Raw genomic sequence first — 72089 nt, forward strand, 5'->3', positions numbered from 1 at the left:
GCGCTCTTTGGCCACATCTGGCCCTTGCGCCAATAAACCACAATAATCATCATCAAGAAAGCCAAGGCGCAATTTTTTCCTTCATAATGCTAGTAACTGTATATCATTTGTTAACGTAAGTTCCGTGGGAGAATCAAACTGCGAAAATTTGGAAAAAAGAAATCGAACTGCTTTTCTCTGTATTCTTTCGAGTTTGTTAATGTTTACTTCAGTAAAGGGATCCCGGACGACGCATGCATACTCAAGTATGGGCCGAATAAAGGATATGTAGCACAAAAGTTTTACACTAGCCGGGGCGTTTCTTAATTGGTGTCGGAGTAGACATAGTTTACGAAAGGCTGATGCACATACGTTGTCAATATGAGTGTTCCATGTGAAATTGTTAGTAATGGTGACTCCCAAGTATTTGTAGTTAGTAACTTCTTGTAGGACTGACGAACCTAGTTTATAAGTGTGCTTTAGTGGGTTCTTTCTGCGTGTAATTCGTAAGACGACACTTTTTTCCGTATTCAGGAGCATTCTCCACATGTTGCACCAATCTGAAATGTTCTTTAAGTTGTTGTTAAGTTGAAGTTGATCGTTATGGGAAGTAATTTCTCTGAACAAAACACAATCGTCAGCAAATAGTCTGATGTTTAGTGCTGGAGTCAACTGCATTTACAAGATCATTAATTCACAAAAGGAAAAGTAACGGTCCGAGTACACTACCTTGCGGTACTCCCGATGTCACCGGTAGACAGTCCGACTGTTGCCCATCGATCACGACATACTGTTTACGATTTCTCAAGTAATCGGTAATCCAATGTATAAAGATCGGTGGAAGCATTGTATTTCTTAATTTTGTTACGAGTAAATCATGAGGTACACGGTCGAATGCTTTGCTAAAATCTAGAAGAATCATGTCTACTTGTCCGTTAGTGTCAAGAGCAGAGGCTAGTGAGTGAATCACCGTAATTAGCTGGCTTACTGTTGAGCATCCTTTTCTGAAACCATGTTGGTTAGGCGTTAAAGTTGAGTTTTTCTCGAGAAACTGATTAATTTGTTTAGCAATAATGTGTTCAATTAATTTACAACAGGACGATATTATGGAAATAGGATGATAATTTTGTACCAGAAGACGGTCTCCTTTCTTAAACACAGGAACGATTCGGGCTGTCTTCCAGTCATCGGGTAATTTACCAGTTGTCAGCGACGTACTGATTAATATAACAAGAAATTTCGCGACAGTTTCAGCATATCGCTTGAGAAATTTGTTAGGAATATTATCACAACCAGACGACTTCTTGACATTCAGATTTAAACAACAGCGATAATACACCCGGATAGGAAATAAATGATACGTCATATGTTGAATCAGAAGTCGTGGATTGGCACATGATAGCTTGTGAGAACACACTATGAAAATACGTGTTAAAATGTTGCGCAATTTTTCTTGAGTCTGAAATCATCTGATCATTAAATGTAAGCTGTGTGACAGGTTTCTTTTGCTCACTTATGAAAGTCCAGAACTTTGTTGGGTCATGTTTTCTGAAGTTTGGCAATAACGTTTGAAAATAATTATCTTTAGATGCTCGTAGAGCATGCGCTACCTGCTCGTGCAGTGCAATCACTGAAGGTGACTGCGCATGTCGCCTTTTTAATCACTTAAGCTTGCGTTTCAGTTGAATGAGGTTACGCGTCATCCAGGGCGTCTGCTTATGAATTCTTTTTCGTTTATTGGCCACAAATGTATCTAAACAACGAAGGCACTTATCTCTAAATTGACACCAAAGAACATCGATATCATTGTCATTTAAATCAAACAGGCAACGATCCATGTATTCTAAAATACTTGCGTCATCAGCGCGTGAATAATCCCTAACTAAGAAGAATGATTTCGTTTGTTTACTGTGAGAGTTAAGCGACAAGGAAACACTAACAAGATGATGGTCTGACAGTCCCTGCTCTACAGAGACCTTAAAATTAGAAAAAAATTTCCGGAAGAAACAATAAATATAAAACCGATTTACATGTTCTCTGTTCTCGGGTTGGCTCACGAACAACTTGCATTAGGTTGTGTGCTAGCATGATGTTAGAAACAACGTTAACGTGTCATAACTTTCAAGGGCCTGTACTCCGTCCCAGTCAACACCGGGTAGGTTAAGATCACCAACGATTAAGATTTTAGATTTCAAATATTGCGACATATGATCTTCTAATTTTCTGAAGTAATCTGGAGCTAGATCAGGGGGTCTGTATAACGCGTACAAGATAAATTGATGACCCCAGCATGAGAGCTTGATACATAAGCCTTTACTATCAGTAATATCGCCCAATAAGGAAGATTCAACGTTGTTTTTAATAAGTACAGCAACACCTCCTCCTCTTGAAGCTCTATCTTTACGATATACTTTGTACTCAACAGGGAAAATGTCTTCATCTATCTTATTGCGGAGCCACGTCTCGGTAATGACTGTGATATGTGGATCATGTTGAACTAAAGCAATTTCTAACGAATCAATTTTATTGCGTATACTACGCGCGTTTATGTTGATCATGCGCAACTGCCTATTTGATACCGAGCATCCGTGTCATGCTTGCGATTGGCTACGTTGATTTCCTGTTTGCGACCCTTTACCTTGTTTTGCCGTTTTCACACGTTTACCGCTAGTCTCGTCCCACAAGATTTCACCATCCACTTTAAGCCTATCATGGAGCAATGTTACCTTTTTGCCCTGAGCTTTTTCATCCTTAGCACTTTCCCAGAGTAGCTTTCGTTTTTTTAACGTAGCCTGCGAATAATCATTCTGAGTAAATATAGAAGATCCCTTCAGTTTCCTCACATTATTGAATATTTCCTTTTTTTCATTGAAATCTTGCAGATAAACAATTACAGGTCGTTTACCGCGCTGGCTACCGAGTCTATGAATGCGTCCTATCGACCCGCAGCTCACGCTCAGTGTATCGTTAAAAATGCCAGAAACACCATTTTCCTTCAGATCAGCTTCTGTTTCCTCAGGACTTTCAGGAAATCCGTGTATAATTAGGTTTGACCTTCTATTTTTGTCTTCTAGGTCAGTGAGTTTCATTGCTTGAAACTTTACGACATGTTCAAATGCCTTAAGAGCGGTCTGAACCTGCTCATCTTGACTAGCAGGCGATGAAATTAACGTACTCCTAATCTCAATCGTATTCTGAAGGTCATTAATCTGTTTTACGTTGTTAGTGACCAAAGCTTTAATTTCTGTTAATTCTTTAGTGATGGCCCTTTGGCCTTCCAGCAATTCCTCGAACATCTCCTTTTGCGTAGGGCCTTGATTCTCTTCTACGTCACCACAAATGAGCAGTTTACAGACAAGAAAACGGTCGTACATGATACCAAGGCACTGTTGGGGGCAAGGCAGAACCACAATACCACGAACATCACTACGGATTGAAACGGTAGAAACCGTAAAAGCACCAACCTGTGCAATGCAAAACAGATGCGTGGTCAGCCACATGCCACTGTTGGTTCCGCCGTACCCACAAAAGACGAAGTTGTGCGGCTTCCTGTATATATTGCAGCTTGCCGATGACGTCACGCCATTGTAGCCGGTTGGGGGCGCCATGAGCACGGTGTCGTCAGAGGATAAGTAGGCTGATAAATGTTCCACTGCGGTGAAAAACTGCAAGCCATCGATGTCGAATCGCCGCTGGCCACATGCTTGCACGCCGTGGTCTGTCGATTCAGAGATGCCAAGCAAAACGACCTGTACAATGCAAAACAGATGCGTGGTCAGCCACATGCCACTGTTGGTTCCGCCGTACCCGGATTCGTAAATTGGGAGCAGTTTTACAAATAATGTTTACTTTTGCAACAGAAAACAAAGATGTGCAAATGACGTCAGTACAATCATGCTTTAGCTTCAGCGGACGTCCTGAAAGTGACCAATGAATTCTGCAGAAAGCTTAAAGACGTGGTGCATGTTGAATTTGCACCAATGTTCGTCCAAATGAAAGTATCTACAGGACCAAGCAAAAGAAGACAAAACAAAGAATGGCATATAAATTGCAAACAATATTTTTATTTGTACTCCATAGTGCTGTTATCTATGAGTATCATTTGATCACCCACCAGCTTATCGCATGACTATCCCAAAAGTAACTATCTTGTACCTGAGCAGCATCTATAGCTACACTGAACAGAAATACAACTACTATAGACTAGAATACAATATGACTAGAAGCTAACTACCAGCTTGATGTGATTGACATGATATCAACGCTTTGTCGTCTTCATTTTTTTAGTGCTCATCAAGTCCTGCTCAAGTCTTGCATTTCCTTTTGTTAGGAGCACATGGCCACTTGCTACTTTGTTGATGTTCTTTTGCTTGACACCCAAGCTGATTATTTCTTCTGCACTAGTAAGCAATGCCTTGCTGGCTGCCACTTGGTCCTCTAATGCTTTTTTTTCAGCTTCATGAGGAGGCTGCTCCGAGGCAGGCTCTTCTGCTGCCTTCCGCTTGTTTGTGCATTCAGCACTCATCCGCTGTGCATACTTTGCACGAGGTTGCTTTACACTCTTCAGAAGGTCAGGTTGAGAGGCACCTTGGTCGCGTCACCATCATAGCGCTGAAGATAACTTTTCACATGGCAGATTCCATTAATGCTAGAAATGCTCAGCGAGCTCCGGCCATCGACAAGATGCTTTTTCTCACTGAAGCCCCGTTCTAAGTCAGCGTTTCCGTGGGGTAGAGAGAGAAGCGCCTTTATCAGCTTAGAGAGCAAAGGGTATCTCGAGGCACCTGTTATTGTCGTCAGGCAAAATATCCTTGCCCAGTAATGATCGACCTTCCCTTCAAAGTACGAGGCGCCTCTGTCAGCATCACACTTAAACATGTACCATTCATCAATCATCGATGAAACCTGATCGTCACCTATGACCTGAGGCTGCAATTGCCCTGCAATATACCGCAAGGACTGCACCTCCTGTTCAACATTCTCATATTTTAGGGCCAGAAAGCTTGCATTCATGATTACTTTGTTTGTGAGAGGCAGCTTTCGAAGCAGTGCCTTCGCACAAGCGAGGTAGAATGCGCGAGCTGCAAGGCGAAACATCTTTTTTTCCGCAGGGTCCCAACTTCCATTGCTTTCTCAGTATCCAAGCGGATTTGCGGCCGTGCCTTCCACAGGGCTCCATCATCCAAATTGAGTTTCGTCATTTCTTCAGCACTCTTGCCACAAAACGTTGCATTGCGTAGGACACGACTCAAGACTCATCGCACCAGTGGCAGAATCTCATTCATTATGAAGGATGTGCACAAGTGGCTCCTGCCTTTGGAACAAGTGCTGAAACCCAGTGAAAAGCTCAGCAGCATTGCTTAAAAACAACACTTTTGCGTAAAGTGTCATCTTTCTAAATGCTGCAGCAAGTTTGCTGTGCCGAGTCTGGGCATCTTGTTGCCACGCAACAATGTTCTTCTCCAAAAAGAAAGACTGCAAGGCAGTGAACTGTTCGTTGCACGCGGGCTAGTGAGTCTCGTGATGTCAGCCAGCGGATTGATACATGTCAGAGAAAAACATGAGGCTTTATGACCAAGACCTCTTGCTGTTGTTCTTTTAGGCCCTCGACGCGGGCTAGTGAGTCTTGTAATGTCAGCCAGCGGCTTGATACATGTCGGAGAAAAACATCAGGCTTTATGGCCAAGACCTCTTGCTGTTGTTCTTTTAGGCCCTCGGCACGCACAAAGGAATGCTTGAAATGGTAGTAAACATCTCTCACAAGCGGTTCCACATCGCTGCAAAACGAGTCCAGCCTATTTGAAAATGCGTTGTGCAGAGTGCACTCCCCAACGTCGACCAGATTTGGGTTGATCTTTTGTTTGAGCTTTGATTTCACATTCTTCATGACATTAGGGCCATCGCTAAAGACACAAAGTAGGCCTTGTCTTGGAAGCTCAGCGAGGGCATCCTCTCGGCACTCCACTATAATATCTCCAGTGGCCCGGCCAAGGTTAAATGAATTCAAGTGTTCAACAACTACCTGGTGCCTACTCTCAGAGAAATATCTCACCAGCAAATCCAACTGCTGGACGTGCTGCTCCGGCTTTGGAGTTTCGTCAATCATAAAGGAGAAAAAAACAGTTGGCCGACACAACTCTGTCACAAGCTTTGATTTGAAGTAAGGCCCCAGACCGTCGGATATGACGTAAGAAAACTTGGCCCTTCCACAGTTAAAATTTTTGGCTACACCACTATCGGGAAACATTTTCTTGTACATGTCTGTTGCAGTGTCGCCCCAGCTATACGGAATGGCCTTTGGAAACAACAAACATTGCAAATAAAGCCTCAGCCTCACACACTGATCTTGCAACGCGGCACGAGGCATCCCCTGTGAAAAATCTATCGTGGCTTGCACACTCTTGGGCACTAGTAGCACACCACTTGAGTCTCTCAGCTTTGCCCCTGCCTCCATATGCTTTTTCATGCCTGCATGGCGTTTAACAGAAGCAGTGCCATGCTGTGCGCAGGAAATTGTCACACTGCAAATGATGCAAAAAGGTTCCGTGTCCTTTACACCTGGCCTACACCAACAGCCGATCGCATCATTGTTGCCATCCACTTCATTCAGCGCCGATGCGCTGAATTTTGTACTCCGCCCTGTAAGGAAGACGAAAATTTGTCAGGAACAGTCCATTCTTACAAAAAATATATATATATAGTTCAAGACAATGTTGTTCAAGTCCGGAGCATAAGTTTTTTTATGCAACGAAAGCCGCGCAATGAGACGTTAAACCAGTAAATATGCAATATTGTTAGTGTACCCATTCATTTTCTTAACTATATACAGTCTACGCTCGTTACAACGGAGCCGCGAACAACAGACTTGCACATGTAACGGTCGATATATCAACCTTAGTTTGGTCTACCTATATTAATAATGCCGCAAAGCTTGCTTTTAACAGACCGCGCCACAGCGGACGGAATTAGCGGCAATTTGTCAAAATCGGGCGTATATAACGTACTTTTCCCGTGTCGACACGGGCTGACAACAGACTCGGTAGAACAACAAAATCGGCACACCGTTTCATTGCAACGTGGTGCCTGTTGCAGCGTGGAACCGAACCCTTGCTGGTTGTGTGCATCGCGTCGCCTACAAAGCTCACCGCTTGCTGTACCGTACAAGCGAGTTTCCCGCGGACCCGCTCCGCTCGTGACCGCGTGCACGGATACGGCGAGGTCAACGCGACAATGGCGAACTATTTTGATTACTGCAAGCAACGAGCACTCCGTGTCTCCGCGAGATTTTACTGCACACACAACACGCTAATTCGTGCGCGTGAGCTATGCTGCTTCAAATAAAGCAGTATTGAACCGGACTCCACCACACAGTGCAAACAATGACCACGTCCCCATTGACATCTGTAGCAGCAGTATAGAATACACCGGTGGTACGTTGTCAACGTTCTTTACGTGGAATAAATGAGGGCTCACCTTTGCTCATGTCGAATGTCCGTGTACGTACTGTAAACAGCACTAACATTGCAAGCAATTATAACACTGACACTGCCATCCTAGACATGCTGTTCTGCGTAAGTAGCTGAAGGGCCTCCTGCAACAACTTGGCATTCAAAACAATGCCATCACTATGGAAGACAAATTGGCGTCAGATCTATCACCAAACTTGTCAAACGGGTCAATATGGTTTCAAAAAGAGCACTGGCGTTGCAGTTTTGAGGCAAACCAATGATTGCACACAACTTGAGAAGCAGCAGTAAGTTCAAAAAACTGTGAATTGGTAAACTTGATTCAGGGTATCAGGGTAAGAATATGCCACTGACACTCAAGGCAGGCAGATGGATTTGTTTTGTGCCCATGTGAACGAGCGAGCCAAAAGCACAAGATCGCATTAAATGCTCGACCAATTCTCTTGCCTCAGATGCTGCTGGACGCAGTGCCGTGCAAATAAACACCTGAAGTACCTTCAGAAAACCAACATACTTGGTTGGTTTTGCTTTGTTTTTTATTTGATATGTACTCCTTCCGAGTCATCATTATAGATGCAGCATCTGCTTTTTAAGTCTTGTTTTTTAGGTTATTATATGCTGGGCCAGCGCACATGCTTCAACCTACCTTCACATATTTTAGAGGCAAGCGTCATGCTGTGTGATAATCTGGACTGTCTCTAACACCTCTGGTATACTCGGCTGTACCAATCTGTCATGGTACATGGTTATGATGTGGTTGTATTAGGGGGGTCCTAGTGACTCCAATATTTGGTTGCTTAATCACTAATGAGATGTCCCATGATCACAAGAATTCATTTCTATAATTATGACTTAAACTCATTCTAAAACATATTCTAATAAATGTAGCACTGACATATATACATACATGACCAAAATATACCCAGGGCCTAACTACAGTGTTGGCCAATTAAACGAGGAAATATAACTTATTTCACTTCTTAAAATACAGTGTGTGGTACTTTAATTATGACTCGAAGTAAACTGCACAAACCTAAGTGGCGATGTAGGCTTGTTGGTTGTTCATGTTGAAATGAGCGAGTTGTAGCGCGAACAGGGAACAAAGATATGAGAAGGCACAATGAAGCACTCCGTGTGTGTATTATTTGTGCTTTCTCGTGTATTTTTCCTTGTGCGTGCTACACAACTCGCTCGTTGCACAAATCTGTTACCAAGCTTATTATGGTCATTTATTTTACCTTTAAGGGCCTATGTCAGGGCGTTACGTTATGGGTGGCATATTCATGCAGTTTACCATTACCTCAAACCATTACCAAAATGTTCACACCCTAAATGTATAACAGCTTTTATGATGAACAAGTTTCTGCAATTCTATTGTGTCAGCGAGCATCGACGACAATACATATCCTGACCTCTGCAGTGACTGATCTGCTACAAATTATCTGAGGTTTATAAGCTGCGTGCTTGTGTACTTTCATGTTTAATATCGCACGACGTGAGACATCAGTATACTTTATGTGACTTCGTTTTCAAATTTAAGTAACTTCAGGGTGATGAACACACACACTTATGGAAATGGGAACGAGTGGGAGTTTGAATTTACCATCTTCCATTTTCTGTGGAGAGCCAGGAGGTGCTCCAGCAATGACACTCCCCTGTCTGAACCGCCCCATGGAGGCCAGCTGTCACTGAGAAAACAAGGATTATTAATATTACCAGATGTTAGCTAGCAGCATCACATATAGAAGCCGACTTGTGTAGAACACAGCGCAAGACAGTTGAAGTGACATGCACATTAAGTGAATATTAATTTAAGACACAGGTAACTGCAGTCATCCCTGTTGCTGACTGTATGTCTCTTTGCAGAGTAACGCAAATAGGCGTGCAGCTTACATGATATATGAAGCTCAAGTGCACTGTGTAGGTTATCAAGTTAGGTGTTGTTCTCTAGAGGTCTTTGTTATCAGTACACATGATGCCATATGCACTGAAATGTGATGGCAAAGATCCCATGAATTCATACTATTACTGCAGCTACGTGATAGGAGAAGGCTGTATGCACTAGTTCAAAGAGGTGCCTAAAGCAGGGTGCATGCCATAATTGATTACATGAATCAGTGGAAAAATGTCACTTGATAGCTGCCACTAGACCTGGGAATGGTTAAGTAGCGTGTGTGTGTTAAGTAGTGCTGCAAAGTGCTACTCACTGCTGGTTCCTAATTCCTTACATAACATTCACTATGTCAAAGAACAATGCCACTAAGTCCTGACCTGTCTCTCATGCAGATAAAGGTTACGCATTTGCTTAAGTTGTGCCTGCAGGCTGTGAAAAAAAGTTGTTTAAAAGTAAAAGAGAATCTAGCACATGGACAAGAATGTCAAAACAAATTTTAACGGCACTAAATTTGCAGTATAGTGGCGACATGTCACAGAATAATTCGATAGAACCATGAAAATTTCTGTTAAATTGAAATCTTGCCTATATTGTGTGTTGTACCCATGTATTAGTACTATGACAAATTTAGGCTCTAAGTTGACAGATGAAGCGACAAACTTAAAATGTCCACGTGCATGCATGCTAAAAGGCAGTTTCCGTGTTTCATTACATTTTCCAAACTCTTTCAGAGCTGTTGTATACTCTATGAGTACAAAGCATGGCTTGATAATAGAATAAACTGCACAGTATGTGCTGCCATGCTAACAAATTCGTAAAAGAAAAAGAAGGAAAGCTTCTGCTGTCGTGATTTTACAATTAGGTGGGCTCAAATACTACACGAACACTTATATCGAAAAAAAATTGCTTCCAACAAATGCAAGCAACGTGTGGAGTCAGCCATAAAATAACAGTTACCTACTCATGTGAGCAGAAAAGCAGGTGAAAGCACACTGGCTCAGGATGAGCCATCTGCCTTTCCTGTAAACAACTCCTTGCACTCTTAAGCTCATTTTGACACTCCCTTTAGTCACGGTGTACACATTTTGTGGGCGACTTATTTTTGCCATTTCTGCGCAGTTGTGGCAAGGAAATGACCACAAAAACTAATCTTTGGGTACATTAAACATGCTTACCTTAAGTACCTTCATTTCACTTCTGAGGGAAATGTATCGCTACCGGAGATAACTTTGGAGAAGACACTACAGTGTTTGACGGGAGCAGGGGTGCAACAGCCAAAATAGGATTTGGAGCAGGAAAATCTAAATTTGGAGCAGGTTACGGGAAAAAACTCAGTTTTGGAGCACTAAATCCAAAATTCGGAGCAGTTTCACAAATAATGTTTAATTTTGCAATCGAAAATAACGATGTGCAAATGACGTCAGTACAATCATGCTTTAGCTTCAGCGGACGTCCTGAAAGTGACCAATGAATTCTGCAGAAAGCTGAAAGACGTGGTGCATGTTGAATTTGCACCAATGTTAGTCCAAATGAAAGTATCTACAGGACCAAGCAAAAGAAGACAACAAAGAATGGCATACAAACTGCAAAAATTATTTTTATTTGTACTCCATGGTGCTGTTATCTATGAGCATCATTTGACCACCCACCAGCCTATCGCATGACTATCCCAAAAGTAACTATACAAAATAGCTCTTGTACCTGAGCAGCATCTATAGCTACGCTGAACACAAATACAACTACTATAGACTAGAATACAATATGACTAGAAGCTAACTACCAGCTTGACGTGATTGACATGATATCAACGCTTTGTCGTCTTCATTGTTTTTAGTGCTCATCAAGCCCTGCTCAAGACTTGCATTTCCTTGTGTTAGGAGCACATGGCCACTTGCTACATGGTGATGTCTTTTTGCTTGACACCCAAGCTGATTATTTCTTCTGCACTAATAAGCAATGCCTTGCTGGCTGCCACTTGGTCCTCTATTGCTTTTTTTTTCAGCTTCATGAGTAGGCTGCTCCGAGGCAGGCTCTTCTGCTTCCTTTCGCTTGTTTGTGCCTTCATCACTCATCCGCTGTGCATACTTTGCACGAGATTGCTTTACACTCTTCAGAAGGTCAGGGTTGAGAGGCACCTTGGTCGCGTCACCATCATAGCACTGAAGATAACTTTTCACATGGCAGATTCCATTAATGCTAGAAATGCTCAGCGAGCTCCGGCCATCGACAAGATGCTTTTTCTCACTGAAGCCCCGTTCTAAGTCAGCGTTTGCGTGGGGTAGAGAGAGAAGCGCCTTTATCAGCTTAGAGAGCAAAGGGTATCTCGAGGCACCTGTTATTGTCTTCAGGCAAAATATCCTTGCCCAGTAATGATCGACCTTCCCTTCAAAGTGCGAGGCGCCTCTGTCAGCATCACACTTAAGCATGCTATTCATCAATCACCGATGACACCTGATCGTCACCTATGACCTGAGGCTGCAATTGCCCTGCAATATACCGCAAGAACTGCACCTCCTGTTCAACATTCTCATATTTTAGGGCCAGAAAGCTTGCATTCATGATTACTTTGTTTGTGAGAGGCAGCTTTCGAAGCAGTGCTTTCGCACAAGCGAGGTAGAATGCGCGAGCTGCAAGGCGAAACATCTTTTTTTCCGCAGGGTCCCAGCCTTCCATTGCTTTCTCAGTATCCAAGCGGATTTGCGGCCGTGCCTTCCACAAGGCTCCATCATCCAAATTTAGTTTTGTCATTTCTTCAGCACTCTTGCCACAAAACGTTTCATTGCGTAAGACGCGACTCAAGACTCATCCCACCAGTGGCAGAATCTCATTATGAAGGATGTGCACAAGTGGCTCCTGCCTTTGGAACAAGTGCTGAAACCCAGTGAAAAGCTCAGCAGCATTGAGGCTTTATGGCCAAGGCCTCTTGCTGTTGTTCTTTTAGGCCCTCGGCACGCACAAAGGAATGCTTGAAATGGTAGTAAACATCTCTCACAAGCGGTTCCAAATCGCTGCAAAACGAGTCCAGCCCCTTTGAAAATGCGTTGTGCAGAGTGCACTCCCCAACGTCGACCATATTTGGGTTCATCTTTTGTTTGAGCTTTGATTTCACATTCTTTATGACATTAGGGCCATCGCTAAAGAAACAAAGTAGGCCTTGTCTTGGAAGCTCAGCGAGGGCATCCTCTCGGCACTCCACTATAATATCTCCAGTGGCCCGGCCAAGGTTAAAAGAATTCAAGTGTTCAACAACTACCTGCTGCCTACTCTCAGAGAAATATCTCACCAGCAAATCCCACTGCTGGACGTGCTGCTCCGGCTTTGGAGTTTCGTCAATCGTAAGGGAGAAAAAACCACTTGGCCGACACCACTCTGTCACAAGCTTTGATTTGAAGTAAGGCCCCAGACCATCGGATATGACAAAAGAAAGTTTGGCCCTTCCACAGTGAAAAATTTTGGCTACACCACTATCTGGAAACATTTTCTTGTACATGTCTGTTGCAGTGTCGCCCCAGCTATACGGAATGGCCTTTTGAAACAAGAAACATTGCAAATACAGCCTCAGCCTCACACACTTGATCTTGCAACACGGCACGAGGCATCTCCTGTGAAAAATCTATCGTGGCTTGCACACTCTTGGGCACTAGTAGCACACCACTTGAGTCTCTCAGCTTTGCCCCTGCCTCCAGATGCTTTTTCATGCCTGCATGGCGTTTAACAGAAGCAGTGCCATGCTGTGCGCAGGAAATGGTCACACTGCGAATGATGCAAAAAGATTCCGTGTCCTTTACACCTGGCCTACAGCAACAGCCGATCGCATCATTAACGCCATCCACTTCATTCAGCACTGATGCGCTGAATTTTGTACTCCGCCCTGTGAGGAAGACGAAAATTTGTCAGGAACAGTCCATTCTTACAAAAAAATATATAGTCCAAGACAATGTTCTTCAAGCCCGGAGCATAAGTTTTTTTATGCAACGAAAGCGAGACGTTAAACGCGTAAGTATGCAATATTGTAAGTGTACCCCTTAATTTACTTAAATATATACAGTCTACGCTCGTTACAACGGAGCCGCGAACAACAGACTCTCACATATAACGGTCGATATTTCAACCTTAGTTTGATCTACCTATATTAATAATATAGGTAGACCTGCAAACAACCTCCTGCAACAACTTGGCAAACAACAAAGGTCCTCCTGCAAACAACAAAGGTCCTCCTGCAACAACTTGGCATTCAAAACAATGCCATCACTGTGGAAGACAAATTGGCGTCAGATTTATCACCAAACTTGTCAAACGGGTCAATATGGTCTCAAAAAGAGCACTGGCTTTGAAGTTTTGAGGCAAACCAATGAATGTACACAACTTGAGAAGCAGCAGTAAGTTCGAAAAACTGTGAATTGGTAAACTTGATTCAGGGTATCAGGGTAAGAATATGCCACTGACACTCAACGCAGGCAGATGGATTTGTTTTGTGCCCATGTGAACGAGCGAGCCAGAAGCACAAGATCGCATTAAATGCTCGACCAATTCTCTTGCCTCAGATGCTGCTGGACGCAGTGCCGTCGCAAATAAACACCTGAAGTACCTTCAGAAAACCAACATACTTGGTTGGTTTTGGTTTGTTTTTTATTTATGTACTCCTTCCGAGTCATCATTATAGATGCAGCATCTGCTTTTTAACTCTTGTTTTTTAGGTTATTATATGCTGGGCCAGCGCACATGCTTCAACCTACCTTCACATATTTTTAGAGGCAAGCGTCATGCTGTGTGATAATCTGGACTGTCTCTTATCACCTCTGGTATACTCGGCTGTACCAATCTGCCATGGTACATGGCTATGATGTGGTTGTATTAGGGGGTCCTAGTGACTCCGATATTTGGTTGCTTAATCACTAATGTGATGCCCCATGATCACAAGTATTCATTTCTATAATTGACTTCAACTCACTCTAAAACATATTCTAATAAATGTAGCACGGACATATATACATACATGACCAAAATATACCCAGGGCCTAACTACAGTGTTGGCATATAAACGAAGAATTATAACTTATTTCACTTATTAAAATACAGTGTGTGGTACTTTACCCAATTATGACTCGAAGTAAACTGCACATACCTAAGTGGCGATGTAGGCTTGTTCGTTGTTCATGTTGAAATGAGCGAGTTGTAGCGCGAACAGGGACCAAAGATATGAGAAGGCACAATGAAGCACTACTTGTGTGTTTTCTTTGTGCTTTCTCGTGTATTTTTCCTTGTGCGTGCTACAACTCGCTCGTTGCACAAATCTGTTACCAAGCTTCTTATCGTCATTTATTTTACCTTTAAGGGCCTATGTCGGAGCATTACGTTATGGGTGGCATATTCATGCAGTCTCTACCATTCACTCAAACCATTACCAAAATGTTCACACCCTGAATGTATAACAGCTTTTATGATGAACAAGTTTCTCCAATTCTATTGTGTCAGCGAGCATCGACGACAATACATATCCTGACCTCTGCAATGACTGATCTGCTACAAATGATCTGAGTTTCATAAGCTGCGTGCTTTTGTACTTTCATGTTTAATATTGCACTACGTGAGACATCAGTATACTTTATGTGGCTTCGTTTTCAAATTTAAGTAACTTCAGGGTGATTGATGAACACACACACTTATGGAAATGCGAACCAGTGGGAGTTTGAATTTACCATGTTTGTTCCATTTCCTGTGGATAGCCAGGAGGTGCTCCAGCAATGACACCCTGTCTGAACCGCCACATGGAGGCCAGCTGTCACTGAGAAAACAAGGATTAATAATATTACCAGATGTTAGCTAGCAGCATCACATATGCAAGCCGACGTGTGTAGAACACAGCGCAAGACAGTTGAATTGACATGTTCATTAAGTGAATATTAATTTAAGACACAGGTAACTGCAGTCATCCCTGTTGCTGACTGTATGTCTCTTTGCGTGTTGTGTTGTGTTTAATGGCGCATAAGCAACTAAGGCTTTCATGCGCGAACCACAATGTAAAATTTCTTTTCGACAGTTGGGTCACCTGATCAACAGTCCTTGTCTGGGCAAGGACCCCCAGGATCTCAACAAATTAAAAAACCCCAGTCCTCTTCTCGGAGAAGAGAAGGTGAATGAGGTGTATCATAGTGTGAAATGAAGCGCAGGGTCAGATTCATAGTTTTTCGTGGACACCTGCTTCCCTTAAAAATCTAAAAACGTATGCCATATTTACTAGTGCGTCTTCGCCTAAAATTAATGATGGATGAAAAGGAATGTGTTCATTGTAAAACAAAGTAAAATATTTTTTTCTCAGTGTTTCGAGTTTCGTGCATGATATTAGTATGTGGTTTACGGTAAGTTCATCTCCGCATTTTTCACAAACAGACTTGTCTTGTTTTGTCAGTAGGAAATTGTAAGATGCGTGTGTCCAATGCGGAGGCGACATGACTTCGATGAAGCGTTTTTGGTGTGAGCATGGCTTCCATTATTCTGTTAGGTTTTACTAGATGTAGTTTATTGTTTACTTCTTTTTTGCATGTAGACTGCCATTTATTTCGTAGATTATGGAACACTAATTTCATGGAATCTTTGTAAAGAATTCTCACATTTATGATTTCTTTAAGCCGCGCTTTCGCTGCACATTCATCTGCTTTCTCATTGCCACTGATTCCGACGTGGCTCGGCACCCAACAAAATTTTATGTTGTGTCCTTGGCTTGTGGATCTTCTTATGTTATGTAGGATGTTGCCGATTAATGGTGTAATTGCATTTCTAGGCTGAAGTGCTGTGAGTACACTTAGTGAGTCTGTGTAAATGATGCTATTCTCAATGTTCTCATTTATTATTTTTTCTACAGCCACAGAGACTGCGTAACACTCGGCAGTGAAAATGAATGCACAATGAGGTAGGCGTACAGTTTTTTCCCAATTGCTTTCTATCACGGCACTTCCAACGTAGCCTGCTTTTTTGGAACCATCGGTATAAAATGTTGAGTGTTCCGCTTATTTTCATTTAGTGCTAAATATTCTTGTAGTATATGTTCATGCGGTGTTTGTTTTTTCTGAAACCGCGTTAATGTGAAGTCGCACACAGAGGGCAGGCAATAGCAAGGCGGAAGTGGATCGGGATTCTGGGCTATATGAGGCAATGTGGCCATTATATCTAATTCTTGGCATCTCTTTTCAAAGCGGAGAAGGAGTGGCCTTATTGCATGTGGTTTGTTGGTAAACAGTGTTCGCGATGGGCACCTTGTAACTATTTGGTAACAGAAATATTTTGGCAGTGAACGGATTTTTAGAATGTATGAGCATGTGAGCATATAGTTCTTCTATCTGAAAGTGGTGGTTCATTGGTTTCTACATACAGACTGTTTATGGGCGACGTCTTGTACGCACCAGTTGAAAGACGTAAACTTAAGTTATTTACTGGGTCCAGGCGGTTCAAGTTTGACTACCTTGCTGAACCATACACTATGGACCCATAGTCTAAGCGGGAGCGTATAACAGAGCGATAAATTTGTAGAAGGCATAGCCTATCAGAACCCCAGTGTTTGTGTGAAAGGACTTCAAGTATGTTCAGGGATCGAGATGCTTTCTTTTTAAGCGCGTTTATGTGCGGAAGGAAAGTGAGTTTTTTGTCAAAAGTTATACCGAGAAATTTGTGCTCATTTTGGACAGGCAATTCATGATGATGATATATGTTGTTTTCTGGCGCAAGGGCCAGCTATGGCCAAAGAGCGCCAAGACGTGGTGTAGTGAGTGAGCGATGGTATGATCAATGACAGTGGGTAGGTGTAGGGTGGCTGTAAAGGGGCCTAAAATCCTGCGCACTAAAGGTGCGTAAAAGACAAAATTAATAAGATCATGACAATGATGTGATAGGGGCGCAATGAATATAATATGGTATAAAAAAGCTGTGAGCGATACTAGGCACTACTGCCTCACAGAGACCCTTAGAAGCAAGAGCCTGGAGGAGAGTGCATTTCAAAATGCTGTCGCAGCAGCGTTCTCTGAAAGAGGACCCTGCTACGAATCTCTCGGGCGAAGAACTTGCAAAATGTCGATGTCGCTTAAAAAGGCTATAACTGATTCGTGCTGAAATACCGGGTCATTATGTAAAAACATCGCTGGGTGTAGGGGTATATTCTCTCTATAGGCTTGGACAAAGTGTTTCTTTCTTTCAGCTTCTAGTAGTGGACACTGTACTAGGATGTGAAGTACAGTAAGTACCTCCCCACATCTAGTACAGGTCGGGGGTTCGCCTCCAGACAACAAGTAATTGTGCGTGCCGTAAGTGTGTCCTATTCTGAGCCTACAGAATAGGACATCATTTCTTCTAGATTTCGTGGTGGATGGCCAGTTCCCTAAGCGAGGCTTAATTAAATGAAGTTTGTTTAGACTCTGGGCGTCCCACAAACGTTGCCAGTGGGCTCGAAGTCTCTTGCGTAGATATGGCTTCATATCGGGAACAGGGACGGGCATGGATGTGTTTCCAGCTTTTGCGTCAATGGATGTGGCAATCTGGTCTGCCAGTACATTTCCCTCGATGTCTCGGTGTCCTGGCACCCAGCACACCACAACATGCTGCCCAGACGCATAAATATTACATAGTAATGAATAAAGCGATACTATTACAGGATTTTTGTGCCTTTTCAGAGATTTTAAAGCTTTTACTACGCTCAGCGAGTCTGTGTAGATGATTGCTTTTGGTATTTTCGATTCTTTGATATGTTTAAGAGCCGACAGTATTGCATAAGCCTCTGCTGTGAAAATGCTCGTTTGGGGGTGCAGGGTGTCGGCATCTGAAAATGATGGGCCAACCGCTGCATAAGAGACGCCGGCATGAGACTTTGATGCATCGGTGTAAAATTCCGGACAGGAGTATTTATGCTGCAGTTCGAGGAAATGCATTCGAATGTGTGCAACCGGGGCGTGCTTCGTAACATGTAAAAAGGACAAATCACAGTCGACAATCTGCCACTGCCACGGTGAGACCTGTGTAGTGGGTGTCATTAGACGATGTTCAAAGAGTGGGACATCCATTTCCTCAGCCAGACTTCTCACACGCAACGAGAAGGGCTCTCTTACTGCAGGTCGGTTATGAAAGAGGTGGGAGCTGGACAAATCATTTACGGTGGAATATGAGGGATGTTCACTGTTTGCATTCACTCTAAGGAAATACATGAAAGCTGTGTAGGTCCTCTGCAAGTGGAGGGACCACTCATTGGATTCCACGTAAAGGCTTTCTACAGGGCTTGTCCTAAAGGCACCTGTAGACAAGCGAATACCTAGATGGTGGATGGGGTCCAGCATCTTCAACGCGGTTGGGGTGGCTGACTGATAAATTATGGCCCCGTAGTCTAGGCGTGTTCGTATGAGGCTTTTATACAAATTTAACAGACACTTTCTGTCACTACCCCATGTAGTGCGTGACAACACTTTTAAAATATTCATTGTTTTCATGCACTTGTTTTTTAGATGTTTAGGTGTGGTATGAATGTTAGCTTTGTGTCAAGAATAATGCCTAGGAATTTATGTTCCGTTTTTACAGGTAGACGCTGTCCTTGCAGGTCAATGTCGGGGTCGGGGTACAGTCCTCTCTTTCTAGAAAAAAGGACGCAGGTGCTCTTTTGTGGATTTAAGCAGAATCCATTCTCGTCTGCCCATTTAGCCACCTTGTTCAGACCAAGTTGAACCTGCCGCTCACAGATTGCAAGGTTGCATGATTTAAATCCAATCTGTATATCATCGACGTTATTATATGCTGGGCCAGCGCACATGCTTCAACCTACCTTCACATATTTTTAGAGGCAAGCGTCATGCTGTGTGATAATCTGGACTGTCTCTTATCACCTCTGGTATACTCGGCTGTACCAATCTGCCATGGTACATGGCTATGATGTGGTTGTATTAGGGGGTCCTAGTGACTCCGATATTTGGTTGCTTAATCACTAATGTGATGCCCCATGATCACAAGTATTCATTTCTATAATTGACTTCAACTCACTCTAAAACATATTCTAATAAATGTAGCACGGACATATATACATACATGACCAAAATATACCCAGGGCCTAACTACAGTGTTGGCATATAACGAAGAATTATAACTTATTTCACTTATTAAAATACAGTGTGTGGTACTTTACCCAATTATGACTCGAAGTAAACTGCACATACCTAAGTGGCGATGTAGGCTTGTTCGTTGTTCATGTTGAAATGAGCGAGTTGTAGCGCGAACAGGGACCAAAGATATGAGAAGGCACAATGAAGCACTACTTGTGTGTTTTCTTTGTGCTTTCTCGTGTATTTTTCCTTGTGCGTGCTACAACTCGCTCGTTGCACAAATCTGTTACCAAGCTTCTTATCGTCATTTATTTTACCTTTAAGGGCCTATGTCGGAGCATTACGTTATGGGTGGCATATTCATGCAGTCTCTACCATTCACTCAAACCATTACCAAAATGTTCACACCCTGAATGTATAACAGCTTTTATGATGAACAAGTTTCTCCAATTCTATTGTGTCAGCGAGCATCGACGACAATACATATCCTGACCTCTGCAGTGACTGATCTGCTACAAATGATCTGAGTTTCATAAGCTGCGTGCTTTTGTACTTTCATGTTTAATATTGCACTACGTGAGACATCAGTATACTTTATGTGGCTTCGTTTTCAAATTTAAGTAACTTCAGGGTGATTGATGAACACACACACTTATGGAAATGCGAACCAGTGGGAGTTTGAATTTACCATGTTTGTTCCATTTCCTGTGGATAGCCAGGAGGTGCTCCAGCAATGACACCCTGTCTGAACCGCCACATGGAGGCCAGCTGTCACTGAGAAAACAAGGATTAATAATATTACCAGATGTTAGCTAGCAGCATCACATATGCAAGCCGACGTGTGTAGAACACAGCGCAAGACAGTTGAATTGACATGTTCATTAAGTGAATATTAATTTAAGACACAGGTAACTGCAGTCATCCCTGTTGCTGACTGTATGTCTCTTTGCGTGTTGTGTTGTGTTTAATGGCGCATAAGCAACTAAGGCTTTCATGCGCGAACCACAATGTAAAATTTCTTTTCGACAGTTGGGTCACCTGATCAACAGTCCTTGTCTGGGCAAGGACCCCCAGGATCTCAACAAATTAAAAAACCCCAGTCCTCTTCTCGGAGAAGAGAAGGTGAATGAGGTGTATCATAGTGTGAAATGAAGCGCAGGGTCAGATTCATAGTTTTTCGTGGACACCTGCTTCCCTTAAAAATCTAAAAACGTATGCCATATTTACTAGTGCGTCTTCGCCTAAAATTAATGATGGATGAAAAGGAATGTGTTCATTGTAAAACAAAGTAAAATATTTTTTTCTCAGTGTTTCGAGTTTCGTGCATGATATTAGTATGTGGTTTACGGTAAGTTCATCTCCGCATTTTTCACAAACAGACTTGTCTTGTTTTGTCAGTAGGAAATTGTAAGATGCGTGTGTCCAATGCGGAGGCGACATGACTTCGATGAAGCGTTTTTGGTGTGAGCATGGCTTCCATTATTCTGTTAGGTTTTACTAGATGTAGTTTATTGTTTACTTCTTTTTTGCATGTAGACTGCCATTTATTTCGTAGATTATGGAACACTAATTTCATGGAATCTTTGTAAAGAATTCTCACATTTATGATTTCTTTAAGCCGCGCTTTCGCTGCACATTCATCTGCTTTCTCATTGCCACTGATTCCGACGTGGCTCGGCACCCAACAAAATTTTATGTTGTGTCCTTGGCTTGTGGATCTTCTTATGTTATGTAGGATGTTGCCGATTAATGGTGTAATTGCATTTCTAGGCTGAAGTGCTGTGAGTACACTTAGTGAGTCTGTGTAAATGATGCTATTCTCAATGTTCTCATTTATTATTTTTTCTACAGCCACAGAGACTGCGTAACACTCGGCAGTGAAAATGAATGCACAATGAGGTAGGCGTACAGTTTTTTCCCAATTGCTTTCTATCACGGCACTTCCAACGTAGCCTGCTTTTTTGGAACCATCGGTATAAAATGTTGAGTGTTCCGCTTATTTTCATTTAGTGCTAAATATTCTTGTAGTATATGTTCATGCGGTGTTTGTTTTTTCTGAAACCGCGTTAATGTGAAGTCGCACACAGAGGGCAGGCAATAGCAAGGCGGAAGTGGATCGGGATTCTGGGCTATATGAGGCAATGTGGCCATTATATCTAATTCTTGGCATCTCTTTTCAAAGCGGAGAAGGAGTGGCCTTATTGCATGTGGTTTGTTGGTAAACAGTGTTCGCGATGGGCACCTTGTAACTATTTGGTAACAGAAATATTTTGGCAGTGAACGGATTTTTAGAATGTATGAGCATGTGAGCATATAGTTCTTCTATCTGAAAGTGGTGGTTCATTGGTTTCTACATACAGACTGTTTATGGGCGACGTCTTGTACGCACCAGTTGAAAGACGTAAACTTAAGTTATTTACTGGGTCCAGGCGGTTCAAGTATGACTACCTTGCTGAACCATACACTATGGACCCATAGTCTAAGCGGGAGCGTATAACAGAGCGATAAATTTGTAGAAGGCATAGCCTATCAGAACCCCAGTGTTTGTGTGAAAGGACTTCAAGTATGTTCAGGGATCGAGATGCTTTCTTTTTAAGCGCGTTTATGTGCGGAAGGAAAGTGAGTTTTTTGTCAAAAGTTATACCGAGAAATTTGTGCTCATTTTGGACAGGCAATTCATGATGATGATATATGTTGTTTTCTGGCGCAAGGGCCAGCTATGGCCAAAGAGCGCCAAGACGTGGTGTACTTACTGAATGAGCAATCGTATGATGAATGTCAGTGGATAGGTGTAGGGTGGCTGTAAAGGGGCCTAAAATCCTGCGCACTAAAGGTGCGTAAAAGACAAAAATACTAAGATCATGACAATGACGTGATAGGGGCGCAATGAATATAATATAGTATAAAAAAGTTGTAAGAGATACAAGGCACTACTGCCTCACAGGGACCCTTAGAAGCAAGGGCCTGGAAGAGAGTGCATTTCGAATATGCTGTCGCAGCAGCGTCCTCTGAAAGAGGATGCCACTACGAATCTCTCGGGCGAAAAACTTGCAAAATGTCGAGGTCGTTTAAAAAGGCTAAAACTGAATCGTGCGGAAATATCGGGTCATTATGTAAAAACATCGCTGGGTGAAGGGGTATATTCTCTTTATAGGCTTGAAGAAAGTGCTTTTTTCTTTCAGGTTCTATTAGTGGACACTGTACTAGGATGTGAAGTACAGTAAGTGCTTCCCCACATCTAGTACAGGTTGGGGGTTCGCATCCAGACAACAGGTAATTATGCGTGCTGTAAGTGTGTCCTTTCTGAGCCTACAGAATAGGACATCATTTCTTCTAGATTTCGTGGTCGATGGCCAGTTTCCTAAATGGGGCTTAATTAAATGGAGCTTGTTATGAGTCTGGCCGTCCCACAAACGCTGCCAATGGACTCGAAGTCTCTTGCGTAGATATGGCTTCATATCATGAACAGGGACGGGCATAGATGTGTTGCCAGCTTTTGCCTCGACGGATGTGGCAAGCTGGTCTGCCAGTACATTTCCCTCGATGTCTCGGTGTCCTGGCACCCAGCACACCACAACATGCTGCCCAGACGCATAAATACTACATATGACTGAATAAAGCGATACTATTACGGGATTTTTGTGCCTTTTAAGAGATTTTAAAGCTTTTACTACGCTCAGCGAGTCTGTGTAGATGATTACTTTGGGTATTTTCGAGTCCTTGATATGTTTAAGAGCCGACAGTATTGCATAAGCCTCTGCTGTAAAAATGCTCGTTTGTGGGTGCAGGGCGTCGGCATCTGAAAATGATGGGCCAACCGCTGCATAAGAGACGCCAGCATGAGACTTTGATGCATCGGTGTAAAATTTCGGACAGGAGTATTTATGCTGCAGTTCAAGGAAGTGCATTCGAATGTGTGCAACGGGGGCGTGCTTCGTAACATGTAAAAAGGACAAATCACACTCTACAATCTGCCACTGCCACGGTGCGACCTGTATAGTGGGTGTCATTAGACGATGTTCAAAAAGTGGGACATCCATTTCCTCAGCCAGACTTCTCACACGCAACGAGAAGGGCTCTCTTACTGCAGGGCGGTTATGAAAGAGGTGGGAGCTGGACAAATCATTTACGGTGGAATATGAAGGATGTACACTGTTTGCGTTCGCTCTAAGGAAATATATGAAAGCTGTGTAGGTCCTCTGCAAGTGGAGGGACCACTCATTGGATTCCACGTAAAGGCTTTCTACAGGGCTTGTCCTAAAGGCACCTGTAGACAAGCGAATACCTAGATGGTGGATGGGGTCCAGCATCTTCAACGCGGTTGGGGTGGCTGACTGATAAATTATGGCCCCGTAGTCTGGGCGTGTTCGTATGAGGCTTTTATACACGTTTAAGAGACATTTTTTGTCGCTACCCCATGTAGTTTGTGACAACACTTTTAAAACATTCATTGTTTTCATGCACTTGTTTCTTAGATATTTTAGGTGTGGTATGAATGTCAGCTTTGTGTCAAGAATTATGCCTAAGAATTTATGTTCCGTTTTTACAGGTAGACTCTGTCCTTGCAGGTGAATGTCGGGGTCGGGGTACAGTCCTCTCTTTCGAGAAAAAAGGACGCAGGTGCTCTTTTGTGGATTTAGGCAGAACCCATTCTCGTCTGCCCATTTAGCCACCTTGTTCAGACCAAGCTGAACCTGCCGCTCACAGATGGCAAGGTTGCACGATTTAAATCCAATCTGTACATCATCGACGTACGTTGAATAGAACATGTTGCGTGGGATGCATAGACGCAAGGAATTCATTTTTATAATAAAGAGAGTGCAACTGAGCACCCCACCCTGCGGCACTCCGGTTTCCTGCACAAAAGGTCGCGATAAAGCATTGCCAACTCGAACACGGAATGTGCGATTCAGCAGATAACTTTCAATCACATTTAGCATATTACCACGTATACCAAAGTGGGAGAGGTCTCTCAGTATCCCAAACCGCCATGTGGTGTCGTAGGCCTTTTCCATGTCTAGGAATACAGACAGAAAGAACTGTTTGTGAACAAAAGCTTCGCGTATCTGCGCCTCAATACGTATCAAATGGTCAGTGGTGGATCGACCCTCGCGAAAACCGCACTGGTATGGGTCAAGTAGTTTGTTTGATTCTAGGAAATGTAGTAGGCGACGGTTTATCATTTTTTCGAAGACTTTGCAGAGACAGCTAGTTAGTGCTATAGGCCGGTAACTCGAAACAGACGATGGATCCTTGCCCTGTTTCAGGATAGGGATCACTATGGCCTCTTTCCAGGCAGACGGGATCTCACCGGAAGACCATACAGTGTTGTAGAGGGAAAGGAGGGTTTTCTGTGTTTCATGGGGAAGGTGCTTCAGCATTTCATATATTACACGGTCAGCTCCTGGAGCAGAATTATTGCAGCAGTTTAGTGATGCCTATAGCTCAGCTAATCTTAATGGCTCGTTATATGGCTCATGTTTTTTGCATTTTCGTTCCAGCTTCTGTCCTTCTATTCTGGCTTTGTATCGTTTAAACGTTTCGGAATAGTGCGATGAGCTGGACACTAGTTGAAAATGTGCGCCCAGGAGGTTCGCTTGGTCTTCCAAGCTGTCGCCCTGTGTGCTTACCAAAGGGAGTGAATATGTTTGTCGTCCTCTTACCTTATTTACCCTGTTCCAGACTTTGGATTCATCTGTATACGAGTTGATACCTGATAAAAACTTCTGCCAGCTCTCTCTTCTGGCCTGTCGGCGCGTTCTCCTGCCTTCGGACTTTACCTTCTTAAAATTCATAAGATTCTCCGCAGTAGGAGAATCACGTAACAACCCCCACGCTTTGTTCTGTTTCTTACGAGCGTTCCTACATTCGTCGTTCCACCATGGGACACGGCGTTTGCATGCCACACCACTGATTTCGGATATGGATTTAGAGGCGGCATCAATTATAAAGGTAGTGAAATACTCAACAGCAGCATCAATTCCTAACGAAGAGATGTCAGCCCAGGAGATGCTACTAGTAAGAGTGCGAAATTTCTCCCAATCGGCTGTACCAACCTTCCATCGAGGGGCTTGTGGTGAAGACTCATTTTCTTTGGTTGTTCTAAGTAGTATTGGGAAATGATCGCTCCCGTCAGGATTTTTGATGACTTCCCATTTAAGTTCAGAAAATAGAGACGGGGAAGCTATGCTAAGGTCAATAGAAGAAAAGGTTCTGTTTGCGATACAGTAAAACGTAGGTTCCTTCTTATTCAGGAGACACGCGCCAGAGGAGAAAAGAAATTGTTCAACAAGACGACCTCGCGCATCGATACGAGAGTCGCCCCACAGACTACTGTGCGCATTGAGATCGCCAAGAACAAGATAAGGTTCTGGCAATTCGTCTATAAAGGACTGAAATTCATGTTTGTGTAAGTGGTAATGTGGGGGTATGTAAAGCGAGCAAATGGTTATGAGTTTGTTTAGAAGAACAAGTCGAACTGCCACTGCTTCAAGGGGCGTTTGTAGCTGCAAACGTTGACATGCTATGTTTTTGTGAATCACAATGGCAACGCCTCCTGATGATGCGAGAGCATCATCGCGATCTTTACGAAACGTAACATACTGTCGGAGAAAGTTCGTATGTTTTGATTTTAAGTGCGTTTCCTGTACACACAGCACTTTCGGATTTTGTTGGTAAAGAAGTTCTTGGATATCGTCGAGGTTCCTAAGAAGGCCTCTTACGTTCCACTGCATAATTTTCGTGTCCATAATGAAGTTGAATTGGTGCTGTGTGTACGAAACGAAACGTGTTTTAGCCTACAGAGCCGTTTGCGGCCCTGTAATTTTGGTTTTGTCTTTTCTAGAGCGGTCCAAAGAATTTGGCCGCTATTTAGGTGCTGGCTGCACCACCTTGCTTGGAGTAGTGTCCATAGCCTCTTGCGAAGCGCTGGACACTCGCTCTAACGAGCGATGTGTACGTCGTGTAGCCTTCGCCTCGAGGGACGAAGGCTGTGGCCTCACCAGCCCGGAGGCCGATGGGTCCTCCTTAGCCTCTGAGCTGCGATGGCTGCTGCCAGCGCTAGTGGAGGCCTCGGGTGTGACCGATTTCGAGAGGGGCAGGGCAGCCTTAGCTGCTCCCACCATGGGGGCGGGTGGCAGTCCCCTCAGTACGCTGCGCGTGCCTTGGGCGACCGCCGGGGTCCGTCGTGATGCTGCCCCCTGTCGCACCACTTCGGCAAAAGAAGTTTTCATTGAAAATGAAGGTGAAAGACGCTGTCGTGCTTCCCTGAAACTGATGTTCTCTTTGACTTTGATAGTGATTATCTCTTTTTCTTTCTTCCAGGCTGCGCAAGATCTGGAATATGCAGGGTGGTTGCCATCGCAGTTCGCGCAATGGGCCTCAGCAGTGCATTCATCAGCAGAGTGATCTTTTGTAGCGCATTTCGCACAAGTTGGTTGTCCTCGGCAGCTTTGAGAGGCATGGCCAAACCTCTGACATTTGTAGCAGCGTCGTGGATTTGGAATGTAAGGTCTTACACGCAGTTTGAGGTAGCCTGTTTCTATTGCATCCGGGAGTGTGCTAGAGCCAAATGTAAGTACTATGTGTTTGGTTGGTAATTCTTTGTTGTCGCGCCTGATTTTTATGCGTTGTACATTTATAACGTTTTCTTCTTTCCATCCATTCAGGAGTTCTTCGTCAGTCAAATCCATGAGGTCGTTGTCTGAAACCACACCCTTGACGGTGTTCATTGTTCGGTGTGCGCTGACAGATATGGTTTTATCGCCAAATGCCACCAGGTTTGTGAGTTTCTCGTACTGCATTTTGCTTTTTAGTTCAATCAGAAGGTCACCACTAGCCATCTTGGTGGCTTTGTAGCCACTTCCAATGACCTCAGTGAGACATTTTGACACTAAGAAGGGTGAGATGTTTGTAGCTTTTTTGTCAGTGTTTTCACAATGAATCACGTGGAAACGTGGGAAAGTTTCAGTGGTCTTTGCGAAGAAGTTCAGGGATTCATCGGTGCGCCCTCTTTTAAAAAGAGGGCGATCAGGGAGTTTGGGGTATGAGGATGCCATACAGATTAAAATGATTTCGGCAGCGGTGCCAGCCGCCCACCGTGGAGCCCAACAAGGGGACGCGACAGGGTTGTTATGAACAAGACCTGCCAACGCCAGCTGTACACAACCACTATAACCAAATATGATATAACCAAGGTTGGCTATCTCACACAAGGTTAACCCTAGCTGCCTGGAAAATCAGAAGTTCAGAAGTGAGAAGGAGACAGGAAAGATTCAAAGTGAGAGAACAAGACGAAGGATTGAAGAGGAGGACAGGAAAAGGCAACTACCGATTTCCCCCGGGTGGGTCAGTCCGGGGGTGCCGTCTACGTGAAGCCGAGGCCAAAGGGGTGTGTTGCCTCTGCCGAGGGGCCTTAAAGGTCCAAACACCCGGCTTCGGCTCAACCCCCAGGATCCCCTTTTCCCCGGACACGGCTAAGCCACGCACGGTTAAACGCGGGAGGGTCCGACCCTCATGTGCTCGGGTCCGTGGTGTCGCAACACACCAAACGCCTGCTGACGCAGACGCCCCTGCGGGGTTCATGCACAGTTATTCCAAGATGTGGCTCCAGGTATACACAGCATAGTGTAATTGTTTTGAAATGTGTGAAGGATGGCTGCCACAGCTTCTAATCTGGTTTTAAGCTGATGTACTCGAGCTGCGACCCCATTTTTAACTGTAATAGCAACGCCACCCGAGAGCCTGCTCTCGGTCGCGGCGGAAGACTTTATAGTTTTTGAGTATGTTTTCGTGTTTAGGACCTAAGTTTGTGTCTTGTAGACACAAGGCGACGGGTGAGTGTGTGGCTAGTATGTCTTTTATGTAATTTAGGTTATGTAAAAGTCCCCTGCAATTCCAGTGTATGAAAGCCGTCTTGTAAATTATATGTGTCGAGTAAAAGAAGACCAAGGTAGTGCTTTTAGGCCCCGTGATTCGGGGCTTCTCTCTTTTGTGGCGTTCTGGGGAGCCCCGTCGTTCATTCGACGTCGACGGCACAGGGCTGCCTTGACTTGTGTCCATTGTATCCTCAGATACGCTGGACGTCCGTGCTGCACGCACGGGTGTGTTCGAGCTGGGCCTCGCTGTGTGGAGAGAGGCCTTGAGGCTTGCTGACCTGGGGGCCTGCACAGCCTGCTTTTGATGGGGTGGCGCAGCACTAGCTACTTCCACCGAATGCGCTGGAGGCTCTGCCCCAGTCTCACTGCGTGTGACTTGGGCAGGCCCTGGGGGCCGCTGTGCTGCCGCGCCATTTTGCAGCACAATGGAATAACTTTTTTTCTGCACCAACGAAAGTCGCTTCCGCGCTTCTCTGAAAGTGATATTTTCTTTTACTTTGAGTGTGATGATCTCTTTCTCTTGGTTCCATGTTGGGCAAGCACACCAGTAAGCAGGATGACTGCCCTCGCAGTTTACACAGAGGTGTGGTTGAACTTCACAATTGTCTGAGGGGTGGTCATGGGAAGCACACTTACCGCATGTGGTTTGGCCCCGGCAGCTCTGTGAGCCGTGGCCATACCTTTGGCATTTGAAGCAGCGTCGTGGGTTGGGGATGTATGGTCGAAGTTTCAGTTTGGAGTAGCCTACCTCCACAAAGTCAGGCAGTATGCTCAATGCGAATGTTAGGACGAAGTGCTTTGTTTCGATTTCCTTGCCTTTCCGTCTGATTTTTATTCTGTACACATTTGTGACATGTTGTTCTTTGAGTCCGTTTAGGAGTTCTTCGGTCACATACTTTAGGTCATCATCAGAAATGACGCCACGAGCAGTATTCAGTGATCGGTGGGCGCTGATAGCTATAGGAATGTCCCCAAAGGCTGTTACTCCTGAAAGCTTCTCGTATTGATGTTGGTACAACACCTCCAAAAGAAGGTCCCCATTGGCTAACTTCTTTATTTTATATCCTTGTCCTATGGCGTCAATTAGGGTTCTTGTAACATTGAAAGGAGAGGCATGTCGTGCAGTAATTTCTGAGTGTTCACTATGGATTACATGGAATCTGGGGAAGTTGGTTTTGTCCTTCGTGAAGAACTGAACAGTGATATCGGTGCGCCCCGTTTTGTGCGGAGGGCGATCAATTGAAGAAAATGAACTAGCCATAAAAATTATGCCTTTTTCGGCCACGGTACCAGCCGCCCACCACGGAGCCCAACGAGGGGACGCGTCGGGAACTTGCAAGCAAGTCCTGCCCACGCCAGCTGTATACCGCAACTATAACCCAATATGGCGTAACTCAGGGTAGTTAGCCACACAAGGTTAACCCTAGCCGCCAGGAAAAAGAACTAAGAAGGGAGGAGACAGGAAAGTTGAGGGAAAGAGGATAGGAAAATGAAAGATGGAGAGGAGGACAGGAAAAGGTGACTGCCGATTTCGCCCGGTCGGGTGAGGGCGGAGGTGTCGTCTATGTGAAGCAGAGGCCAAAGAGATGTGTTGCCAGGGGGCCTTAAAGGTCCAAACACCCGGCATTAGCTCAACCTCCAGGATCCCCCTTTCCTCAGACACGGCTAAGCCACGCACGGCAACGCGTGGGAGGGTCCAACCTACGTGTGCTCGGGTACGTGGTGGCGCAACTCACCAAACGCTTGCTGACGTAGACGCCCCTGCGGGTATGTCTCTTTGCAGAGTAACGCAAATAGGCGTGCAGCTTACATGATATATGAAGCTCAAGTGCACTGTGTAGGTTATCAAGTTAGCTGTTCTTCTCTAGAAGTCTTTGTGATCAGTACACGTGATGCCATATGCACTGAAATGTGATGGTAAAGAACACAGCGCTCCCAGTCATTCCATGAATTCATACTATTTATTACTGCAGCTACGTGATAGCAGAAGGCCGTATGCACTAGTTCAAAGAGCTGCCTAAAACAGGGTGCATGCCATAATTGATTACATGAGTCAGTGGAAAAATGTCATTTGATGGCTGCCACTAGACCTGGGAATGGTTAAGTAGCGTGTGTGTGTTAAGTAGTGCTGCAAAGTGCTACTCACTGCTGGTTCCTAATTCCTTACATAACATTCACTATGTCAAAGAACAATGCCACTAAGTCCTGACCTGTCTCTCATGCAGATAAAGGTTACGCATTTGCTTAAGTTGTGCCTGCAGGCTGTGAAAAAAAGTTGTCTAAAAGAAAATTTAGCACATGGACAAGAATGTCAAAACAAATTTTAACAGCACTAAAGTTGCAGTATAGTGGCGACATGTCACAGAATAATTCGATAGAACCATGAAAATTTCTGTTAAATTGAAATCTTGCCTATATTGTGTGTTGTACCCATGTATTAGTACTATGACAAATTTAGGCTCTAAGTTGACAGATGAAGCGACAAACTTAAAATGTCGACGTGCATGCATGCTAAAAGGCAGTTTCCGTGTTTCATTACATTTTCCAAACTCTTCCAGAGCTGTTGTATACTCTATGAGTACAAAGCATGGCTCGATAATAGAATAAACTGCACAGTATGTGCTGCCATGCTAACAAATTCGTAAAAGAAAAACAAGGAAAGCTTCTGCTGTCGTGATTTTACGATTAGGTGGGCTCAAATACTACACGAACACTTATATCGAAAAAAAATTGCTTCCAACAAATGCAAGCAACGTGTGCAGTCAGCCCTATTATAACAGTTACCTACTCATGTTGTCGTCAGCTGAAAAGCAGATGAAAGCACACTGGCTCAGGCTGAGCCATCTGCCTTTCCTGTAAATGACTCCTTGCACTCTCAACCTCATTTTGACACTCCCTTTAGTCACGGTGTAGACATTTTGTGCGCGACTTATTTTTGCCATCTCTGCGCAGTTGTGGCAAGGAAATGACCAGAAAAACTAATCTTAGGGTAAATTTAACTATATGCTTACCTCAAGTACCTTCATTTCACTTCTGAGGGAAATGTATCGCTACCGAAGAAAGCTTTGGAGAAGGCAATACAGTGTTTGACGGGAGCAGGGGTGCAACCGCCAAAATAGGATTTGGAGCACGAAAATCTTGCTTTTGGAGCAGGAAGATCTAAATTTGGAGCAGGTTACGATAAAAAAACTCAGTTTTGGAGCACTAAATCCAAAATTTGGAGCAGTTTCACAAATAATGTTTACTTTTGCAATAGAAAACAAAGATGTGCAAATGACGTCAGTGCAATCAGCGGACGTCCTGAAAGTGACCAATGAATTCTGCAGAAACCTGAAAGATGTGGTGCATGTTGAATTTGCACCAATGTTCGTCCAAATGAAAGTATCTACAGGACCAAGCAAAAAAAGACAAAAACAAAGAATGGCATATAAACTGCAAACAATATTTTTATTTGTACACCATGGTGCTGTTATCTATGAGTATCATTTGACCACCCACCAGCCTATCGCATCACTATCCCAAAAGTAACTATACAAAATAGCTCTTGTACCTGAGCAGCATCTATATCTACTATAGACTAGAATACAATATGACTAGAAGCTAACTAGCAGCTTGATGTGATTGACATGATATCAACGCTTTGATTTCTTCACTTTTTTGAGTGATCAAGTCCTGCTCAAGACATGCATTTCCTTTTGTTAGGAGCACATGGCCACTTGCTACTTTGTTGATGTCTTTTTGCTTGACACCCAAGCTGATTATATCTTCTGCACTAGTAAGCAATGCCTTGCTGGCTGCCACTTGGTCCTCTAATGCTTTTTTTTCAGCTTCATGAGGAGGCTGCTCCGAGGCAGGCTCTTCTGCTGCCTTCCGCTTGTTTGTGACTTCAGCACTTATCCGCTGCGCATACATTGCACGAGATTGCTTTACACTCTTCAGAAGGTCAGAGTTGAGAGGCACCTTGGTCGCGTCACCAGCGCTGAAGATAACTTTTCACATGGCACATTCCATTAATGCTAGAAATGCTCAGCGAGCTCCGGCCATCGACAAGATGCTTTTTCTCACTGAAGCCCCGTTCTAAGTCAGCGTTTCCGTGGGGTAGAGAGAGAAGCGCCTTTATCAGCTTAGAGAGCAAAGGGCATCTCGGGGCACCTGCTATTGTCTTCAGGCAAAATATCCTTGCCCAGTAATGATCGACCTTCCCTTCAAAGTGCGAGGCGCCTCTGTCAGCATCACACTTAAGCATGCTATTCATCAATCACCGATGACACCTGATCGTCACCTATGACCTGAGGCTGCAATTTCCCTGCAATATACCGCAAGGACTGCACCTCCTGTTCAACATTATCTTTTTAGGGCCAGAAAGATTGCATGCATAATTGCTTTGTGAGAGGCAGCTTTCGAAGCAGTGCCTTCGCACAAGCGAGGTAGAATGCGCGAGCTCCAAGGCGAAACATCTTTTTTCCACAGGGTCCCAGCCTTCTATTGCTTTCTCAGTATCCAAGGCGATTTCCGGCCGTGCCTTCCACAGGGCTCCATCATCCAAATTGAGTTTCGTCATTTCTTCAGCACTCTTGCCACAAAACGTTTCATTGCGTAAGACACGACTCAAGACTCATCGCACCAGTGGCAGAATCTCATTATGAAGAATGTGCACAAGTGGCTCCTGCCTTTGGAACAAGTGCTGAAACCTAGTGAAAAGGTCAGCAGCATTTCTTAAAAACAACCCTTTTGCGTAAAGGGTCTTCTTTCTAAAAGCTGCGGCAAGTTTGCTGTGCCGAGTCTGGGCATCTTGTTGCCACGCAACAGTGTTCTTCTCCAAAAAGAAAGACTGCAAGGCACTGAACTGTTGTTGCACGCGGGCTAGTGAGTCTTGTAATGTCAGCCAGCGGTTTGATATATTTCAGAGAAAAACATGATGCTTTATGCCCAAGACCTGTTCCTGTTGTTCTTTTAGGCCCTTGGCACGCACAGAGGAATGCTTGAAAAGGTAGTAAACATCTCTCACAAGTGGTTCCACATCGCTGCAAAACGAGTCCAGCCCCTTTGAAAATGCGTTGTGCAGAGTGCACTCCCCAACGTCGACCAGATTTGGGTTGATCTTTTGTTTGAGCTTTGATTTCACATTCTTCATGACATTAGGGCCATCGCTAAAGACACAAAGTAGGCCTTGTCTTGGAAGCTCAGCGAGGGCATCCTCTCGGCACTCCACTATAATATCTCCAGTGGCCCGGCCAAGGTTAAAAGAATTCAAGTGTTCAACAACTACCTGCTGCCTACTCTCAGAGAAATATCTCACCAGCAAATCCAACTGGTGGACGTGCTGCTCCGGCTTTGGAGTTTCGTCAATCATAAAGGAGAAAAAAACAGTTGGCCGACAGAACTCTGTCACAAGCTTTGATTTAAAGTAAGGCCCCAGACCGTCGGATATGACGTAAGAAAACTTGTCCCTTCTACAGTTAAAATTTTTGGCTACACCACTACCGGGAAACATTTTCTTGTACATGTCTGTTGCAGTGTCGCCCCAGCTATACGGAATGGCCTTTTGAAACAACAAACATTGCAAATAAAGCCTCAGCCTCACACACTGATCTTGCAACGCGGCACCAGGCATCCCCTGTGCAAAATCTATCGTGGCTTGCACACTCTTGGGCACTAGTAGCACACCACTTGAGTCTCTCAGCTTTGCCCCTGCCTCCAGATGCTTTTTCATGCCTGCATGGCGTTTAACAGAAGCAGAGCCATGCTGTGCACAGGAAATTGTCACACTGTAAATGATGCAAAAAGGTTCCGTGTCCTTTACACCTCGCCTACACCAACAGCCGATTGCATCAGTGTTGCCATCCACTTCATTCAGCACCGATGCGCTGAATTTTGTACTCCGCCTTGTGAGGAAGACGGAAATTTGTCAGGATCAGTCCATTCTTACAAAAATATATATAGTCCAAGACAATGTTCTACAAGTCCGGAGCATAAGTTTTTTTATGCAACGAAAGCCGTGCAATGAGACGTTAAACGAGTAAGTATGCAATATTGTAAATGTACCCCTTCATTTTCTTAACTATATATACAGTCTACGCTCGTTTCAACGGAGCCGCGTACAACAGACTTCTGCATGTAACGGTCGATATAGTTTTCCACGCATTGGATGGCCTGCTATGAACGTTGCTCGATCGCTCCGTCGCTGACCGTTGTCCATATTATAAAATCATCCGCGCACAGCGTGTGATGCAATCTTTCGATTTGAAGCAATCGGTCGGTTAACCCCAGCAGGACGAGGTTGAAACGCATCGGCGAGAACACTGAGCCCTGCGGAGGCACAGTAATGACGTTTGGCCTGTGTGGGTGCGCAGTTGTCGCTTTAGATTTAATTTTGTCCAATAATATCTGCCTTTCAAGCACCAAGGTCTTCGAAGTGGTATTGTTCTTAATACATGTGACCTGTAACTTTTATGTTCACACACATAAGTACACTTTTCATTTCATAACCAATGGTTTTCAATGTACGTTGGTATTGTAGAGGTCTCATATACAATTTAGGTGACATCAAAGACATCAAGTTTTGCAAGTCACACTCTCTCTGCGGGAAACGAACTTAAGTCCAAAATACACTCAAATTATTAAAGGTTTGACCCTTATCCGAAGGGACCGTGCATGTTCGTACCGTTTGTCAGGAGTTGTCGCAGTAGTCGTTTAGGGCGGCACTCCTACCGGAAATGTCCAATTGAACACATCTTTCGAGGCTGTAGCCGTCACCGTTCTGTCACACAAAACCATCACCTTTTATTCACTGTTCACTGCAACCCATCCCTATTTTACTAATAAACACCTCTAAACTTTAACAGCACAGTTACCGGACTTTTGTACTGGTAGGAGATTTTAATACGCGTTATAATTTTGAGGCAATGTCAAAACTGATCAAAGTCGGCAGCTCGGTGAAGATTTAATTCTGTTCAATGATATCTGCTTTCTCTATAATTCCTAGTACCCGGAACTTGTCTACCGTAGGGATGGGTAGGCCGTTTGATGTCGTTAATTGGATCTCTTCATTTTCCGAGGGGGGTGGGGGAGGTGTAGCCCTTGGGTGGACTTTCCTTTCTGACCGGTCTATATAGCAGCAGTTCGGATTTTTTGGCCGAAGAGGCGAGTCCCGTGCCAACGAGGTAGTTTTCCACGCATTGGATGGCCTTACTATAAACGTTAATTGATCGCCCAGTCGCTGACCCTTGTCGTCTATATTATAAAATCGTCGGCGTATAGCGTGTGCTGCAGTCCTTCGATTTGAAGCAATCGGTCGGTTAACCATATAAAATCACCCGCTTATAGCGTGTGATGCAGTTCTTCGATTTGAAGCAATCCGTCGGGTAACCCCAGCAGGACTAGGTTGAAGAGCATCGGCGAGATCACCGAGCCCTGCGGGGGCACAGAAATGACGTTTTGCCTGTGTGGGTGCGCAATTGTCGCTTTAGATTACAACTTCGTGAGAAGATGATAGCGTGGCTCGACGCTGCTGATGGTGCAGCGATGCAGTTCGGGTGACGCTTGCCCGTCCTGGGCACTTTTGTTTCCGATAGTACATATCCTTTAAAGTAGATGTCGTTAAGGCAGCTAAAGCAGCAGGTTGCTGCTGAGAAAGTTTGAGGGCCAACACAGTGATATAGTTAAAAATGTAAGCCTTTTCACTTTGTGGTATGAATGAATTGCCTATAATATATACTAATTGATGGAAAAATTCTTGAGAGCGTACAAACAATTTTATTTTGTTGTTCTTGACCCCACATGCCTTGCAAGGATAAACTTGCTAGAATAAGCTAGACATAGACAAGTGAGTCAGTCAACGAACTTCATTCAAAAATTGTGCTCAGGAGCCGATTCCTCAACGAGGAAGGCCGGCTGCGGGCCGCATCCACGTCGGGACAGGAAGGGTGAGCCACTCCGCCGAATTGCGGGCCCTCTAGACAACTTCACTGGAAAAATAATTGGTGGCGGAAATGCAAGTAGGGTGCCCGCCTCCAAAATTTCAACTCATTCCCAGCTGCAGCACACGAAGTTGCATTGATTCGTACAGTGCGGCCATGATCTATAGGCGTCCATAAAGCGCTTCCCATTCATCACGCACTGCATCCAGAGGCTGGTTTTGGCGCATTTCCTAGGTTCCGCGACGCAAGTAGGTGATTGGCGAGACCGCTGACGTTTTTGCATGGAATTAAGGCCTTCTCCGAGAGCCACTTGAGCGTGCTAATTATAATGCCTTCCAGCAGGGATTTCACATTCTGAGCAGTATGAATAGGGCTCCTTTCATGTTGAAACAAGCAAAAATCCATCCTTGAACGGGGCATGCAGAAGATATGGAAGCAGGTCCCGATCTATAATTGAACAGTACACCGACGCCGTGATCTTCCCGTGGATGAGGACCGATGAGAGAGAAGAGATCGCCACGGACGGCGTGGGAAGTTCCAAATGTACGTAACGCGCCTTCGATTCGTTCTATAAGAAACTACGCGAAATCAGCTGCAATTCCTGTACAATAACGAGACACTACATACGAAAATAACATGGATACTGGGGCTTGGATGCTAAAATGTTAAGTCCTCACGATGAAACATAGCAGAAAACAGAGGTTCAGGTAGTCGACGTTCTAGAGTAACTTAAAATTAAACAAATTGTGGTGTTTTACATGCCAAAATATCAAAACAAAGCTCTTCTTGATCACGAGCTGTCTCAACAATGTCGTTAAGCATGTCGAAGCTAGCATCCATGCTCGTAACTTCCTATTTAATAGCACTGAGATCAAATGCCGATTCTCGAAGCTTTAGTTTGACATGAATTAAGATTTTTTCGATGAGCTCTGTCATTCGATCGCCAAATAATGCTTCGAGGTCAGGTATTAGCTAATTCGACATGCGAAAGCATCGCAAATCCAAAAGTTGGAAACCTGGCGAAAACACAAGTGCAAAGGGTGGTTGCCGTATAAGACAGAAAGTACTAGTAATAATTGAGCACCCAACTGACCTGTTGGACGAGGGAACAGCAATTAGAACTGTGCTCGTATCCGCAACCACCACTGTCCTGATGCCGGCGCGCCGCCCGTCACTGCTTGTTGGCCTTGTTTGGAGATCTGCGCAGGACCAGATCAACGTCACGCGTGCTGGAGGTGCTAGATGTGATGCGTCTTGATTATCCGGTGTACGGGGTTTTACGTTAGCACGTGCACACGGAAATGGCCAGCGCTGCAGTAGTCCATATCGGGGTGTGGCTTGGTTGTGCCAGGCAGGTAGGCTTGTCATTTCCCACACGAGGTAGGCTGCATTGGTCTTGGAAACAGCAAAAAACACCTGGCTCAAGAACGTTGAAATCGGACGCCAAAAAACTCGGGCGCATACCATACAATAAAAATTGTGTTCTGCGCTGCGGTCGTGCTGCAGCCAGTAAAAGCCGTCAAGGAGAATGCCAAAGAGGGCAGCTCATTGAAGTTTAATTTTGATGATGATTGTTGGAGTTTATTGGCGCAAGGGCCAGATGTGGCCAAAGAGCGCCAAGGCGATGATAATGACTTGTCAGTGGTAAAGAAATGGTGAATTATAAGGTGTTGATAAACCAGATGTGGCATGGCTGTAAAGAGGCCTAAAATAGTCGCTGTAAAATGCGTAAAATCTATAGGTACTAAGAATATGGCAATGACTATGAAGTGTGCTATGGATACGAGGGATGCATTGTGAAAGATTGATGATATACTAAAATATGTCAGAGGCTAAAAGTTTCAAAAACACTAATGCCTTAACAGAGTCCTTGAGATGTTAGGGCCTGGAGGCATGTGCTATACTGAGCTATTATCACAGTGGCATCCTCTGGAGAGAGGATGCGCTAGGTATTTCTTGGGCTGATAACATGCAAGACAACATCATTTAAAAAAGCGAGGACTGCTTTGGTAATGAAAAGCGGTTCTTTGCCAAGAAACATAGCGGGATGGAGAGGGATAGAACAGCGGTATGCCAGAGGAACATGTTTCTTCCTCTCTCTCACGGCTTCCCTACACTCCAGGAGGACGTGAAGAACGGTTAGCCTCTCGCCACATCTACCACAGGTTGGATGATCATTACCATTCAATAGAAAATTGTGGGTACCATATGTGTGTCCTATTCTGAGGCGACAGAATAGGACATCAGTTCGCCGTGTTTTTGATGCAGAGGGCCAGAAACCTAACTGTGGCTTAATCAAGTGAAGCTTGTTATTTGTTTCCGCATCCCACAAGCGTTGCCAGTGGCTTCGCAGTTTCTGACGCAAGAAAGGTTTCAAATCTGTTGCAGGTATAGCAGCTGTAGGATTAATAGCGTGCGATGTTATTGACGTGGCCATTTGGTCGGCAAGAACATTACCCTCGATGCCTCTATGCCCAGGCACCCAGCATATTATGATTTGTTGTTTAGATGCATGAACAGAGCAGATCAATGAGTAGAGGTTGATAATTTACAGGGTGTTTATGTTTTTGCGGCATCATTAACGCTTTAACAACGCTTAAAGAGTCGGTAAATATTACAGCCTTTTGGAGTTTCAGTCTATCAATGTGTTTCACTACGGATAGTACTGCATAGGCCTCTGCCGTAAAGATACTTGTTTGGGGATAAAGTACATCGGATTCCGAGAATGATGATGATGATATGTGGTTTTTTGTGGCGCAAGGGCCAGGTATGGCCAAAGAGCGCCATGACTGATAATGTTGTGTTAAGCGCTGATTGATTAGTTGCGATGATAGGATGTAACATGGCTGTAAAGTGGCCTAAAATCAATCGCTATCGTAGTAGCGTAAAACGATATATAGTATAAAAATATGATAGTGATATGTGGGGTGGTCTATGGGTACAGTACGAATGACAAGTGATCATGAGGCTAAAATGCAAGAGAATGAAAATAGCACGTATGCCTCCTTAAGGCCTTTGAGCCCAAAAGCTGTGAGGCAGGTGCTTTCTTTAACGCAGCTACCGCAGCAGAAACCTCTGTTAAGAGGCCGTGCTACGGATTGCCTGGGGCTATAACATGAAAACTGTGTACATCTTTTAAGAATTCCAACAATGATTGATATTTAAACAGAGGTTCTATACCTAAGATCATTAGAGGATGAAGTGGAATTTGCTGCCGGTGTGGTAATGGAAAATGCTTTTTCCGATTAGCGTTCAATTCAGTGCATTGCAGCAGGATGTGAAGCACGGTAAGTGGCTCACCACATTTATCACACGTGGGTGAATCACCACCGGACAAGAGGTAAGCGTGTGTACTGTATGTGTGTCCTATCCTAAGTCTGCAAAGTGTTACTTCTGTGCGGCGGTTCTTTGATACCGGCGGCCAGTTGCCAAGATACGGCTTGATAACATGCAGTTTATTTTCTGTTGCTCTATCCCACAACCGCTGCCAATAAGCCCTCAGCTTTTTCTTTAGGGTGGGCTTGAGGTCCATTACAGGGACAGTCGTGGAAGAGTTGGAAACGTTCGCGTGGACGGATGTGGCTAGCTGGTCAGCCAACACGTTACCTTGTATCTCTCGGTGCCCCGGCACCCAGCATACCACGATATGTTGCTTGGACGCATAGGCGGTGCATAGTACAGAGTAAAGGGATAGAATTACAGGGTTTTTATATTTTTTGACAGTTTTTAAAGCGTTTACGACGCCCAAAGAGTCTGTGTATATAACTGCCTTTGGGATATTAGATTCTTTAATGTGTTTAACGGCGGCCAATATCGCGTGGGCCTCTGCTGTGAAAATACTTGTGTTAGAGTGCAGAACACCGGCATCCGAAAAGGACGGACCGACCGCTGCGTAAGACACGCCGGAATTACACTTCGAAGCATCTGTAAAAAATTCAGGATAGGAGTATTTGTGCTGTAGTTCGAGGAAGTACATTCGGATATGCGCGACAGGTGCACGCTTTGTAATAGCTACAAAAGATGTGTCGCAGTGTATAAGTTGCCACTGCCACGGCGGGGGCCGTATAGCAGGTGGTATTCAGACAGTGGAACCCCTGTTTCTTCAGCTATGTCTCTAACGCGCAGTGAGAAAGGCTGTGCCACTCTGGGCCGGTTGCGAAAAAGTTGAGAACTGGACAAATCATTTATAGTGGAATATGCGGGCTGCTCACTGTTTGCGTTCACTCTTAGAAAATACATAAAAGACGAATATGTTCTCTGCAGATGAAGTGACCACTCATCCGATTCAACGTAAAGGCTTTCTACTGGGCTTGTTCTAAAGGCGCCTGTGGACAGACGAATGCCTAAGTGGTGGACAGGGTCCAGCATCTTCAGAGCAGTTGCAGTAGCCGACTGGTACACTATGGCTCCATAATCTAGTCGTGTGCGTATGAGGCTTTTATACAAGTTCATAAGTCATTTTCTATCACTACCCCAGGTTGTGCGTGACAGCACCTTTAATATATTCATTGTTTTCATACATTTGTTTTTTAAATACTTTATGTGCTCTACAAAGGTTAATTTTTCGTCTAAAATTATGCCTAAAAATTTATGTTCCCTGTTTACAGGCAGACGCTCACCATGTAACACAATTTCAGGATCAGGGTGCAGGCCTCTCTTTCTAGAGAAAACTACACAGGTGCTTTTTTGTGGGTTCAGTCTGAACCCGTTCTCATCAGCCCATTTGGAGACCTTGTTGAGACCAAGCTGGACTTGTCGCTCACAGATTGCGAGAGAACTTGATTGAAAACCGATCTGCACATCGTCAACATATGTTGAATAGAAGATGTTACGTGGTATGCAGACGCGAAGAGAATTCATTTTTACTATAAAGAGCGTGCAGCTGAGCACCCCGCCCTGCGGCACTCCAGTTTCCTGTAGAAATTTCCGTGACAACACATTGCCCAATCGAACACGGAATGCGCGGTTAGACAGATAACTTTCGATGACATTGAACATATTACCGCGTATACCTAAGTGTGAGAGGTCTCTCAATATCCCAAACCGCCACGTAGTATCATAGGCTTTCTCCATGTCAAGGAATACAGATAAGAAAAACTGCTTATGAACAAAAGCTTCACGGATACGTGCCTCGATACGTATGAGGTGGTCACTGGTGGATCGGCCCTCCCGAAATCCGCACTGGTATGGGTCGAGCAATTTGTTTGATTCGAGGAAGTGTAGTAAGCGACAGTTAATCATTTTTTCAAATACTTTGCAGAGGCAGCTTGTTAATGCTATAGGTCTGTAACTTGATACAGAGGAGGGATCCTTTCCGTGCTTCAGAATTGGAATTATGATAGCCTCCTTCCAAACAGAGGGGATCTCGCCGGAAAACCATATAACGTTGTAAAGGGAAAGGAGGGTTTTTTGTGTTTCGGAGGGTAGTTGTTTCAACATATCATATATTATGCGGTCTGAACCTGGGGCGGATGTATTACAACAGTTCAGTGCTGCCTGCAGTTCTGCTATGCAGAATGGTTTGTTGTACGCCTCACTTCCTGTACATTTTCTTTCTAGCTTTTGTTGTTCTATTCGCGTTTTGTAATTTAGGAAGGTTTCGGAGTAGTGTGAGGAGCTCGATATGTGTTCAAAATGAGCACCAAGAAAGTTTGCTTGATCTTCCAGGCTTTCTCCGTGGCTGTTTACTAAAGGCAGGGAATACGTTTGTTGCCCGTTAACTTTCTTCACTCCATTCCATACTTTCCTTTCGTCTGTGTACGAGTTGATGCTTGATATTGTCACGGCTCACTGGAGACAAGAGCGAAGAGCGGTATTTAATTGAGGCAATGAGGAGAAAGCGCTCAGTTCAAAACTTCGTCTTCTCTAGCACCTCGCAAGCTCGAGGTCGTCGTCTTTGTCGTCAGCATGGTTGGGCACAGATAGCGTCGCGGCATTTGCCCCCTCCATAAGGAGCATCGACCCGATGCTCGGCGGGTAGCACCCGGTGATCAGCAAACCAGAGAGTACCCGTGTCATTCAGAAACATAGGGTTTCATGCGCACCACGTGCACAGTCTCAGGCAGGTTCATACGGCGCCTCGAGCAGGATGGGCTGTCAGGAACAACTTCATAGTTGACGTCGCTAAGGCGTCGTAGAACCTTGTATGGTCCGAAGTATCGGCGTAGAAGTTTCTCCGCGAGGCCCCGGCGGCGTACGGGAGTCCAAACCCAGACTCTTTGGCCGGGATGGTAGACGACGCATCGATGGTGTTGATTGTAACGTCGAGCATCTCGCTCTTGCTGGCCAGTTATGCGAACGCGCGCGAGCTGTCTTGCTTCTTCGGCGCGCGCTGTAAAATCTGCGGCGTCAGTCTCGGAATCGCTGGAATCATGAGGCAGCATAGCATCCAGCATTGTAGTCACTTCTCGACCGTGGAGGAGACTGAATGGTGTCATTTTTGTTGTTTCTTGCCGAGCCGTGTTATAAGCGAACGTGACGTAGGGTAATATTTGGTCCCAGTTCTTGTGGTCCACATCGACATACATGCACAGCATGTCTGCGAGAGTCTTGTTGAGGCGCTCCGTAAGTCCATTGCTTTGTGGGTGATAGGCTGTCGTCCTTCTATGTGCCGTGCCACCCACGTTGCTGGCGTCGGTGTGGATCATGGTGGGCGCATCCACGTCAAAGTGGGCAAGAACAGGTGGAGTTTGTAGACGGTGCTGCAACTCGTTAAATGCCGCCTCCTGCTCCTCGCCCCACACAAACGCGACATCTTCTCTGGTTAGGCAAGTCAGCGGTGAGGCGATGCGTGCAAAACCCGCAATAAATCGCCGGTAATATGCGCATAGGCCCAGGAAGCGTCTGACTGCCTTCTTGTCCGTAGGCCTTGAAAACTTTGCGACAGCTGCGATTTTCTCAGGATCAGGTCTGACACCTGTGTGGCTTACAACGTGACCCAAAAACTGCAGTTCTTCATAGCCAAAGTGACACTTTTCAGGTTTTAAAGTAAGCCCAGCGGACCGTATGGCTTGAAGAACTAACCGTAGCCGTCTGAGATGTTCATCAAATGTGGCAGAATAAACAATCACATCGTCTAGGTACACTAAGCAAGTCTTCCACTTAAGGTCAGAGAGAACGGTATCCATTAGCCTTTGGAACGTGGCTGGGGCGGAGCACAAACCAAAAGGGAGAACTTTGAATTCATAGAGCCCATCAGGCGTCACAAAAGCAGTCTTTTCGCGATCCCGTTCATCGACCTCTATTTGCCAGTACCCACTCTTTAAGTCCATTGACGAGAAGTACCGAGCATGCCGTAGCCTGTCGAGGGAATCGTCGATGCGTGGTAAGGGATATACGTCTTTTTTCGTAATCCGATTGAGCTTGCGATAATCGATACAAAACCGCAGGCTACCATCCTTCTTCTTAACGAGTACCACGGGTGACGCCCAAGGACTTTTTGACGGCTGGATGACATCATCTTCTAGCATTTTCTTGACTTGCTGCTGTATTGCTTCACGCTCTTTCTCAGCCACGCGATACGGATGCTGCCGGATGGGTATTGCTGTTTCCTCCGTAATAATGCGGTGTTTTGTCAGTGGTGTTTGACGCACTCGGGACGTTGTAGAAAAGCAGTCCTTAAAATGGTCAAGCAGTTCCCTGAGACTTTGTTTCTGTTGCGGCGCTAAACCTGGGTCAACGTCGACGACGGGTGCATGTGGCATCGTATCGGTGGTTGATTCCTCTTTGACAGCAAAGCAGTATTGAACGTGGTCAATTTCGTCAAAGTATGCCACAGCGGTGCCTTTACTGATGTGCCGGCGTTCATTAGTAAAATTTGTCAGTAGTACCTCTGTGCAACCACCGATTACGCTGACGATACCCCGAGCGATAGCAACACCTTGATGGAACAGAAGTGCAGTTAATTGTTCGGCTACACCGTCCTTGTCAAACTGTTCTCCGCAATTGACGGAGACAAGACTGCATGATAGTGGTGGTATGCAGACGTCGTCGTCGGTGACACGTAACGATGTACGTTGGCGCTCGTCGTCGTGGCTCGTGTCTATACTGTTCGATAAGGTGATCTCGCCATCCCGTATGTTAACCACGGCGCCGTACTCCCGCAAGAAGTCCATTCCAAGGATGAGTGATCTGCAGCACTCTTTTAAAATCATAAAAGAGGCGACAAAAGCTGTATTTCCTATCTGGAGTCGTGCAGTACATTTTCCTGTAGGTGTCATTATCTGGCCCCCGGCATTTCGAATATGAGGGCCCGTCCATTGCGTTTTGACTTTCTTAAGCCGGTCTGCCAACTGCTCACTCATTATCGAAAAGTCTGCGCCAGTATCAACCAAAGCCGTCACGTCGTGTCCATCAATCGTTAAGAGTAGGTCGGCACTCACAAATTCGTCGGTGTTCCGTTTCTCCGGGTTGCTCTGCTCCTTGCTCAGTAATGGGGGATTTTCGGCGGTTCGACGACTTGCAACCTTCCCCCCGGAGGTCGCTGATTTCAGTTTCCCCGCCGTGGGCTTGGAGAGCGGCCTCTTACCACGTCGGCGAAACTGCGACGGTCCGGCGAAGAATAGCGTAACGGAGACGGTGAGCGCGACCGGAGATTAGCTGAGCTGCCTTGTTCCCGAGTGATGCTGTCGTCGAAGCGTGCATTTCTCTCTGGAAACTGTCGCGGAGTAGCAGGTGACATTTCCTGGATGCCACCCTGGCGATGAGGGCAAAAACGATAAATGTGCCCTGGTTCGCCACAGTGAAAACACAATGGTCGGCGATCAGCAGTGCGCCATGCGTCGGTCCTGCGAAGCTGGGGTCGCCTGAAATGCTCTCTCTGTATCCAGGCAGCAGTAGGTGGCCGCTGGTGGTACTGCTGTACTGGCACGGTAGAAAGAGGGCGACGGACAGCGTCTGCGTAGCTATATGCACGTGGCTCGTAGCGTGGCTCGAAGCGTGGCTCGTAGCGTGGCTCGAAGCGTGGCTCGAAGCGCGGCTCGGGACACGGTTCAGGGAGTGGCTCAGGAGATGCAAATGCTTGCCGGATTTCTTGGCGGACAACTTCTGCGACCGAAGCAACAGTAAACTCCTTCGGTGTCGCAGTTTGCTTCGCAATCTCCTCGCGAACAATGTCTCTGATCAGCTGACGCAGCGAGGTCTCGTCGGTCACTGCCAGAACTGCGGCTCCTGCAGGTGCATCGTTAGTTAGGCGTTCGTTTTGTCGGCTACGCTGCTGGAGCGCCCGCTCAATTGCTGTGGCTTCCTTAATAAATTCTTCCACTGTTGTAGGCGGGTTTCGCACGAGACCAGCGAATAGCTGTTCTTTGACGCCGCGCATGAGATGGCTCAGCTTCTTCGAATCAGGCATGTTGGGATCCGCGCGGCGAAACAAACGAGACATGTCCTCGGCAAACATGGAGACACTTTCGTTGGGTTTCTGAATGCGCAACTCGAGAAGGCGTTGTGCATTATCTCGGCGATCAGTGCTTCCGAAGGTATCAATTAGCCGACGGCAAAATTCGTCCCACGTAGTCAAATGTGCCTCGCGGTTTTGAAACCACGTCCTTGCGCTACCGTCAAGAGCGAAGTACACATTGGAAAGCTCCTGGTCTGGACGCCACTGATTGACCCTAGCCACGCGTTCGTACTGGTCCAGCCAGTCTTCGGCGTCTTCATACGTGTCACCGCGGAAGCTTTTGGGGACTAGATTGTTCTGAACAGTCACCTGTGTTGTACTTGCAAGCGCCATTTCCTGAGTCGGTGCGGTCGCTGACAAACTTCCTTGCAAGGGACCGAATTCCGGGCACAGACCTTGCAGGCGGCGGCTTGCGCGGTGCACAGGTGTCTCGACGCGTGGATGATGTCTTGAAGGGCTGGATGCAGGGCTACTCGCCGGAGTCGTCCCAATCATTAGGCGAGGATGCGATACCCAGCACCTCCACCAGTGTCACGGCTCACTGGAGACAAGAGCGAAGAGCGGTATTTAATTGAGGCAATGAGGACAAAGCGCTCAGTTCAAAACTTCGTCTTCTCTAGCACCTCGCAAGCTCGAGGTCGTCGTCTTTGTCGTCAGCATGGTTGGGCACAGATAGCGTCGCGGCAATATAAACTTTGCCCAACTCTCTCGTCTTGCTTGTCGGCGCGTTCTCCTTGCCTGCGATTTGACAAGCTTAAAGTTTTGCAGGTTTTCTGCTGTTGGAGAATCGCGAAGCAGCGCCCACGCTTTGTTCTGGTTCCTCCGTGCTTGCCTACATGCATCGTTCCACCAGGGAACACGCCGCTTGGAGCCCATGGCGCTTGTTTGAGTAATACATTTACAGGCAGCGTCAAGTATGAAAGCTGTAAAATATTTAACAGCATCATCCATGGTTAGACCGGACATCTCAGCCCACGTCATGTGAGTAAGAGTTCGGTACCGTTCCCAATCGGCTGAGTCAACCTTCCACCGAGGGACCTGCGGGGGAAGCTGATCTTGTTTCGGCGTACTCAGGATTATCGGGAAGTGGTCACTGCCATACGGGTTATTAAGCACATTCCATTTAAAATACGGTAAAAGCGTCGGCGATAAAATGCTAAGATCTATGGCAGAGTATGACTTGTTAGCCAGGTTAAAATACGTAGGCTCCTTCGTATTCAAGAGACATGCTCCAGAGGAAAAAAGGAGCTGTTCAATAACGCGACCTCGCGCATCACAGCGTGAATCGCCCCAAAAACTACTGTGTGCATTAAAATCACCAAGATAGGGCTCTGGGAGCTCATCTATTAACGATTCTAGGTCGCGTCTATGAAGCTGATAATGTGGTGGTATATACAATGAGCAGATGGTTATGAGTTTATTTAAAAGAACGGCTCGAACGGCCACTGCCTCAAGGGCCGTTTGGAGCTTCAAATGCTGACACGCTACACTCCTATCAGCAATAATGGCTGATAGGAGTGTAGGAAGACGGGAGAGGGTCCAACCCCCATGTGCTCGGGTCTGTGGTGGCGCAACACACCAAACGCCTGCTGACGCAGACGCCCCTGCGGGATTGAAGTTTAATTTTGCCCAATAATATCTGCCTTTCAAGCACCAAGGTCTTCGAAGTGGTATTGTTCTTAATACATGCCACCTGTAACTTTTAAGTTCACACACATAAGTACACTTTCCATTTCATAACCAATGGTTTTCAATGTACATTGGTACTGTAGAGGTCCCATATACAATTTAGGTGAAATCAAAGACATCAAGTTTTCGCCAGTCACACTCTCTCTTCGAGAAAAGAACTTAAGTCCAAAATACAGTCAAATTATTGAAGTTTTAACCCTTATCCGAAGGGACCGCGCATGTTCTTACCGTTTGTCAGGAGGAGTTGCAATAGTCGTTTAGGGCGGCACTCCTACCGGAAATGTCCAATTGAACACATCTTTCGAGGCTGTAGCCGGCACCGTTCTGTCACACAAAACCATCACCTTTTATTCACTGTTCATTGCAACCCGTCCCCATTTTACTAATAAACACCTCGAAACTTTAACAGAACAGTTACCGGACTCTTGTACTGGTAGGAGATTGTAATGCGCGTTATAATTTTGAGGCAGTGTCAAAACTGACCAAAGAGGGCAGCTCGCTGAAGATTTAATTCTGTTCAATGATATCTGTGTTTTCTATCATCATTCCTAGTACCCGGAACTTGTCTACCGTCGGGATGGGTAGGCCGTTTGATGTCGTTAATTGGATCTCTTCATTTTCCGAGGGGGGTTGGGGAGGAGTAGCCCTTGGGTGGCCTTCCCTTTCTGACCGGTCTATATAGCAGCAATTCGGATTTTTTGGCCGAAGAGGCGAGTCCCGTGCCAACGAGGTTGTTTTCCACGCATTGGTTGGCCTGCTATAAACGTTGCTCGATCGCCCAGTCGCTGACCGTTGTCGTCTATATTATAAAATCGTCCGCTTATAGCGTGTGATGCAGTCCTTAGATTTGAAGCAATCGGTCGGTTAACTCTAGCAGGACGAGGTTGAAGAGCATCGCCGAAAACAGCGAGCCCTTCGGGGCCACATAAATGACGTTTCGCCTGTGTGGGTGCGCAGTTGTCGCTTTAGATTTAGTTCTGTCCAATAATATCTGCCTTTCAACCACCGAGGTCTTCGAAGTGGTATTGTTCTTAATACATGTCACCTGTAACTTTTAGGTTCACACACATAAGTACACTTTTCATTTCATAACCAATGGTTTTCAATGTACTTTGGTATTGTAGGAGGTCTCATATACAATTTAGGTGACATCAAAGACATCAAGTTTTCGCCAGTCACACTCTCTCTTCGGGAAGCGAACTTAAATCCAAAATACAGTCAAATTATTAAAGGGTTGACCCTTATGCGAAGGGACCGCGCATGTTCGTACCGTTTGTCAGGAGGAGTCGCAATAGTCGTTTAGGGCGGCACTCCTACCGGAATCGTCCAATTGAACACATCTTTCGAGGCTGTAGCCGGCACCGTTCTGTCACACAAAACCAACACCTTTTATTCACTGTTCATTGCAACCCGTCCCCATTTTACTAATAAACACCTCGAAACTTTAACAGAACAGTTACCGGACTCTTGTACTGGTAGGAGATTTTAATGCGCGTTATAATTTTGAGGCAGTGTCAAAACTGACCAAAGAGGGCAGCTCGGTGAAGATTTAATTCTGTTCAATGATATCTGCGTTTTCTATCATCATTCCTAGTACCCGGTACTTGTGTACCGTCGGGATGGGTAGGCCGTTTGATGTCGTTAATTTGATCTCTTCATTTTCCGAGGGGGGTTGGGGAGGAGTAGCCCTTGGGTGGCCTTCCCTTTCTGACCGGTCTATATAGCAGCAGCAGTTCGGATTTTTCGGCAGAAGAGGCGAGTCCCGTGCCAACGAGGTAGTTTTCCACGCATTGGATGGCCTGCTATAAACGTTGCTCGATCGCCCAGTCGCTGACCGTTGTCGTCTATATTATAAAATCGTCCGCCTATAGCGTGTGATGCAGTCCTTAGATTTGAAGCAATCGGTCGGTTAATCCGAGCAGGACGAGGTTCAAGAGCATCGCCGAAAACAGCGAGCCCTTCGGGGCCACATAAATGACGTTTCGCCTGTGTGGGTGCGCAGTTGTCGCTTTAGATTTAGTTCTGTCCAATAATATCTGCCTTTCAACCACCGAGGTCTTCGAAGTGGTATTGTTCTTAATACATGTCACCTGTAACTTTTAGGTTCACACACATAAGTACACTTTTCATTTCATAACCAATGGTTTTCAATGTACTTTGGTATTGTAGGAGGTCTCATATACAATTTAGGTGACATCAAAGACATCAAGTTTTCGCCAGTCACACTCTCTCTTCGGGAAGCGAAGTTAAATCTAAAATACAGTCAAATTATTAAAGGGTTGACCCTTATGCGAAGGGACCGCGCATGTTCGTACCGTTTGTCAGGAGGAGTCGCAATAGTCGTTTAGGGCGGCACTCCTACCGGAAATGTCCAATTGAACACATCTTTCGAGGCTGTAGCGGGCACCGTTCTGTCACACAAAACCAACACCTTTTATTCACTGTTCATTGCAACCCGTCCCCATTTTACTAATAAACACCTCGAAACTTTAACAGAACAGTTACCGGACTCTTGTACTGGTAGGAGATTTTAATGCGCGTTATAATTTTGAGGCATTGTCAAAACTGATCAAAGAGGGCAGCTTGGTGAAGATTTAATTCTGTTCAATGATATCTGCGTTTTCTATCATCATTCCTAGTTCCCGGAACTTGTCTACCGTCGGTATGGGTAGGCCGTTTGATGTTGTTAATTCGATCTCTTCATTTTCCGAGAGGGGTGGGGGAGGTGTAGCCCTTGGTTGGGCTTCCCTTTCTGACCGGTCTATATAGCAGCAGTTCGGATTTTTTGGCCGAAGAGGCGAGTCCCGTGCCAGCGATGTAGTTTTCCACGCATTGGATGGCCTGCTATAAACGTTGCTCGATCGCCCTGTCGCTGACCGTTGTCGTCTATATTATAAAATCGTCCGCTTATAGCGTGTGATACAGTCCTTAGATTTGAAGCAATCGGTCGGTTAACCCCAGCAGGACGAGGTTGAAGAGCATCGCCGAAAACAGCGAGCCCTTCGGGGCCACATAAATGACGTTTCGCCTGTGTGGGTGCGGAGTTGTCGCTTTAGATTTAGTTCTGTCCAATAATATCTGCCTTTCAAGCACCGAGGTCTTCGAAGTGGTATTGTTCTTAATACATGTCACCTGTAACTTTAAGGTTCACACACATAAGTACACTTTTCATTTCATAACCAATAGTTTTCAATGTACATTGGTATTGTAGAGGTCTCATATACAATTTAGGTGACATCAAAGACAGTCACACTCTCTCTTCGAGAAACGAACTTAAGTCCAAAATACAGTCAAATTATTAAAGTTTTAACCCTTATCCGAAGGGACCGCGCTTGTTCTTACCGTTTGACAGGAGGAGTCGCAATAGTCGTTTAGGGCGGCACTCCTACCGGAAATGTCCAATTGAACACATCTTTCGAGGCTGTAGCCGTCACCGTTCTGTCACACAAAACCATCACCTTTTATTCACTGTTCATTGCAACCCATCGCCATTTTACTAATAAACACCTCGAAACTTTAACAGAACAGTTACCGGACTCTTGTACTGGTAGGAGGTTTTAATGCGCGTTATAATTTTGAGGCAGTATCAAAACTGACCAAAGAGGGCAGCTCGGTGAAGATTTAATTCTGTTCAATGATATCTGCGTTTTCTATCATCATTCCTAGTTCCCGGAACTTGTCTACCGTCGGTATGGGTAGGCCGTTTGATGTCGTTAATTGGATCTCTTCATTTTCCGAGGGTGGTGGGGGAGGTGTAGCCCTTGGTTGGGCTTCCCTTTCTGACCGGTCTATATAGCAGCAGTTCGGATTTTTCGGCCGAAGAGGCGAGTGCCGTGCCAACGAGGTAGTTTTCCATGCATTGGATGGCCTGCTTGTGATGTTTTTTGTTGTCACTGATCTCGGGGGCGTGCGGGTGTTATGAGAGATGGATAGGGAAGAGGCATGGCAACACAGCAAACAGATTTTATTTACACGCGAACTCAAAACCAAAAAGCCTCAAACCGAAAATCAAGCTACACACTTAACTAAAACACAATGAATAAATAAATGCCAACAAATGTACAACCTAATGAATCAATAAATATCCTTAACTTCGCCTCCGTTAGTCCTAGGCCCTTCCTACCCCAAAGTCTGGCATCACTGGCCTACTGTAGCGACGATACAAGAAAGTCGTTCTTACAAAGTTCGTCGATGGGGTTGCTCGTATCTTTCCGGCCGGAATCTTGTAGCATCCTTTTCCATGTGGCCGTTTCGCCGATCTTCGCATCAACGTTGCTGCATAGAAGTCGGTCCTTCAACTGGCTCGTCTCGGGAGCCTGGGTAACCCGGTCGCTGTTGCTGACGTGGCCGGGAGAGGTGACGGGTTAGGCCTAGCGACGTCCTCGGCCGCTGCTTCCGTCTCGCTCCTTTCCCGAGAGCCGACGTGGCGTTCCGGGGATCATCGAGCGTGCCGGTCTGCCTTGGAAGAGGGGTCCTTTCTGGGGTGCCCGGTCCTGCCGTGAGAGGCTGCAGCCGGTCCAGGAGCCTCACTCGAACTTGCCGAGGTCGACGGCCACACCATGGACGGCCAACGTCACGGACTCGGCCAGACCCCCAAGTCTCCCGTCGCCAGTGCGGTGCTGGCGATGCGACCTTCCTGGCCCGGAACCACGTCGATAATGCTCAGACAACGCCGTTCATCCCTCGATCACGCCTCGGGTCACGCGCCTCGCGCGCTCGCGCCGTTCAGAACGCTCCGCTCACATCGTCCTCGTCTTCTTTTATTTCGCCTCCGGCGTCTTACTCATGACATGGCTCCCCTCTTCAAGAGTTTTTTTTCAAAAAACTGCTTCCTCTTGAACTTCTTTTTGGCGGCGAACTTGACTTTCGTTGTGGCTTGAGTGCTCTTCTGTGCGTCGTCTTCGCTTGCCACTCATCGTCACACTTCACTGCACTGTCGCGCACGTTTCACCATTTGTTTCTGTTCACACAACACTGCACTCAATTGCTTGTAATGTTCATTGTCCCAAGCACTCTATATGAATAAACTTGCTATATACACACATTTGTAAAAGCTGACTATTCCACTGTCCGAAGGCATTCCTAAATAATATTCCTTTAGTACCCTACCGGTTATACCTGATCATTTCTTCCGCCTTTTCCTAAGCTCCCACGCTTCTCTACGCCCAGCCTGCCTCCTTCGCTTTCTTGCTCTGGCACATTTCTCGTGCAGCTTGGAGTGGCTCTGCCTTAACTCTGGCTTCATCTTTTTCTTTGGCGCACCCATCTCATGCGCACGCGTTTTCCTGCGCTGCTTTCCTCTCAATCTCCTGCGAGTCATCTTCCTACCGTTACGTGTTCTGTGCACGTTCTTTCTACATTTAGAGGCTGCCTTACTTCTGGGGCGATTAGGGTATCTGCCGACTTTCTCCTTGCTCTCAGAATCTAAATGCCTCGTCATGCCTAGTACCTGGTCAATCCTGGAGTCATTTTCGATTATCGACTCACTATCGTTCTTCTCATTCCCCTCGGAGTTTGACTGGCTCCTCACGTCTGATGCTTGGCTATCCTTGTACTCATTCTCCATTACCAACCCCCTATTGTTACGAGGTGAAGCTACTTCCTCTTCTCTTTTCTGCTCTTCGGGCATGGAAATCTCTATCGGGGCGTCGGCCATCCTCTTATCCTGCTCACTATGAGTCAAAGGCTCCTCAGTGGTGAGCTTCTCCTCAACGCCGTCACGGGCGCTATCTAATGTGCCTACTTCTGGCATCTCTCTCGTGTCATGCAGCTCCACTACGCTATTGGGTCTACTCTCAATCATAGACTCCGTCTCACGCTCTTTCATTTGTAAAGCCTGTAGCTGTTCTCGCAGCTTCTTGAGCTCTTTCTGTTGGAGCTGCCTCCTCTCCTCGTAAGCTTTTTCGGCTGCCGCCTCGACGCTTTTCCTTGCATCCTCAATTAATTTGAGGCCTTGCTCCTTGCTGAGCTTCTGTTCGCGAATAGTGGCCGATATCGCCTCCCAATCCATCTCTGCAACTTCCGAGAATCAGTGACTGGGCTGGATAGAATCCGGGAACGGATCCTGGCAGGCTCGCCAATTGTGATGTGTTTTGTTGTCACTGATCTCGGGGGCGTGCGGGTGTTATGAGAGATGGATAGGGAAGAGGCATGGCAACACAGCAAACAGATTTTATTTACACGCGAACTCAAAACCAAAAAGCCTCAAACCGAAAATCAAGCTACACACTTAACTAAAACACAATGAATAAATAAATGCCAACAAATGTACAACCTAATGAATCAATAAATATCCTTAACTTCGCCTCCGTTAGTCCTAGGCCCTTCCTACCCCAAAGTCTGGCATCACTGGCCTACTGTAGCGACGATACAAGAAAGTCGTTCTTACAAAGTTCGTCGATGGGGTTGCTCGTATCTTTCCGGCCGGAATCTCGTAGCATCCTTTTCCATGTGGCCGTTTTCCATGTAGCGGCTCGGCCGCCGCTTCCGTCCTGCTTCTTTCCCGAGTGCCGACGTGGCGTTCCGGGGATCATCGCACGTGCCGGTCTGCCGTAGAAGGGGGAGCCTCTCTGGGGTGCCTGGTCCTGCCGTGAGAAGCTGCAGCCGGTCCAGGAGCCTCGCCCGAACTTGCCGAGGTCGACGGCTACACCGTGGACGGCCAACGTCACGGACTCGGCCAGACCCCCAAGTCTCCCGTCGCCAGTGCGGTGCTGGCGATGCGACCTTCCTGGCCCGGAACCACGTCGATAATGCTCAGACAACGCCGTTCATCCCTCGATCACGCCTCGGGTCACGCGCCTCGCGCGCTCGCGCCGTTCAGAACGCTCCGCTCACATCGTCCTCGTCTTCTTTTATTTCGCCTCCGGCGTCTTACTCATGACACTGCTATAAACGTTGCTCGATCGCCCAGTCGCTGACCGTTGTCGTCTATATTATAAAATCATCCGCGTATAGCGTGTGATGCAGTCCTTAGATTTGCAGCAATCGGTCGGTTAACCCCAGCAGGACGAGGTTGAAGAGCATCGGCGAGAAAAGCGAGCCCTGCGGGGGCACAGAAATGAGGTTTCGCCTGTGTGGGTGTGCAGTTGTCGCTTTAGATTTAATTCTGTCCAATAATATCTGCCTTTCAACCACCAAGGTCTTCGAAGTGGTATTGTTCTTAATACATGTCACCTGTAACTTTTAGGTTCACACACATAAGTACACTTTTCATTTCATAACCAATGGTTTTCAATGTACTTTGGTATTGTAGGAGGTCTCATATACAATTTAGGTGACATCAACGACATCAAGTTTTCGCCAGTCACATTCTCTCTTCGGGAAGCGAACTTAAATCCAAAATACAGTCAAATTATTAAAGGGTTGACCCTTATGCGAAGGGACCGCGCATGTTCGTACCGTTTGTCAGGAGGAGTCGCAATAGTCGTTTAGGGCGGCACTCCTACCGGAATCGTCCAATTGAACACATCTTTCGAGGCTGTAGCCGGCACCGTTCTGTCACACAAAACCATCACCTTTTATTCACTGTTCATTGCAACCCGTCCCCATTTTACTAATAAACACCTCGAAACTTTAACAGAACAGTTACCGGACTCTTGTACTGGTAGGAGATTTTAATGCGCGTTATAATTTTGAGGCAGTGTCAAAACTGACCAAAGAGGGCAGCTCGGTGAAGATTTAATTCTGTTCAATGATATCTGTGTTTTTTATCATCATTCCTAGTACCCGGAACTTGTCTACCGTCGGGATGGGTAGGCCGTTTGATGTCGTTAATTGGATCTCTTCATTTTCCGAGGGGGGTGGGGGAGGAGTAGCCCTTGGGTGGCCTTCCCTTTCTGACCGGTCTATATAGCAGCAGTTCGGATTTTTCGGCCGAAGAGGCGAGTCCCGTGCCAACGAGGTAGTTTTCCGCGCATTGGATGGCCTGCTATAAACGTTGCTCGATCGCCCAGTCGCTGACCGTTGTCGTCTATATTATAAAATCGTCCGCTTATAGCGTGTGATGCAGTTCTTAGATTTGAAGCAATCGGTCGGTTAACCCCAGCAGGACGAGGTTGAAGAGACTCACCGAAAACAGCGAGCCCTTCGGGGCCACATAAATGACGTTTCGCCTGTGTGGGTGCGCAGTTGTCGCTTTAGATTTAATTCTGTCCAATAATATCTGCCTTTCAAGCACCAAGGTCTTCGAAGTGGTATTGTTCTTAATACATGTCACCTGTAACTTTAAGGTTTACACACATAAGTACACTTTTCATTTCATAACCAATAGTTTTCAATGTACATTGGTATTGTAGAGGTCTCATATACAATTTAGGTGACATCAAAGACAGTCACACTCTCTCTTCGAGAAACGAACTTAAGTCCAAAATACAGTCAAATTATTAAAGTTTTAACCCTTATCCGAAGGGACCGCGCATGTTCTTACCGTTTGACAGGAGGAGTCGCAATAGTCGTTTAGGGCGGCACTCCTACCGGAAATGTCCAATTGAACACATCTTTCGAGGCTGTAGCCGTCACCGTTCTGTCACACAAAACCATCACCTTTTATTCACTGTTCATTGCAACCCGTCCCCATTTTACTAATAAACACCTCGAAACTTTAACAGAACAGTTACCGGACTCTTGTACTGGTAGGAGATTTTAATGCGCGTTATAATTTTGAGGCAGTATCAAAACTGACCAAAGAGGGCAGCTCGGTGAAGATTTAATTCTGTTCAATGATATCTGCGTTTTCTATCATCATTCCTAGTTCCCGGAACTTGTCTACCGTCGGTATGGGTAGGCCGTTTGATGTCGTTAATTGGATCTCTTCATTTTCCGAGGGGGGTGGGGGAGGTGTAGCCCTTGGGTGGGCTTCCCTTTCTGACCGGTCTATATAGCAGCAGTTCGGATTTTTCGGCCGAAGAGGCGAGTTGCCGTGCCAACGAGGTAGTTTTCCACGCATTGGATGGCCTGCTATAAACGTTGCTCGATCGCCCAGTCGCTGACCGTTGTCGTCTATATTATAAAATCGTCCGCTTATAGCGTGTGATGCAGTTCTTAGATTTGAAGCAATCGGTCGGTTAACCCCAGCAGGACGAGGTTGAAGAGACTCACCGAAAACAGCGAGCCCTTCGGGGCCACATAAATGACGTTTCGCCTGTGTGGGTGCGCAGTTGTCGCTTTAGATTTAGTTCTGTCCAATAATATCTGCCTTTCAACCACCAAGGTCTTCGAAGTGGTATTGTTCTTAATACATGTCACCTGTAACTTTTAGGTTCACACACATAAGTACACTTTTCATTTCATAACCAATGGTTTTCAATGTACTTTGGTATTGTAGGAGGTCTCATATACAATTTAGGTGACATCAAAGACAGTCACACTCTCTCTTCGAGACACGAACTTAAATCCAAAATACAGTCAAATTATTAAAGTTTTAACCCTTATCCGAAGGGACCGCGCATGTTCTTACCGTTTGACAGGAGGAGTCGCAATAGTCGTTTAGGGCGGCACTCCTACCGGAAATGTCCAATTGAACACATCTTTCGAGGCTGTAGCCGTCACCGTTCTGTCACACAAAACCATCACCTTTTATTCACTGTTCATTGCAACCCATCGCCATTTTACTAATAAACACCTCGAAACTTTAACAGAACAGTTACCGGACTCTTGTACTGGTAGGAGATTTTAATGCGCGTTATAATTTTGAGGCAGTGTCAAAACTGACCAAAGAGGGCAGCTCGGTGAAGATTTAATTCTGTTCAATGATATCTGCGTTTTCTATCATCATTCCTAGTACCCGGAACTTGTCTACCGTCGGTATGGGTAGGCCGTTTGATGTCGTTAATTGGATCTCTTCATTTTCCGAGGGGGGTGGGGGAGGTGTAGCCCTTGGGTGGGCTTCCCTTTCTGACCGGTCTATATAGCAGCAGTTCGGATTTTTCGGCCGAAGAGGCGAGTGCCGTGCCAACGAGGTAGTTTTCCATGCATTGGATGGCCTGCTATAAACGTTGCTCGATCGCCCAGTCGCTGACCGTTCTCGTCTATATTATAAAATCATCCGCGTATAGCGTGTGATGCAGTCCTTAGATTTGCAGCAATCGGTCGGTTAACCCCAGCAGGACGAGGTTGAAGAGCATCGGCGAGAAAAGCGAGCCCTGCGGGGGCACAGAAATGAGGTTTCGCCTGTGTGGGTGTGCAGTTGTCGCTTTAGATTTAATTCTGTCCAATAATATCTGCCTTTCAACCACCGACGTCTTCGAAGTGGTATTGTTCTTAATACATGCCACCTGTAACTTTTAGGTTCACACACATAAGTACACTTTTCATTTCATAACCAATGGTTTTCAATGTACATTGGTATTGTAGAGGTCTCATATACAATTTAGGTGACATCAAAGACAGTCACACTCTCTCTTCGAGAAACGAACTTAAGTCCAAATTACACTCAAATTATTAAAGTTTTAACCCTTATCCGAAGGGACCGCGCATGTTCTTACCGTTTGACATGAGGAGTCGCAATAGTCGTTTAGGGTGGCACTCCTACCGGAATCGTCCAATTGAACACATCTTTCGAGGCTGTAGCCGTTACCGTTCTGTCACACAAAACCATCACCTTTTATTCACTGTTCATTGCAACCCATCGCCATTTTACTAATAAACACCTCGAAACTTTAACAGAACAGTTACCGGACTCTTGTACTGGTAGGAGATTTTAATGCGCGTTATAATTTTGAGGCAGTATCAAAACTGACGAAAGAGGGCAGCTCGGTGAAGATTTAATTCTGTTCAATGATATCTGCGTTTTCTATCATCATTCCTAGTACCCGGAACTTGTCTACCGTCGGTATGGGTAGGCCGTTTGATGTCGTTAATTGGATCTCTTCATTTTCCGAGGGGGGTGGGGGAGGTGTAGCCCTTGGGTGGCCTTCCCTTTCTGACCGGTCTATATAGCAGCAGTTCGGATTTTTCGGCCGAAGAGGCGAGTCCCGTGCCAACGAGGTAGTTTTCCACGCATTGGATGGCCTGCTATAAACGTTGCTCGATCGCCCAGTCGCTGACCGTTGTCGTCTATATTATAAAATCGTCCGCTTATAGCGTGTGATGCAGTCCTTAGATTTGCAGCAATCGGTCGGTTAACCCCAGCAGGACGAGGTTGAAGAGCATCGGCGAGAAAAGCGAGCCCTTCGGGGCCACATAAATGACGTTTCGCCTGTGTGGGTGCGCAGTTGTCGCTTTAGATTTAGTTCTGTCCAATAATATCTGCCTTTCAACCACCAAGGTCTTCGAAGTGGTATTGTTCTTAATACATGCCACCTGTAACTTTTAGGTTCACACACATAAGTACACTTTTCATTTCATAACCAATGGTTTTCAATGTACATTGGTATTGTAGAGGTCTCATATACAATTTAGGTGACATCAAAGACAGTCACACTCTCTCTTCGAGAAACGAATTAAAGTCCAAAATACAGTCAAATTATTAAAGTTTTAGCCCTTATCCGAAGGGACCGCGCATGTTCTTACCGTTTGACAGGAGGAGTCGCAATAGTCGTTTAGGGCGGCACTCCTACCGGAAATCGTCCAATTGAACACATCTTTCGAGGCTGTAGCCGTCACCGTTCTGTCACACAAAACCATCACCTTTTATTCACTGTTCATTGCAACCCATCGCCATTTTACTAATAAACACCTCGAAACTTTAACAGAACAGTTACCGGACTCTTGTACTGGTAGGAGATTTTAATGCGCGTTATAATTTTGAGGCAGTGTCAAAACTGACCAAAGAGGGCAGCTCGGTGAAGATTTAATTCTGTTCAATGATATCTGCGTTTTCTATCATCATTCCTAGTTCCCGGAACTTGTCTACCGTCGGTATGGGTAGGCCGTTTGATGTCGTTAATTGGATCTCTTCATTTTCCGAGGGGGGTGGGGGAGGTGTAGCCCTTGGGTGGGCTTCCCTTTCTGACCGGTCTATATAGCAGCAGTTCGGATTTTTCGGCCGAAGAGGCGAGTTGCCGTGCCAACGAGGTAGTTTTCCACGCATTGGATGGCCTGCTATAAACGTTGCTCGATCGCCCAGTCGCTGACCGTTGTCGTCTATATTATAAAATCGTCCGCGTATAGCGTGTGATGCAGTCCTTAGATTTGCAGCAATCGGTCGGTTAACCCCAGCAGGACGAGGTTGAAGAGCATCGGCGAGAAAAGCGAGCCCTTCGGGGCCACATAAATGACGTTTCGCCTGTGTGGGTGCGCAGTTGTCGCTTTAGATTTAGTTCTGTCCAATAATATCTGCCTTTCAACCACCAAGGTCTTCGAAGTGGTATTGTTCTTAATACATGTCACCTGTAACTTTTAGGTTCACACACATAAGTACACTTTTCATTTCATAACCAATGGTTTTCAATGTACATTGGTATTGTAGAGGTCTCATATACAATTTAGGTGACATCAAAGACATCAAGTTGTCGCCAGTCACACTCTTTCTTCGGGAAGCGAACTTAAATCCAAAATACAGTCAAATTATTAAAGTTTTAACCCTTATCCGAAGGGACCGCGCATGTTCGTACCGTTTGTCAGGAGGAGTCGCAATAGTCGTTTAGGGCGGCACTCCTACCGGAATCGTCCAATTGAACACATCTTTCGAGGCTGTAGCCGGCACCGTTCTGTCACACAAAACCATCACCTTTTATTCACTGTTCATTGCAACCCGTCCCCATTTTACTAATAAACACCTCGAAACTTTAACAGAACAGTTACCGGACTCTTGTACTGGTAGGAGATTTTAATGCGCGTTATAATTTTGAGGCAGTGTCAAAACTGACCAAAGAGGGCAGCTCGGTGAAGATTTAATTCTGTTCAATGATATCTGCGTTTTCTATCATCATTCCTAGTACCCGGAACTTGTCTACCGTCGGGATGGGTAGGCCGTTTGATGTCGTTAATTGGATCTCTTCATTTTCCGAGGGGGGTGGGGGAGGAGTAGCCCTTGGGTGGCCTTCCCTTTCTGACCGGTCTATATAGCAGCAGTTCGGATTTTTCGGCCGAAGAGGCGAGTCCCGTGCCAACGAGGTAGTTTTCCACGCATTGGATGGCCTGCTATAAACGTTGCTCGATCGCCCAGTCGCTGACCGTTGTCGTCTATATTATAAAATCGTCCGCTTATAGCGTGTGATGCAGTCCTTAGATTTGCAGCAATCGGTCGGTTAACCCCAGCAGGACGAGGTTGAAGAGCATCGCCGAAAACAGCGAGCCCTTCGGGGCCACATAAATGACGTTTCGCCTGTGTGGGTGCGCAGTTGTCGCTTTAGATTTAGTTCTGTCCAATAATATCTGCCTTTCAACCACCAAGGTCTTCGAAGTGGTATTGTTCTTAATACATGCCACCTGTAACTTTAGGTTCACACACATAAGTACACTTTTCATTTCATAACCAATGGTTTTCAATGTACATTGGTATTGTAGAGGTCTCATATACAATTTAGGTGACATCAAAGACAGTCACACTCTCTCTTCGAGAAACGAACTTAAGTCCAAAATACAGTCAAATTATTAAAGTTTTAACCCTTATCCGAAGGGACCGCGCATGTTCTTACCGTTTGACAGGAGGAGTCGCAATAGTCGTTTAGGGCGGCACTCCTACCGGAAATGTCCAATTGAACACATCTTTCGAGGCTGTAGCCGTCACCGTTCTGTCACACAAAACCATCACCTTTTATTCACTGTTCATTGCAACCCGTCCCCATTTTACTAATAAACACCTCGAAACTTTAACAGAACAGTTACCGGACTCTTGTACTGGTAGGAGATTTTAATGCGCGTTATAATTTTGAGGCAGTGTCAAAACTGACCAAAGAGGGCAGCTCGGTGAAGATTTAATTCTGTTCAATGATATCTGCGTTTTCTATCATCATTCCTAGTTCCCGGAACTTGTCTACCGTCGGGATGGGTAGGCCGTTTGATGTCGTTAATTGGATCTCTTCATTTTCCGAGGGGGGTGGGGGAGGAATAGCCCTTGGGTGGCCTTCCCTTTCTGACCGGTCTATATAGCAGCAGTTCGGATTTTTCGACCGAAGAGGCGAGTTGCCGTGCCAACGAGGTAGTTTTCCACGCATTGGATGGCCTGCTATAAACGTTGCTCGATCGCCCAGTCGCTGACCGTTGTCGTCTATATTGTTACGGGGAGATTTACAGAAAAGGGGGTTTATTCACACTATGTACAAGAAGACTAAATGTTGGGGAACAACAACAAAGATGGCGAACCACAGTTTCACGTCTTCCTCGTCTCTTCGGCTCTATGCTTCAGCATCTTCTTTGTCTGCCGGACAACTGGCTCATAACACTACCCTCCGGCGGCGAAAGCACCGACTCGGTGCAGGTGAACGAAGGATACATGAAAAAACAAAAAACAAAAAAAAACTAGCACACAAAGTATTAAGGGGTGTCCGGGGCACGATAGGGCTTGAGACGGACAACGTGTACAATGTCCTTGCGGAGAGGAGCAGAGGATGACGAAGGCAGCAATGGAGCGATTTCATAAGTGACATCAGTCACTTGGCGGCACACGCGATATGGACCGGTGTACTGGAAGAGCAGTTTTTCGGATAAGCCAACGCGTCGTGCTGGCGACCACAGGAGAACGAGCGATCCAGGGACAAAGTGGGTGGTCCTGTGGTGGCTGGTGTAGCGAGACTGCTGGAGGAGTTGGGACTCAGAAAATCGAGTGCGAGCAACTTGACGTGCATGGTCGGCACGTGCAATGGTCTCTTGAGCATATTCAGTGGGAGGGCACCCAGAAGAAGGCACCAGGGTGTCCATAGGCAATGTAGGGTTGCGACCGTATAAGAGGAAGAACGGCGAAAAGCCAGCGGTCTCATGTCTGGAAGTGTTGTACGCGAATGTCACAAACGGTAGTGCAACGTCCCAGTCGTGGTGGTCTGCAGACACATACATGGCCAACATGTCAGTAAGGGTGCGGTTCAGGCGTTCTGTCAAGCCATTCGTCTGTGGATGGTAGGCTGTAGTCAGTTTATGTTGCGTCGCGCAGGATCTTAGAATGTCATCGATCACCCTGGACAGGAACTGTCTCCCACGGTCAGTAAGCAGTTGCCGAGGAGCTCCGTGCTGGAGTATGACGTTATGCAGCAAGAAGTCTGCAACGTCGGTGGCACAGCTAGTGGGAAGTGCACGCGTAATGGCAAACCGCGTCGCATAATCTGTGGCAACAGCGATCCACTTGTTCTCAGAGGTGGATAGGGGAAACGGACCAAGTAAATCGAGACCGACGCGGTGAAAAGGCTCGTAAGGAATGTCCAGAGGCTGAAGATGTCCTGCAGGCGGCAGAGTCAACTTTTTTCGGCGCTGACAAAGGTCGCATGAGCCCACGTAACGGCGCACTGAGCGGGACATCCCAGGCCAATAGAAACGGCGGCGCGCGCGGTCGTATGTGCGTGACACGCCAAGATGTCCCGCCGTTGGTGCGTCGTGGAGCTGCTCCAGGACAGTGGAACGGAGGTGAGCAGGGATGACTAACAACAGGTCAGGACCGTCAGGGAGTAAACTGCGACGATATAACGTGTCGTTTTGGAGTACAAAGAGGCGGAGGGAAGGATCAGGAGCGTGGGAGTGCAATTTGTCGATGATCTTGCGTAGAGACTCGTCAAGGCGTTGTTCGGCAGCAATGTTGAAGAGTTGAGAGATGGAAAGAACACACGGGCTGGTGTCGCTCAGGGCAGCGTCTGGTGGATCTACTGGGTATCTGGAGAGGCAGTCGGCATCCTGGTGCAGGCGGCCAGACTTGTAAACGACGGTATACGAGTATTCTTGAAGTCGCAGTGCCCATCGACCAAGGCGACCAGTGGGATCTTTGAGAGAGGACAGCCAGCATAGAGCATGGTGGTCAGTAATAACCGTGAAGGGTCGGCCGTAGAGGTAAGGGCGAAACTTGGCGATGGCCCAAACTAGAGCGAGACACTCTCGCTCTGTGATAGAATAGTTTTGCTCAGCCGAGGAAAGAAGGCGACTGGCATAAGCAATAACGCAGTCCTGACCATGCTGACGTTGGGCTAGAACTGCGCCGATTCCATGGCCACTGGCGTCGGTACGGACTTCTGTGGGCGCAGATTCGTCGAAGTGAGCCAACACTGGTGGTGATGTCAGTATTCCTATCAGCTGTGAGAAGGCGGGCGCTTGTGCAGGACCCCAAGAAAAGGTCGCGTCTTTCTTAAGCAGGCAGGTGAGGGGCCGTGCTAGTGCTGCAAAATCTTTCACAAACCGCCGAAAATAAGAACACAGGCCGAAAAAGGAACGGACGTCCTGAGTAGAGCGAGGTGTCGGAAAGTTGGCAACGGCGCTAACTACGGCAGGGTCAGGCCGTATACCTGTAGCATCGACAAGATGGCCAAGTACCGTGATCTCGCGGCGACCGAAGCGGCATTTGGCAGAGTTAAGTTGAAGGCCTGCATTGCGAAGGATGCGCAGAATAGCCGAGAGTCTACTTAGATGACTGGAGAACGTAGGCGAGAAAATAACTACGTCATCGAGATAGCACAGGCAAGTAGACCACTTGAAACCACGAAGAAGGGAGTCCATCATTCTTTCGAATGTTGCGGGGGCATTGCACAAGCCAAATGGCATAACTTTGAACTGGTAGAGCCCATCGGGTGTTATAAAGGCGGTCTTCTCCCTGTCTTTTTCGTCAACGGCGATTTGCCAATAGCCGGACCGAAGGTCTATAGAAGAAAAGTACTGTGCGCCATGCAAAGAGTCGAGGGCGTCGTCAATTCGCGGCAGAGGGTACACGTCCCTTTTAGTAATCTTGTTTAGGTGGCGATAGTCGACGCAGAACCGCCAGGTGTTGTCTTTTTTCCTGACAAGCACCACAGGGGACGCCCAAGGACTCGTAGATGGTTCGATGATGTCCTTTGTAAGCATTTTCTCGACTTCGGATTGAATTACGCGCCGTTCAGTCGCAGACACTCTGTAAGGACGTCTATGGATGGGACTGGCGTTGCCGGTGTCAATGCGATGAGTCACAACTTTTGTCTGGTTGAGATGGGGCGAAGCAAAATCGAAAACGTCGCTGTAAGCGGCTAGCAAACGACGAAGGTCGTCAGACTGAGCAGCCGAAAGGTCGGGGGCGATCATGGCGTCAAAATGTGCATCAAATGAAGTACTAGTGTCAGGGCTTCCAGAAGACAGGGGCGCATCCATAGTAAGGGCCACAGGGTCGTGTGCGTCTAAAGGTGCTATATGTCCCAGCGTGATACCTTCGGGAAGAAACTGTGGAGTCCGTCCAAAGTTCAGAATAGGAATACATGCCCGGTTCGCAGAAACAGTCACAACAGAGTGAGGGAGGGCTACCTGCCTTGTTAAAAGAGCGTCTAGGGAAGGAGAGATGACGTAGTCGCCGTCACAAATGGCGGAATCAGAGGTCAGTGTGACATACGTCGCGGCGGCTGGTCGAAGGCGAACAAACTCGGCGACACATAAACGCGGCTGTGACTCGGTGGGGAGATCGGGTACAAAAGGAAGTTCCAACTGGAGAAGGCCAGAAGAGCAGTCGATGAGGGCAGAATGGGTACTCAGGAAGTCGTGGCCGAGGATGACTTCATGTGGACACTGCTGCAGAACGGCGAATAGTACTGAGGTCTGGTGACTGGCGAAGCTCACACGCGCAGTGCACATCCCAACGACGCAAGATGTGCCGCCGTCGGCTACACGAACGACAGGCGACGCCGCGGGCGTCAGAACCTTGCGGAGACGACGAGAAAGGCGAGCGCTCATAACCGATAATTGCGCCCCCGTGTCTATGAGCGCCGAAACAGGCACGCCGTCCACTTCTATGTCCAAAAGGTTTTGTCGGGTGGTCAGGGTCAACAGAGGATTTCCGGGTCGTTTGGTCAATGCAGCATCACCTCCGGGAGCTGCACCGGTCAGTTTTCCGAAGAGGGACGGCGGGGGTATGGCGACGGTGAGCGACGGGCAATCGGTGAGCGAGAACGCCGGTTCTGTGGGGACGGCGAGCGGCGATCGTAGTGTGGAGTCGGACCAGCAACATCACAGTGCGGCAGGTCATTGCGGGCATGAAAAGGCGAGAACCGGCTGTCTTCTGGGCGGTAAGCGTACGCGGGACAAGTCGCAAAAAAGTTTCGTTTTCCAAGAAACGTGCACGGCAGTTCGGCACGAACAATATATCAGCCCTAAAGATTTTAAATCGTCCGTTAAATGTAAGGGGACATATATGGTATCAAACGAAATAAAACCACGAGGCCGTCATGTTGGTGCAAGTTACATGAAGCTAGGCTTAATGGTCTGGAAGTTATAATGCAGTTTCGGCTCTAATCAAGAATGCTTTTTTCAAATCGACCGTAACAAGTAAATGGACATATTTAGTATCAAACGAAAGAAAACCATGAGGCCGTCACGTTGGTGCAAGTTACGTGAAGCTAGGCGTAATGGTCCGGAAGTTGTAATGTAGATTCGGCTCTAATCAAGAAAACATTTTTTAATCGGCCGTTATACATAAGGGGACATAGTTGGGATCAAACGAAAGAAAACCGAAAAGCTCACGTCTGCCCCTGAAGGAAGCCGCAAATGATCTTTGTAATTACTCAACGTGCAACGGAATTTGTGTTGTGAACGTTAATCTTAGCGCCAGCCTGGTTCGTCCGTCGCGGCGCCTGTGCTGTAATTATTCATACAAATGATCTCTGAATATTTCGAAAGGCGTGAAAGCCGACCCATTTTTTAGGAACTGCAGTCACTTGTCTACGTAGTATCATATCATTCTGACAGACAGGGGCGTCGTCTATTTTCTCGTCCTGTTTCGCGCGCTGTTAGTGTACTGTGAATCAAGGAGCTTAAGTTATTATGCTGCAGTACGTAGCGCAGCCGCCTAGCCCCACGGCTAACATTAAAATACCTTGTTAGGGGCACGTTGGTTTGTTTAATAACAAAATCCAACGCAAAAATTTTGTATTCATAGTGGCAAGTGCAAAGTAAGAAGCTATCGAAACTATCCGCTAATAGCATACGTGTGCTTCTACCTGCTTGAGCAGATTATTTTAAAAGTGAGGCTGAATACCCCAGATAACCAAAAACATCTGCAACTGGAGCAGGCACTATGGTTCCTTTCCTGGAAATGAAAGCCAGCATCCCAGTCTGTTAATCTAGTCATGTACTTAACCTATATTAGACCAATGTTAGAGCATGCTAATTGGAGCCATTTCAAGCTAGATTACTTGACCAAAATAAGAAAGTGCAAGGAAAGCGTCAAGGCACAATCTAATCTGGTATTCCCGAACCAATTGTATTAGCAAAACTTTATTTCTCTCCGAATTTCCTGCATTAACCCAATGCTGAAAACAGGGGAAACTGATTACCTTTCTTGCTGTTGAAAAGCTGCTAGAATCTAAATAAGAGACTACTTATGTTCTGAGGAAAAGTGAGGGGCACTGACACTATCTCTAATTTTTTGTATGCGCTTTCACCTTGAACGAGAATGGAATAAAAATATTTACCTTTGCAAGCCTCAGAACCCAAACATTGCCAAAAATTTTAGGGAGGCACAATAATTTTTTGAAAATAGGCAATAAGAAGTGTGCCTAAGTACAAGTACACACTGAACACACTTGAGTGGTTCATTGGCCAGCTGCGAATGCAAAAGCGTCCATAGCTGCTACCCCGAGGTAACTGCTAGGTTGCACGTGTGTTTCTCCTATAGCCCATGTACCTGGCAAGGGGAATGGTTATACGCAGTCCCATTGCAGCATTGGCCTGTGCTTTTTCTTTTTCTAGTAGGTGGGTGGCTAGCTGATTCCGCCTGTTTATATATTAGCGTTTGTGTGCATCTTATGTGCATGTGTTTGTATAATGTTCTGATTGTTATACTTGCAGTGATCCAAGCATCTTTTTTAATATATTGCACCACAGTCATTTATTCAACTTTGTGTTGAAATGTACAAAATGTGGCCAACCAGTAATGGCCAAGACAGCCAGCAGGATTGGAAAAAAATATGATGCAGATACAATGCACTTGCTTGAATCGACATGAGGCGAAGCTTTTACGCAACGCTCAGTTAAACTCCAGAAAACTAACGGCAGTGTGTACAGTTGTCCATATTGCATCCGATGTAACACGTTCTCATATGCAATGTTTGCTTATTCACCGCACAGGTCACATAATGTAATGTATACATAACTCGGTGAACTCACTCAAACGTTGGCTCACTGAAACTTTGAACTAACCATGAGTCTGAGTTCGTGTGAGCCGGGCTGAGTATAATTTTGGTGAATACGAGTAAGAGCAAGCTCGGTTGAGCAAACTTTTAGTAAATATTGTCTCGTGGTAGTCAGAAAAAGCTCATTTGAGTATAATTTCGGTGAATATGAGTCTAAGCTAGCTCGGCTAAGTAGATTTTTTTGTGAATATGACTTAGTATAAGCTCGCCTGAGTAGAATTTGATGAATATAAGTCACAGCAAGCTCGGCTAAGCAGATTTTTGGTGAATATGACTCAGTGCAAACTCGCCTGAGTAGAATTTTGATGAATATGAGTCAGACCAAGCTCGGCTTAGTAGAATTTTGGTAAATATGACTCCTGCAAGCTTGCCTGAGTAGAATCTTTGTGAATATTAGTTGCATCAAGCTCGGCCGAGTATAATTTTCGTGAATATGAGTCAGAGCAAGCTTGAATAAGAAAACTTTTGGTAAATATCACTCTGAGCAAGCTCGGCTGAGTAATGATGGGATATGGTTATACGAGTTTACGCAGTAATACATGTAATTGCAGACTCATTAGCAACAATGCCTCCATCTTGATGGGCAAGACCTATGCCTCGTGATGAGTCTGCACTTTATGAGCTGTAGACATGCAAGAACCACCCACACTTGAAAAGATGCTATCATTCACAGGAAGGAATGCAACCAGCTTACATCACTGCACAATTTTGAACTGCTATTGTTTAATGTGTTATCTACTGCTGATAACAACAAGTTGTTTGCCTGCTTTTCGAATTATTGCATGTGTTTTACAGGAGGTAGAGACAGAGAAGCAAGAAAAGGCAAGGATGTTTAAGGCCAAGTAGTTTCTTAGCATGATGCGATATGTTACAACCAGCATAAACAAAAGTAATTTGCACTGAAGTAAGCGAAATATGCGATTACCTTTTAAATTGAGGGTTAATACAGATGCAGTAAGGATACAAAGTCTGCAACACATTGAAGGTTTATTGGTTTTTGTGTAGGAGAAAAATGTTACATCAGAAAAATTAGAAAAAAAACAGTTTAAATATTGCTTCGAAAACAAATTGACAATATTGTTTATTCCCAGTCAAAGCGTTAAATATGCTATTGTAGAACATTCATTACGATATATAGTTTGCACGTTCGCTTTGCGAGCTTGATAAGCAGCAGTCGCGTCTTGAAGCTGAAGTAACAGAACCTTTAAATGAGATAATTCATTGGGGAAAATGCGCATGAAAGCCTAAACCAGCCGACTGCAACTAAATGGTCGCGCGTATAGCGTGACCTATTGACAGTAGCATTTATCTGCAGTTGCATATTCTTTAAATTGTTCCGTCCGTAAAAGCATACCGCGCTACAACTGTGGCGTTTTCGTATATGGCGAGTAGTTTCTACAACCAGAAAATTGGGACGACATCCGAAGGCCATGACTTCACGTGAGGAACACCTCGTAGTATTTACCAACTCGCAGCGCGTGTGAATAACGGAAAATCACGCAAAAGTGTGTACTATCAGCACCCGAAGCCAACCTAAAAAAAGCATCGCGTGATTAGCAACGTAGCGTGTCAACAAACGCATAGAAATCAGAGAACCGAATCTGACCTACTAGTTCCAATCTGCACTGTTCGCTTGTCGGTGCTGATTACGTACCAATTGTGCAATCCAAGGCTCCACTCAATTAGTTGTCCTGTTCGAGGCTTGTTAAGCCAACATTTATAGACAAAAAAGTATCGATAAACGTTGCGTTGAGCGACCGCCGAAATTTTCGAAAACAGACCGCGAAATAGCTCTCGGCCCAATTTCGACGGAAGATCGCTGCGACGCTGCGACCAACCCGTTGGTCGCAGCCGCAAATCGCAGAATCGGCCCTGCGACTGCGATTTTCGTCGCATGCGACGGAAATCGCACTTCGGGTGCGATGAAAATCGCAGCATGTGAAACGGCCTTGAGACGGTTTGTGCCCATTTATGGTCCAATCTTGCGCCTGCGTTCCTGATTGGACCAGACCGTGTCTCGCGTTCCAGACCGCCGTATGAATCCCCGCATGGCAACCATTGGTCGAGTTAATGCAGCCGCTCTTTTCGACGCTAGCTTCAAGGCGCCCTTCAGTTAAGCTGGAACCGCATGGCGCGTTTTTCGCGAGCGAAAAACGCTACGCGCGGCGAACGCCCGCGTTGCCGCCGACGCGCGAACATCCGCACGAAAAAATGGCGCGCCGCGTTTTCCGGGTTGCCAGACAACATAACTCCCAACGACATGAATTGTCCCTGTTACCGCATATATAATATGCCCTTAAAATTACAGAGCACTACAGTAAAAATAATTTTTGGTGTAATTAGGCAGCGACATTTTTTACAAGGTTTATTTATCAAGCTTCATTTCAAACAGCAAGATTGTGTGCGAAACTGCGGTTAGGTACCTTGCGCATGCTGAGCGGTCGCTGCTTGTTTACAGCTTCACGTAGAAAATGGAGCGTTGGCCGCTTATTACCGAGCATTATTACTATTTAGGGCCTCGTTGAAGGTTGATTTGTTCATTTTGGGTGAACACGATGCACGAACGAACACGTGTAGCACGTATTTCCTTCGACGCGCGCGCCAGTTCTGCCGAGTAAAAAAAAAGTTCCGCCAAAGAGGTTCCGCCGTGGTGTGTGCAGAGAGCAGGGCCATCTGGTGGCAAAACCAAAATGCCACGTGACTGCACTCTGAACTCCGATTGGCGGACGCGCGCACACGACGCGCCGCGCGAGGACTCCGAGTAGCCGCGCGGCAGTATGACGCGCGCGTCCCACCATCCGCACGTCAATCACGCCTAAAATCGCGCCATGGGGTTCCGGCTTTAAGCATAAACCGCATGCAAGCGATCTTGCGCGCGACAGCGACAAGCGACGCGATGGAGTTGGCTGTCGCGTTCGCTCGTCGCCTGCAAGCAAACCCGCATGCGAGCGACGGCATCGCGCGACAGCTCTCTAGTGTTGCCGGCATTAGGGGAGCCAGTGAGCACCAAACCTGGCGTGGCACTTTCTCTAATAATTTAAGTTAATTTGTTTTGCTGTACAAAGCAACATAAACTATTTCTGAAGGTCTTGCAGTAGGTTATTTTTCTTGTGCGTATCAAAATTCGGTACTTCGCCCGTTCAGTCCGCGAAGCGCGGCAGACGGTTCCCCTGCTTCCTGTTCCCGCCCGTGCTAACTGAACCGCTGGTATTATTCTGCTGTGGGATTCTGCTGTGCGAGCCCTTGTTTTTCTGTCCTTGCCGTGAAGTTTCCTGTGCGTGCAATGGAGCGGCGAAGGAAACTGGCTGCTGCGCAGCTACTTTTACTATAAGGAGGAGGCAGGCGCTGTCAAGCAAGCGGTGAGCTGGACAAAGTGAGCGGCCGAAAGCGAGTACTTCACAGCGGTAAGTGGCAAGGGACAAAGGCTTCGACGCAGTACAACTGCAGACGCTTTCATTGCCTTTTGCAGATGAAACTCATGAAGAGCGGCGACGACTCGCTGTTCAAGTGCTACCGGATGTCGCCGGATACATTCGACGCTCTCCACGACATGGTGCGGGACCGGCTGTTGAAGAAATGGGTCTGCAGGGAGCCTATTTCGTCTGGCGAGCGCCTCGCACTGACGCTGCGGTAGGACCATTTTGTCACTTTGGTACTTATGATTCGGGAGAAAGTGGCCGTTGACCATTACGAAATTTTCGTGCGTCGATCGAGCTCTGTGTGCTCTTCTGTGCTTTCAGATACCTGTCATCCAGCATGCTCGTTCGAGATGCAGCGATGGCCTTCAGAGTGGGGCTGGAGCCTGCACGGGAGGTGTACATGAAGGTGTGCATAAAATATTTCCATAGCATGGTGCAAAGTCGAGTGGTAGCAATAAGCATGATTTTATGTTCTCAATTACTGAGCAATGGCTGAGTATTAGTCTCTTCTCTGAGCATTTGAAATGAATTTCAATCAATTTCAGTGTTGTTTGTGCTATCTTATATTTAACACGAATGTCTTAGATCGTACAACGCATGCATGTCCGCAGAAAGTGCACCGTGGCTTAAAATACTAGATAAACGTACCAAGGGTATAAGATTGCATTAGGTAAAACCAGCAGCAGTGAGGTGTACTGTGTGTGATAGTGATGCTTGCAGTAGCTGCAATAGTGATTAAATGCACGTACAGAGAGCATGAGGGTACATTATGTGCATAATGCAGCAGTAAATTCCGCCAGTGATTGGTGTGCATCAAATTTCATTTCCGTATTATGCAGCCTCCGACAGAGAAAGACTGGAGGGAGATCGCTTCAGGGTCTTGCAGCCGTTGGCAGTTCCCGAATTGTCTGGGTGCTGCGGACGGCAAGCATGTCGAGATAAAACGTCCAAGAAAGGCAGGGAGCCTATACTTCAACTATAAGGTATGGAACAGAAGATTGCAGTGTTGCATGCAGCATATTTGCTGCTAAAGGGTCAGCTTTGTAAACACAAACACTCCTAATACTTCCCAGGAGTATTCTACGCGGAATAACCTTGTACATAATGCACAGCCCACGTCTTTTGATAATTCATTTTCAGAAAAGATTGTGTTGGCAC

General features: G+C 46.0%; 1 pseudogene; it reads right to left on the minus strand.

The window, feature by feature from the left end:
* Positions 1-11233: 11233 nt before the first annotated feature.
* Positions 11234-53042, minus strand: LOC119447616 (uncharacterized; annotated as a pseudogene).
* Between the last annotated feature and the right edge of the window lie 19047 nt (positions 53043-72089).

The sequence above is a fragment of the Dermacentor silvarum genome, chromosome 1 (assembly GCF_013339745.2).
Source record: "Dermacentor silvarum isolate Dsil-2018 chromosome 1, BIME_Dsil_1.4, whole genome shotgun sequence".
Lineage (NCBI taxonomy): Eukaryota > Metazoa > Arthropoda > Arachnida > Ixodida > Ixodidae > Dermacentor > Dermacentor silvarum.